Here is a 70,335-nt window from a genome sequence, read left to right as displayed (position 1 = left end):
CTCCTTGCTTGTGGATCCGTCAAATTCTTTACAAGAAGCTGACCTAGGTAAATCATCTGTTACTCAAGTATTTTTTTTTTCATTGTCCTTGACTTGTACAATGTTTCCTCGTACTGACAAATAATTAATAGCTTGGACACTGGCCTGAGCCGAAATGTTCATTTCACTGTGCTGTTCTTTGGCACCCTGTAGTCGTTGTACTGGTGGATGTCTCAGACAAGTGGACTCGCAACAAACTGGACTTTGAGGTGCTGAAGTGTCTGGCCCAGAATCCACACATCCCAGCTGTCCTTGTTCTCAATAAGGTACCGGGCCAACTTCCATTTGTGTTCTACTTGCTGATCGGTGTTACTGTGTAATGGGACACTATATTATAATATTAGAAGATTAGTCTGTTGTTAAGTAGGAGGTACAGAATATACCTTAAATATGTAGGACATAATTATATTAAATATATTATATTTCTCAAAACAAATATCCTTGGTTCATATGAAAACATGATCATTTGATTGACAGGTGGACCTGCTGAAGGGCAAAAACATGTTACTGGACATTACAGCAGAGCTGACTGAGGGGGTAGTCAATGGGAGAAGGATAAGTGTCAAAGCAGCAGCAGCAGCAACAAGGACATTTAAGAAGAGAGGAGATGTTGAGGAATCAGACCCTGCAGACACAAGAGCGGTGGAGCTTGTCACAGGAGACCACAGCTCACGAAGGTTAAGCAGAGAAGAAATGAGAGCACTGCGATCCCAGAGAGGATGGTCACATTTCAAGGACGTGTTTATGGTGTCGGCCCTGGATGGCGAGGACGTTGAGACACTCATGGTACTGTTGCCTAAGAATGTAGTAGAAAATGATTTTAATGGCATGAAACTGAATATCTAAGTCAAAGGAGCTTCTTAGGAATATATTGATATTTCATCAAGAAAAAAAACAAACAACTTTCCATGTACATATTTATCCAACATGTCATTAGCAGTGTTGTTATAATGTGTGTATGTGCAGCTGATGGATTATAGATTCTGATTAATGTAGGCTGCCAGTGTCTCAAGATTATGTGCAGCTGCCCATCTCAAGATGTGTGTGTGTGTGTGTGTGTGTGTGTGTGTGTGTGTGTGTGTGTGTTGTTTGTAATTTGCAGAGGTATTTTATGGTTGAGGCAAAGCCTGGTTCATGGTTATACCACAGTGAGGTTCTGACCGATCAGAGCCCTGAAGACATGTGTAGAAATGCCGTCAGAGAGAAACTTCTGGAATACCTTTCCCAGGAGGTGCCGTATACCATGACCCAGGTGATGATGGATACAGTACTATTTGTTTCTTCATTAACAGTATAAAGTGCTACTGCTTTTACGTCTTATGGGAATACCACAGAACATGCACACTTCAACGTAACAAATGTTTTAGACCTGAAAACCTATGATTTTGTATTTTTTTATAGAATCTTCATGGCAGGCATTTGTTTGGCCCATATTCTATTTAACTAGGATGGTGTTTCTTAATTGATGTTTGTCTGATGTTGTAGCATATTGAGCTGTGGAAGGAGCTGGAGAGTGGGGCACTTGCCATATCTGTGAAACTTCATGTGATGAAAGAAAGTCATATGGTGAGTGGCCATAACTGCTTTTTGTGAGTGTGTGTGTTGTCTCACATGCTCTCTGTGCCCAAAAGGGTTTTCATGTACAGATACATATTCCCTTAATGCACACACAGAAAGACATGCAAGGTCTCATGCCAGTTGACCTAGTTATGAACTATCCTTGCAGTCTTTAGCTTAGGGAACCATCTTAACAGTTGGTATTTGGTGGCCTGTGTAATATGAACTCTTTCTAATATGAAGTGAATATGAACTTGTGTTAATACAAAGCTGCATAGGCACCCAGAGGGTTTCTACCTATCGTAGCTTTTTAACTATCCTAACTATCTCCAACCTAGGGAACTATCTTCGCAGTTGGCAGCTGCTAGTGTGTGTTAATATGAACTCATCTTAATATGTGTAAATATGAACTCTTGTTAAAAGCTGCACAGGCACCCTGAGGGTTTCTACCCTTTCCAAGTATGATTCTGATGAGACACCAGCTAGATAACTGGCTATCATGTCATGCAAATGAAACTGCCATTTAAACTAGGCAGCCATAGCAACCAATAATGTGACATCAATGGAGCAAGAACTTACTCTGATGCCAATGAAGGGGGTGAAGGCCCCCCTGCCCCTTTCGAACACATTAATTGGTTGCCAGGGGATCTATTAACGATTCGACTTTTAACGATTCGAAACATTTAGCGTCCATTCCCACATGACACCATAACACTAAATAAAAGCTTAATAAATGCATGGTTTTCACGGTGAGTGGGAATGAGGAGCCTATGTGTGTGTGTGTGTGTGTGCGTACGTGCAAGGAGAGGGTGTAGTATTATTGCTGGAAATGCCCATCCCATACAACGGTTAATTTGCGGGTGTGGTCAATACATGGGTTTGTTTCTTTTAAATTGCATAAAATACTCTAATGCAGTTTATATACAGTGTGGTTTATAGTAGGGAAACCCCCCATAGCTGTAATATTTGGCATTTCTCCATCATATTGATTCATATTCTTTTTCATATCTCAGTAACATAACATAAAAAAAATTGTCATGTGACCACAGTCAATGGACTTACTTTTGATGCCTTTTCATACAGAAAATGGTGATCGGCGCAGGTGGGCAACTGATTGCCAAAATTGCACGTGAGGCGGGTGAAGATCTCACACGAGTTTTCCTGCGGGACGTGCAGTTGAAGATCACAGCAAAGGTGAAGAACTGAGGATGTCTGGGATGTTTGTCTCAGAAAAACCCCTTTTCATTGGTGACATTCAGTTTCAACCAGCTTTGACCTCCGAGCTCAGTACGGACTCATTGCTGCAGCTTGTCTTAGTGAGGTGATGATTACAAGACATGCACTGCTGGCTGTGATGGACAAGTAGCACACGTACACAAGTAGCACCAGTTGTGGTGGCTTACTGATGAGGAAAATGTATGAGACTTCTTTTTGATGTCATACGTGTTACTGTTGCTCATTATCTGCCATATTGTTTGTCCTGTAAAATATGGATTCATAATGTTCAAGATGTATGTTAAAATAACATAATAAACTCATTTGCCCTGTCATTGTAGAAAACGGTTTTAGCCTACAGTCTACAGATTCACAAAGCTTTACCCAGAAAAGTCCACCAAAATCTATAACTAAATGTTCCTTAGATTCCCCTCCTCCTCTCTGCATCTATATTTTCATTCCGCTTAAAAGGTCTTTTGACCTCCTTCCTTTCTGCAGTCTCTCCCAAGTCAGTAGCCACAGGAAGGCACTTAGCCTCAGAGGACAAGAGAGCCTCTAATGGAATGCAAAATGGAGCACTGTCCTGGCTATGAAATGGGTTGGATAATGGCGATCGGGTGCCTCTCTGTCCCACTGTTTTAAGTTTGTGCAGCAGTCAGTTTTATCTAGGTCATCTTGATCTTGAATCTAAAGCTATAGCGCTGACAGGGAAGGACAGGGCAGGGCAGGGCAGGGCAGGGCAGGGCAGGGCAGTCCTCTCTCCCGCCACTGAATCATGGCTTGGTTCACTGAGGTCAGACACAAGGAGAGGAGGGCACAGCGAGTTGGACAACTTGGAGGCAGAATAACCAGAGCTTCTACTGCTGTGGGGAGAGTGAAGAGACTGTGGCCGCAAATGTGTGATTTGTGAAAAATGTCTGACATATTTAACATAAAAAATTAAATAAACATATAATTGTTTCAGTAAACTGGAAGAAAAAGCCATTTGCAATCATTTTGATTTTATTACATTTTATTTCACTTCACAGCGATTTCATCTCATTCCTCTGCATATTATGCATAATCATTTTATTTTGATGAATTCTTGTACATAAAATGTAAAAGGCAGATCTAACTTTACTTTCTTATATAGCGTAGTGGTTCTTGACTGTCCTGAAGTTTCTTCCTTTCTGGTCAGATGACTGTGAGAAGAGGCTGTGGAACCCTTACCATTACTCAAAACTCAGTAATGGTAACGGTTTAACAGCCACTCTCTGGCAACAAGATAGTGCGTGAGTGAGAAAGAGAGAGAGAGAGTGAACGAACACATACATGTGCGTGTCCGTGACTTGAAAGCTGAGGAGGATCGACACCCTGAATAGTACATCATCTATACTGTAGTGTCTCAATAATGAACTTACAGTATATGATGATATCCTCTCCAGGGCTCAAGACAGAAGTTCATGATCAGTAGAATGCAGTTTTCTGTTTTGAAAAGAAAACCCTACAAACAGTTTCTTCAAATTCTGGAGTTCGACTTGTCGAGGTTCTAGATAAACGGCAAGACACACTCACACAATTCATTCTGCAGGGTGAGCATAAAAAGCTCACCCCAAATGTTAAATTCAATGCTTTAGTGGTCCCATGAGTTCTGTCTATCTGAAATAAATCAACATAACCCTTATTGAAAAGAATTGACTTTTTTATAAAAAAAAGGAGCAGCCTAATCCGTTGTGGTAAATTAATGTGAGACCCTAAAGACCCTGTTATTCTTACCCAATTATCAAGTTGCGATGGGGTACTTAACTTCAGAAACTGTTGTCCAGACGGCAGGATGTTCATCTTGTTGGAGGTGTTGTTCTTATTCCGCTTGAAGAAAGTGTTGATGAGCGATGTGATGACACTTCATCTTCACACTCCTCCTTTTATAGCCTCCATGTCTGCGTGCTCTGTCAGCCACACAACAGGTTGCCAAGGTGTCTGCTCTGACACACCATTTTAATTTGGCCAGCTCATTTGCATATGATGATGACATCAGCTTTCTGATTTGCTGTCCCTCTCCCATCGCACGTGCAATCATCTAATCAAGATCCTGTCCTCTATCTGTCCTCAAACAGTTACTCAACATGAAATTTTGGCACGCTAGACTGTGGTCATCAAACTTAACTAAGTAATTCACAGAAAATGTCTCAAAATGATGTACTGTCTGTTACTGTTATTTACATCCTTCAGTTCAAAGACATCTTTTCATTTATTTATTAGTTTTAATTTTATTTTCATGATTTTATTTTCATGTTTTTATTTTCATTTAATGGTTTGATTATGCATGATACTTGCTTTTAGCAAGATAATGCATTATTTGTGAGTAAATATGCATATATAAAAGTGTAGATAAAGATGTAGTTAGTGTAGATCTGTGCACACACAAATTAATGTTTATATATCCCAAGGATTGATGGGGACACTTTCTACTTGTAGCAATGACATCAGGGAACATCAATGACAATGACATCAATGTTTCTTTTATCTGTGGTTTTCAAATTATTTAGCCTCAACTGAAATGTTTTACGAATGAGTTCCATGTTTAACCACTTTAATCAGGTGTTTCCAGTTCATGCATGTGAGAACTAGGGGTGAGCCACATGTTTGGGTGGGGTCTGGGAGTGTGGTTGAAAGCCAGGTCTCGTCACCATGGAGACCGCCTCCCCAGTTTGGGCGGGGAAGGCGGGGGAGTAGTGAGCGCCTAGGTCTCTGTGAGAGATAAAGAGAACTGGGTCTATCTGAGCAGCACCACCCTGCTCACTGGCGTTCCCCCAAGTCTTTATCAGCCTCTGAAAAGAACGAGATTGCTCTGAATGTCACATGAAATTCCTGGAAGTGTGAATTTTCTTGACTGACCCGAGTGTGGACTTTTATACTTCATTGATTAACACAGCATGTGTGGTCGTTTCACAATTACACCTAGAGTAATGTCTCAAAAACAGCCAGTTGTGAGTCCATTACATACATATTCTGACATGTGTATAACGTGTGGAAAGCCATGTCATAATACCTATCAGTTTTGGCATGTTCATACATCTGAGGCATGTCCATAGATATTGCCATGAGGACCCTCAGTTAGTTTACCTGCAGCAGTTTTTAATCTATTACTAGTTCTGCAGAAGATTGTCACATGATGGCATTACATAAACGGTAGTAAGTGTGAACCTGCCACTGGGTAATTAGACTTCTTGTTGGGGATCAACTGTCATGAGTGGTAGATGAGAGGATGATTAGATCAGGATTACAGCTACTGACACTCATTCATTTGTGTCTTTGTGTCTCTGTCTGGGTTCTTTTGTTCCGTCATATTATAGTCTTTTTGATGTTAATTAAGGCTATATTATACAGTTCTGTGTTGTCATCAATCATAGAGTTGCATGGATATGCTTTAAACAAATTCATGATTGCATGTCTTTAGTAATGTACGACACTGACCTCTAGTAGCTGTGTAGTACTGGAAAGAGCAGGTGGCTCAATATATTCTCTCTACAATTTCTGTAGTATGCTATACATTGTGTCTTTAAGGAACTAATCACAGTGTTTCAATGTATTTGCTACAATATTATAATTAACCATTAAAAATGACGATACCATTGTGAAGATAATACAAACAGGTATTTGCATGATGGGTAGAATTTTCAGTCAAGTTTTCGATAAGCTGACCAGAAGCGTGAAACACAGTATAAGAAAGAGAAGCACTGACATGCACACCTTTTGTGGTTTGTTTGAACCCCTTTTTCAAACACATTAGCTCAAGACTCAGTTTCCTTTTGGGGGACAAACTGTTTCGTTAATGAGGACCTCTGAGTGTGGAGAGACATACTCGGGGCTATAGAGTGAAAGCCCCTCCTCATCTGTATCCGAACGCACTACATGAGACATGACCAGAGAAATAGATGAAAATATAAATAGAGGACTGTGCTGGATAACCACTTATCCATCCTACCTCTCGCTTACCTCTTACCACTGAGAGCACAAACAATGATATCACTGTTTCATTATTACTATAACCCCAAATCTCAGTTGGGACGGTATGGAAAATGCAAATAAAAAAAGAAAGCAGTGGTTTATGAATTTACCTTGACTTGTATTTCATTGCAGACAGTATGAACACACGATATTTCATGTTTTGTCTGGTCAACTTCATTTTCATTTGTAAATATACATCCATTCCTGCAATTCAGGCCTGCGACACATTCCAAAAAAAGTTGGGACAGGGGCAATTTAGGGATAGTAATGAGGTAGAATAATTAAATAATTCTTTGATTTGAAACAAGTGATGTCAACAGGTCATTGTCATCATGATTTGGTACAAAAACAGCATCCAGGAAAGGCCTAGTCCTTTAAGAGAAAAGATGGGCCGAGGATCGCCAGTTTGCCAACAAATGCGTGAGCAAATAATTTAAATGTTTAAAAACAATGTTTCTCAAAGAAAGATAGGAAGGGATTTGGATATTTTACCCTCCACGGTGCATAACATAATTAAAAGATTCAAGGAATCTGGAGGAATTTCAGTGCGTAAAGGGCAAGGGCGCAAGCCAAAGCTGAATAACCGTGATCTCCGATCCCTCAGACGGAACTGCATCAAGAACCGTCATTCATCTATACGCGATATAACCATATGGGCAGGGGCGGCCCTAGCACATTTGGCGCTCTAGGCGAGCTTCACTCCTGGCGCCCCCCCCCCCCCCAAATAAAAAATATTTTGTTTTCCCCACGAAAACGGAATTGCAACTTTCAAACGCTATTTTGCCCTGTAAGACTGCATTTCTTTCACATAAACACAACAACGATCGCGACAATGAACAAACATTAATTCAAGAACAAATCACTGAGAAAATGTCACGCCTGTGCTGGACTACGCTCCGGCCACGCCCCCTGTTGAACTGTTTATGGACACACACACACCTCCACGTCATCTTCCCAATCGCCTGCAAATAATGTTTTCTTAGTCTTCTAAAAGTGAATCTAAAATGATATAACAAAAGTATGTATTATCATCATTTGTTAAATGTAGCTATTATGTAGTTATTATACATTTTGGTGTATTTGGACAGCCTGACATTTTTTTATCCCAAGATGCATAGCTCTTGATTAGTTGAATCATGTCTAATTAAACTGGCTAGCTCGCTCCACCAAAACTAAAGCTTTCCAAATTTGATTACTCAAATTTTTATGACGCAAAATGACGCAAATTGCGGTACAGCTGAACTTGAACTGATGTTTCGACTGAATGGCAATAACAAGGAACGTCACAAGTCACTGGCTAGCTAGCGTTAGCTAACTAGCAAGATTACATACAAACCATTCGCTAAAGTTGACAACACTTGGATTTTTACCAGTATTCCTCACTTATTGACAAGTTGCCGTGTTTGGCTTCCTTAATGGGTGTGCTATGCAACGAGTAAGATATGTGTAGTGTTGTTGCACTGGCTAATGGCTTTATATGTGCGCCCCTATTTTAATCATGTCTTTTTTTGTATAATGTATAATAAATGGACATCATTTTTGATATACCCGCCTCTGTAAAATCATTAAAGAACTATGTGACAGGGAGTAGGAAAACGTTCAATGATAAGGTACATCTTTTCTTAACTCCACTAAAGTGCCGCGGGCAATTCACGCATTCCTGAACGTTTTCTTATCTGGAATTCATTCTAGGCTAGAACAGGATTTAAAGATTTACCTTTCTCCTTGGCACGTTTCTTTTCTTCTTCCTTTCTTTTCTTCCTAAATTGCGCCCCGGATGGCTTTTGCCTCTTCATTATTTTGTTCTTCAAAGTTTCTTGAACACACACACACTCTAACCAAACGCCTCACTGTGCTTGCATGTTCTGACAACAACAAGGACGTACGTACCCCTTCCGTTTTCGACTTTTGGCTCATTTTACCCTAATGTTAGAATTTTTTTTTTATGTCAAAATATTGGTTGGAGATGGAGATATAGAAGGGGGCGCAAAAAAAAACCCACAATTCTTTTTTTTTTTTTTGCTGGGCGCAGTTTTTTGCGCCCCCCCCCCCCCCCCCCCCCCCCTCTGAGTGGCGCCCTAGGCGACCGCCTATACCGCCTGTAGGAAAAACCGCCCCTGCATATGGGATTACTTTGGCAAACCTTTGTCACGCACTACAACAGGTAGTTATACGTATTTACACTTCTGTGATGGCACCATTGATGCCGAAAAGTACATACAGATTTTGGAGCAACATATGCTGCCTTCAAGACGACATCCTTTCCAGGGAAGCCCATGCATATTTCAACAAGACAATGCAAAACCACATTCTGCACACATTTCAAAGGCATGGCTGAGGAAGAAGGGTGTGCAGGTGCTGGACTGGCCTACCTGCAGCCCTGACTTGTCCCCAATAGAGAATGTGTGGTGCATTTTGAAACGCAAAATGCGACAACGAAGACCCCGTACCGTTGCACACCTTAAGACTTGTTTGTATGAAGAATGGGACAAAGTTACACCTGAAATGCTTCCTCACTTGGTGTCTTCAGTCCCTAAACGTATTTTAAGTGTTGTGAAAAGGAATGGCAACATTACAAAGTGATAAATGCTTTACTGTCCCAACTTTTTTTTAAATATGTTGCAAGAATCGAAATTGAATTAAGTGTTTATTTCGAAAAAACAATACAATTCATGAGGTAAAACATCAAATAATGTGCTGTATTGTTTTCAATGCAATACAGGTCAAACAGAAGTTACAAATCACTGTTTTCGGTTTTCATTTTAATTTAACATGCCATCCCAACTTTTTCTGATTTGGGGTTGTATAATTACTATTAATAGCCTATTTTGAAAGACAATTGTTTTGCAACTTTGTAACAATTATTTTGATGATGAACTTAATTTGAGATGCAGGATAAGAAAATGAAAGGCTGACTGAAGTTGGTTCAGCATGTTCACTAGTACTGCCAGAGTCTGTATGGGAGAGACATGAGAGCCATCATAGAGGCAGACATGTCCAGACATGTCCAGGCATCTTTGCACACTATGGGACACATTTGGCAATACAGGAGGCAATATGCTCATCACCAAAACTGACATGGCTCTCCACACGTTATACACATGTCAGAATGAACTGTGTTGAGGGTCATTAGATGATGATCATTAGTTCTTGACAATTTGTGCATCCACTGTCCAGTTCATTTGGGGGGAAATTATGTTTCCTTTTATTTATCCATTTCCTTATAATTTAGCCAGGTCCTGCATATGCCACTAATTACTAGCCATGTTAGTTGATCATGCAAAAGTATTTAATTGAGACTGAGGATAATTTGGGATAATTTGCTTAGAGTTCCTGCGTATTCATAGGTGGTTGCAGAGTCACCGTGACAGGGCTGAATCCAAAGGCCAAGTACATGCTGGTGATGGACATGTTGCCATTGGATGATAACAGATACAAGGTCCCTCACCCCACTCCACCCAAGATCACTCCCTTTCACCGTACAATCTATCATGCTAACCATACAGCTCTGATAGTATATAAATGTGCTCTTCAAAATATCTGAATATGTTCCACTTGAAGGGTCTGTCTGTTGTGGGTTAGGCACGTAACACCAGGTCCAAAATAAAATGATCAAATATCTGTTCAAAAATTAAATAGTTGTGTACAATTTAAACTGGTTATGTTAATTCAACTGTACACATTTGTGTCCTTTGACAGTGATGGGTCTTTCCAGTCTTGGTATATACTGTGGTAACCTTATGCTGTGCTTGTGCAATGGGAAACAGTTTTTTTGTTTCTGCCCAAGCCCTTCTTCACCCATCCAGACTCACTTGTCCCCAGGGAGATGTTGCTGCAGGGCCGGTCACACACCCCAGGGCCGTCCACACTCAAGTTAACAAAAAATCCCCTCAATTCCTCCACATTGATGCAAATGCTCTGTCCTTTTATACACATATTCCAGGCCACTGCACATCTCAAAATATTTGATGAGAGAGAACACATGTGTTTACACTTTATTGTACATACTACCAATTTGAAAGTGTGCTGTTTTGTAAGGGTACATTTGTACTGTTACTGCCCATTAAAACTGAGTATACTTTTAGGCTAAAGGAACCCTCTTGCTTGTAGCTTCATTTGGCTGTATCTGCCACATCATTTATCTTTAGACAACTGAAACAACAAAAGCATGCATTCCACCTACTGTCTAATATAGAGCATTGCATGCTTAAAACCATGCAGTAATGCTCAGTGTTCTCATTAGACACACTTGCTCCATTGAACCCCTGAACAGCAGTTTAAGGAAAATCTTGTGATTTAGTAGGAGGGAAAACAGACTTAACAGCACATGGTATGAGTACAGTATAGGTGGCCTTCACAGCACATGTGGATTGTATAAGTACAGTATAGGTGCTACAGTATAGGCCCACCCACCAAACTGACAATCATTCCACATGTGGTGATAAGCATCAAAAAAGTTGAGCTCCTTTATTTATTTTCAATCCATGTAGTATAAAATGGTGGTCTCATCAAAACACAATGCAAAGCTAACCTTTCAGCTTCAAGCCTGTGACATATCTTACAATTAAGCACAGTTAGATTCATATGTTTGATATTTTAATATGAGATTAAAATCCATTAAAAGCTGTTGTTCAAGAACTTTCAAGAACCTCCAACAGATTAAAAAAAACTTTCAAGCGCCACTGTATGTAGTCATCCTCATAGTACCCAACAAATGGCAAAGTTACACCAATATGCATCCAATAATAAGTTTAATTAAAATAGCCAGATTGGGGTTCAAAAAAATGTAGTTGAAAGGACCGAAGAGTTCTTAGAGGATCCGATGATCCAAAGGATCATTTAGTTGTGTAGGTGACTTAAACAGCTAGGTGAGACAGTCCCATCTCTGGAGTAGATGTGTTGGTCAGCCTAGATGCAGTCTCTTCCAGTTTAGTTTGGCTCTCAGAAGCAGTCAGTTCAACAGTAGCCTCATTGAGCCGAGTCTGACAAGATGTTGCACAGGCTGAAAAAGAGATGGCAAAGAAAAAAAAATACTTTCCAAGTACGTCTACTTAGTGAATACTCAATGTTACAGTGAATTAATGTATCTTTATGTGTTCAGACTTTCAGTTTCACTTACCTGAGACATTGATGTTCTCTTCAAAGGACTTATCATCGTCACAATGCCCAATTTTAGCACCTTTCCTCATTTTCTGATAAAGTAAGAGAGAGATTAAATCATTTCAGATTCAAATTGTAATGAATAAAGAAATATCTAAACTGCATACTCACAGATCATGTTACACCAATGTGTTCTTCACTCAGTAGCCTCTGTGATCAGCATTAGTACAAATAATGTCTAAAATTACAATAACATCTCTTATAGAAACTGAACTCCACCTTGAAGGAGAACCTAAATTTCGGCATCCTGAAGAAACAGCACCCTACAGTCTCTTCCTCCTGTGGCATCTCCAGTGGGCCAGCAGATACAGGAGCCTTGGTGACCTCAGCCAGCGTCTCACTGAGCTCTGTGAAAAAATAGGGAATGATTTATCCTCCTCATCCAAACTGGTTAATTTATAGCAGGCAAAACATGAAACTAGTTAGATCTAGTTGAAGTGTTGCTTCAAATATCACCATGAACTTACTAGTGTTTGCAACAGGAGAGGCCTGGCTTACAAGGAGACTCTGTGATCCTCTCTTTGGTTTCTGAAGAACACATAGTTGTATAGTAACTTAAAGATATACCCTACAACTGGGTAAAGTACATCTTGTAGTGAATAGACAGTATGGCAGTATGACAGTAAAAAAGCTAAATGATATATATGATACTCCACCTTCAATTTGATTGTTGGCATCTTGAGCCAAACTGGAAACATTTTGTTCCTGGTCTTTTCCTTTCCTTGATCTTGTCCCACTGTAGGTTGAATTGGAGGGAGATGTGTAGAAGCTGGTATGCTGGTTTGGCTACAAGTCTTTGTTATCTCTTTTGTTAGCGTTTCTACCAGTGATGATTCAAAAGATTGATCTTGTGATTCAAGGGCAAAACGGAGCACATCTTCAGACCCAAACTGTCGAGTAAGTTCTTTGTAAACGTTTCTGTAAATCTGGTGAAAATTCACATCCTTAGGATAGGTTTCATCGCCTGTCATGCCAAAAGCTGTATCGAGCTCAGACAGAATCTTCCGAATCAAGTCTCTGGACATATCCAGCACATTATCTGGAAGTCCATCCTGGTGGGTGCCAATGTCCTGGTGTAAGCTATTGACTTTCTTCAGGAGTCGAATGACCAGCATGGAGACCAAGGAGGCATAGTCTTCTTGTTGGACTCTAACAGACGTAGGTGACATGAACTGGTGACTCCTTCACACTGACTATTTTGCATCAAATCTGTATGTTCGTCAAAAGTACGAGGGGGCAGATTGTTTGAGTTAGTGGTGGATGATCTAGTTTTAGTGTCTGTGCCGTTTGTCTAAGAGTTTCTGATCCTCCTTAACTAATTCCTTCAAGTCAGAAGAAACATTTTCCTTTAACTCTGTGGAGAGTGCCACCATGACTTCGTTGGTCATCACTTGTGTGAATACGTTCATTGTACTTCCAAACACCTCAGGTGATGATTTTGAGGTCTCTAGATTATTCTGTAAAGTTCTTGATTCTCAGAAGATGCTGAGGGGAACAAACATGACAGGAGTAGTCGCTTCACAGCCTCCTCTACATAACTGTAAACGAACCCTGATGGAATTTCATTCTTTCCCTCAGCTCTAGATGTTAATTTGCAAAGAATAGAATCTGAAAGACTCTTTCCAACTGGCACGGAAATGGTCTGGAGACCATGATAACCTTTTAGCGTTTTATGTACTCGATCTGCAATATCAAAGGAATATTGACCTATTTGTGTTTCAGTGATCAATTTCTCCAGTCTTCCAGTGATGGGTACACGTTTTTCCCATTCTAAGATGGTGTCTAACACACTACTGATGGTTTCATTTGCACATCCAGGAGACAATGAAGCAGCATCCATGTCAACAAAAGTATGCGTCAGAAGAGGGGAAATCCTTTCAATAAACACTTCAGGGAGAACAGAAGTACCAGGGAGTTTGGTTTGGTCATCTATTTCTGAGTGAAATGATACTGAGGAGTGTGACGATGGCAATCCAGGGCTTTGTGATCTGTCTGTTTCTGTTTCAATGTCAATCACTTGTACTTCATTCAACATAGCACTAAGGATCTTATCAATCAGCTCTACCTGCTCTAGATTTCCTGCCGTCTTGAGATCGGGAAGTTCACTCTGCATGGACACAATTGCTTGGCTAGTGACATTGATGGCAGAAGCCACTGTCATTTTCTTTTACTGTCAGTGAAAAGATTTGCAAAACAATTTCCCCACCATGTTCTGAATTGCATTGAACATTTTTTGAGATGTTGTCCTGTAGATCCTTTTCATTGTAACACCAGTTCCTAGGGCTCGTGTTTTCTCCAAAAGATCTTTCATCCCTTCAATAACACATCCAACAACATCATATGATGTTGAATGAACCTCTTGGCCGGAGACTTTGTCCTTCATGGATTCAATAATATCACCAACTAGATCAACTGCAAGAGACTCTGACGGGGACCAGATGGATAGAAGATAGCATGAACCCTACAGAGGTCTGTTTGACTTTCTGCTTTGGAGTTTGATTCCTCGTCATCTTCAGCAAATTCCTCAATTGGGGATTCATTCTCAAGAGTTTTGAGCAAAACCTCACTCACTTGCTTTGATGCCCTTTGTTGAAATTCAGTGCCGGTGAACTGGTTGAGCAAGATGATGGATTGTGATAGTCCTGAGGCTTTAGCGTCCTCAGCCATCATAGGTGCTGTAGTAGGACCAGAGTCAAAGTCCTTAATGGTGCATGAGGCTGTCAAATCCACATTCATTTTGGAGATGGAGGAATATCCCTCTGGTAAGGCAGGCACAACTGGATCCAAACCACTGACTATTCTGACAGATTCTCGAAAAATCTCATCGACTTCTTTCTTGGCTGCTGCCAAGAGCATTTCATTTCTTATCCCCTGAGATCCTTGGCGTAGAGATGATCCCTCATGTCTTTCGGCCTCTGAGGTGCTTAGCCTATTCCAAGGCATAAAGACCACATGTATAACTGATAACACATAGTTACACAGAACTAGTTACACATAGTTCACTTAAATTAAAAACGACGATGAATCCCATGCTAATTCACAACAGGGATGTTATTTGGGCATGATTTGCAGTGGGAAGTGCTACTTTAGGTTTGCATCTGATGACGGGAGTAATAAACAGTAAAATCTGTGTTTATTAAAATGATAAACAAGTCATTCCAGTGATTACTGTACATACCAAAATGTGTGTTGCCCTGATCTTGTCATTCCACATACGTATGCGACAGGAACACCCAGAATTTCACTGAGGACTGGGAGCAGGTAATAATGAGCAGTCTGGACTACTTTCTTCACTATGATAGCACAAAGATGGCCAACTTCTTCTTTGGTCCTCTGAGTAAACAAAATCAGACAATAAGGTATTTCATCAGAGAGAAATATTAAAGAATAAAGAATATTAGAGAATTTCTATTCAAATCAACCCTCCATATATAATCGAACAGTAATATACGAAAGATTTTATGTGGGCGAAATCAAACTCACAGGCACACATAGAGCCTCACGGACAATTCTCCAATGCCTGCAAAAGAGAAAAGAAATTTAGAACATTGGAACTTTACTATCCGACAGGAAACACTGATTTTTTTTGTACTTGTCTCTTACTCTTCTGTCATGTTCTCCACAAGGTGGCGTATCATGGGGGAGAGGTTCATATGATCCAGATCTGAAAAAGCACATGTATTATTTTTAAGATATGTGGTAGGGCATTTTAGCAGTGGGTCTTTGGGCACAGAGGAACTTGTATTGTTAGATATTAAACGTTCTTTTATGTACTAAAACTCGTTTTGACTACTTTTATGTCTGAATTTGGCATAGACTTACCTGCATCAAACCTTTTCGTCCTCGTTGTAGAACTACATTCAGCTCTTGATTCCTCAAAAGATTTTTTCTTTGACTAAGAGAAAACACATAGTTAGTTGTAATCATCAGTTAATTCTCAGCAGTCAGTCCCTTCAGGATTTTGGAATAAAATGCAAGTCATATCCTCTCTTATTCAGTCAATGTACTGCTTTTTGTCTGTTTGTTTTTCCAACATAAACATAAATAGCCAAACATTTCACTCCCTCTCTTTCTATCCTTCTTTCTCTCCTTACTGACACTCAGCACCCTAGCAACCACCATGACTCCCCTAGCAATGCCCAGCAACCAGCCTAGCAACCACTTCAATTACCATAGCAACTACCTCAACTAACCTAGCAACACCCTAGGAACCACTGCCATCATGACAACTTAGCAACCACCATAGCAAAAACCTCGACTACCATACCAACACCCTAGCAACCACCTTGACTACGAATGCAGCACCCAGGTAACTACCATAGTAACCACAACTATTATAGCGACACCCTTGCAATGACCATAGCAACCACCTTACGTACTATACAAAGACCCTAGAAACACCCAGGCAACATTGACCTAAACATCCTGTCAATATGTGTTGCTATGACAACTGGTTGTCATGACAACTAACAATTTAAGCTGTCTTGACAACATGCCTGTATGCTAAACTGATATACAGCCATGTCATCATGACAATTAGCAACTTCTGCTGTCATGGCAACTAGGCATATTAGACATGTCTGATCTTATGACAGTTATAAATAAGACATTTTAATTCCATATTTTCATACATACATTTTCTTGACCAACTATAGACCTGGGGTGTGTTTGCTGAAAGCGTTGTCGGACAACTACCATAGTTAATAATTATCATTATGAACACTCTCTCCACAACAACCAAGGTATTTGGTCAACGGCACTTTCAAGAGAAACAGTCCTGTTGAGTAAGCTTTTATTTTTATTAATTTATTAGCTAGCACCACAAACTAAAGCCCTAATATCAATGGGACACAAAATAGCTCAATTAAATTACACACACAAAACTAGCAATCTTTTCTTATATATTGTATATATATTATATAATAATATATAACAGGGGACCTAAGCAGAGAGGGACATTTTGTCTCATTTTAACCATTTTTAAGCCATAAATAGTCAAAAACGTATATCTCTAAAACACTTAAGTCTAATGGTTTTGAAATTATTACTTAGGCCTACCTCGTTTCTTTCCGACATTGTGAGATCGGGAAGACCAGAGTCCGCAAATATGAAATAAACCTTTAAAATACGAAGCCGATAGCACGATGAACTGTAGTATTGTGTTGCTCAGTCAATTTGAAGTTCTGTGTGAGAAGACTTGAAACATAACCGTGGCATCACTGTGGCTAATGATCTAACAATAACGTCTCATATGCGTCACAATGCCCTGATCTGCCCATGAGGCAGGAACACTAGCATTTCATGATTTCCAATTTAATAATGAAGGCTGATCAGTATCGGATAATAAATTCCAACAAGACGAACCTTGCTATAAGAATGTGTACAACTTGTACTGTACTATCCAGGGGCGGAGATCCCATTTCTTTGTAGGGGGGTCAATACATGGTAACATTTCAGAGAGTAATTCCTGGGGGGGGGACATGGAAAAATTGCTGTCTCTGTATGCTTTCTTCGTACTGCGTTTGCTACCTTGCAGGAATAGACAGCTAGCTAATACTTGTCTATGCAGAATAATAAAGATGATGAATTTCAAGTGAAACCACAAGTCTTGTTTTTCTTGAGTTTACTGAAGTTATCAGCATGCAATTTTTCATACAGGACGTTTGATTTTGAAAAACTGTCTGAAACAGACAGAAATAAAGAGATACATACATTTCACGTCAAATAATGTGGCATAAAGGTAGCACGATACCACGAGAGCTAGCATAACTTGGCTGCTAAATACCGAATTGTCTTATAACATTTTCAAACAGAAATTCTCTAAACGGCATTAAATGTTTAAACACAAAATATCTACTCACAGACAAATAATGTCCAAAGTTCACACTCAGCGTGGGTTTAGCTCAAACTGGAGCGACTTTCAACATGTAACCTAACTTCACTGCTGCAGAGGTGGAGGTACTTGCAGAATGTAGATGTCTCCATTCTATTCCACCATGGCTATATCCACGCGATTGAGTTTAGTGCTTATTTATTTATTCAATGCCATTTGCAGTGTTCGTGTAGCGCTTTTATTTTTGTTAGGACATCACGATGCCTCATAGAAGAATCATGACTATATTGTGAAACGTAATTGTTTATGATACAAATATTCTTGTATTTATTATTATTATAATTATTTAAATCCGAGGATGTCAGTAGAATTGATGTGAACGCAATCACCAATGATTTCCCAACAAATTCAGCCCTTAAGAACATGGGCGCACTCCAATCTGGCCGATTTACGACTGCTATTTAGTGTTCTTAAATTCTGTTCAAAGTTAAGAACAAATCCCAGATGAGAAAACTTTCATGAATGCCAGAAATGTCCCGGGAACTTCGTAAGTGGAGTTAAGAAAACATTTCTTCGGGCTTCATGTTACACGTTTGAGCTTGTTGAACAAGGGGTGTGATAAATTACATTTACATTTACACATTTAGCAGACGCTTTTATCTAAAGCGACTTACATATGTGCGACTTACAATGTATACACATTTTACATTTACACTGATGGCACACTGCACATCAGGAGCAATTAGGGGTTCAGTGTCTTGCTCAAGGATGCTTCGACAGGGAATCAAACTAGCAACCTTCTGATTACTAAACGACTTCTTTACCCACTGTCGCCCCTAAATTACTTACTGTACTTACTTGTCGGCTTTTATTTTATATTACTATATTATTCAAAATGATGTATTTGTGTTTACAATGATTGTTGGGGGGGGGACGACGACGACCCCCCCCCCCGGGATCTCCACCTATGCCCACAGGCTTTGGGGTGTTCAGCTGTTCCCTTCCCCACAGCTGGCTCCTAGTCCAAACTGCAGTAGGAACACTCCGTCTATACAGCAACATTCACATGGTGGCCAATGCCTCTCTCTGCCACAAGATGTCAGCAAGATGCCTAGATATGATCAACACGATTCCCAGTACTGGGGGCCCCGCCCAAACTCTCAGCATCCTGGACAGGATGGGACATTAGGGCTCACCCTGGAAGTGTCGTGACATCTGAAGAACAGATGTCTTAGGGCTGTAGGCAGGGAAGTTTGGTCCAAGGGTCAGCAGTCAGCTAACTGTCAGATTACGGTGATCAAGGTACTCAAGAGAAAGGCATGCCCTTCAATGAATCACTGCATTGGCCCTGGAGTATCCATAGTAAAGGGGGGAGGGGCATATACTAGGAAGTTAAGTAAATTGAGATAATAGATGTGTGGAACAGATGTGTGAGTTTTTAATCGTCGTCACTGGTGAGGTAAAAGACATGTTCCTGAGAGTTGGGAGGAAATACCATACAGGACACGTGTAGAGTAAGGGCAGTTGAACCTTTCAACACTTGATCCCCCCCCCACCCTCCAGAATAAAAAGGCAACACTGCACTTGAGTGTCTCATGCTGTTTTATCAGTATTAACAACTTGAACACAGGTTATGATCACATAAATGCTCCAGTGTTTCCAATCTGTAAAAACACCAAGATTAAATCTGATCCCATAAAAAAAAAAAACATCAGAGCAACAATGCTTACTCATCATTACAGGACACATCTGAGATACATTTATTGAGAGGAAATAGATAATTATTCATCCATAGAGTACTTTACAAAGTTCTAGATAAAGTTAAAGGCATTGACTGAGAGACTGCTTACAACAACCTCATTTCTTTGTTAGTCACGGTTAGTCCGGTAAACTTAAAACATTTTTCTTAGAACAATAGGGTAGAGAGGCAGTACATTCAAATGTGTCTAGTGCACAGCTGGAGTGATTCGGAGTGCACTAGGTCGATCTGCTACCATTCTTTAGTTAGCTTCTAAAACTAATGAACAACGGGGAATATCTCAAACCAATCATTTACTCAGTAAACCCGTTAACTATTTATTTCAGAGGTAGACACTAGTGGGTAGAACACGAAGTAGAAGCAAACTCAAATGTTTTAAATGATCAAAGATTTCCCTGTTCTCTGCCAGGATGCCTGTTGGAGGGCACTTGTGAATAGTTGTAGTCGACGGGACGGTAATGTGGTAGTTTCATTCACTAACGTGTCCCTTCCAAAAGAAAACCAGGCTAGTTTTTTTGGCAACGTGTTCAACTTCAGAGGGAACACATCACTGTTGACCAGCAAAATTACAAAACAGCAAAAAAGACGAATTAAAAAGATTATTTTTTTTTTAAGGAAAATCTCAGACCTGAGATCTCCATGTCTTCAAAAATTACCAAGGCAACATCAGTGGTTTGTGATTCCCAGTATGTAAAAAACATAAAAACACACTAACACAGTCAAATGAAAACAATAGCCTGCTATACCTACATAGCACATTTGAACAAATGAATGACTTCTTGGACACGCACTACAAATGAAACGGCGATAGCTAAATGCTTATGTATGTGGTAAATATTGTATATCAGTGTGAAAGGCTAATCTACTCAGAACTTTTAACAGGATGTTTGAAGTGAAAAAAGAACGTGTGAAGATCAGTTACAAATGTTAAACAGTTTGGAGACACAATGTTACAACAAAATACATTACTATATGTGATATGACCTCTGTTATGGACTGTGCGCTTGTGTGTGTGTTTGTGTGAGAGGGAGAGAGAGAGAGAATGCAAGTGATGTACATTGTATTCACAACACATACTGGTACATGTTTTTTTAAATGCTAGCCATCATTTTCTCTGCAGGATCACTGAGTATATATTATAGGCATATACAGACACCGTAAGATCCAGAGGCAGGTACGTATTTGATCATCTTTAAACCTAAACTCTAGCTACATTAAAAATTAATTTAAAAAAAAATAATAACTTTTTGGCTGCATTTTCATGACCAGATTGACCTTTTGCGAATGAGGTTAGTAAGTTAACACTACTCATCACAGTGAAGCTACGACATAACATAATCATGTTTAAGGATAGAGATGTTATGAGTCTGCACTCAGACTCATCACGGTCTATCTACAGGTGGGCCAGACTCTTAAAACAAAACTCCCTTTCCAAATGATGAATGGTGGTTTGACTTTCAAACCACCTATTTCAAGAGACAATAACAGACAAGACCTTATCCCAATGAATGTCAAATTGCTACATATTTGCAAGTAGAGCATAATGTGAGCAGTTTTCCATGCAAAAAAAAAAAGTACATGCAAATTATCTGGTCCTATGACTATAAGGCTCTCAAGGTGTAGGAAATTAAAACTCCTCTGTTCTCTTGGGAGATAACTGTAATTTCTAGTGTCTCCTGGAGAAGGCATATGTGAGTGCATAAAGCGAGGACTGGCAACGCGTCTATGCATGGGCACTGGTCAGCTGCTGCAGGAGTGGCATCTGGGGAAACAGGAAATAAACAGATCAGAGGTTAGGTGCTATGAGTTTGAAAAACAGTTACCTAGCGGACGGCTATTTGTTTATAGGCCTCTACAGGTTTTTTTTATGTGTGTATAATTTCATATTTCTATGTGTTGCAGGAGTTACAGGATAGAGATGGGTTTCATTAAGCCAATACATGTATGTTCATCAATAGAAAATAACAAAGTGAACATAGAAGTAATCCATCATTTCTAAAATGCCGTCAGTAACAATAATGATGGCAGGCAAAATCTCAGTATTATTCAAAGTCATAATTCTGGCAAAACAGGCAACAAAATGGCCTCTCCTGAGGTAGCCTGCATGCAGCATGGGCCATTTGCTGCGTCTAACACATGGAACCCAAGTGTCCTTTGGCCGTCTGTTTGAAAATAGTTCCACACAGACAAGGCCAAAACACTTGTTCTCATCTCACGATGAGTCGTTTGTAGGTTTAATTGTAATGTGGTTTGTTGTCCTCTATTTCTTTCCCAAACTCATCTTCGCCACTTTCTTGGACCTTTCTGCTTTGCAATAAACCAAAGTAAACGTCTAACCTAGTGATGTATCCCACTATTTACATCTCCAGTCCTGGGGAGTAAACCTGCCAGGGCTTTGAATAGTCCACACAACACCTGTGATAACTTCCCCCTGGTCACTATGACAACTTCCCCCTGGTCACTATGACAAACTCACAAATTAAGTAATCAGTGCTAAATCTCAAGGCTAGTTCAACCGAAGACTGTAGTAAGTGCATCAAATCACACACTACGAACACCACTAGTCATATAAAAATAAAAAATGTAAATACCTATAGTCAAAAAAGGTTTAGGACATGAAATGTGGTATACCATAGCTTTGGAAGGAGAAAAGTGGGAACATCGTTTGACTCGGGGGTGGTGTCAAACAATGTAACTATTATAGTTTTAAGATTGTGCCCTTTCGTTTTGGAGAAATCACCAGTGTGCTAGCGTATCTGTGCAATCACTTAACCTGCTCTCCTCTACCCGTGTGTAAATATACGTGTTTGTTTGTGATAAGCGTCCCCCAGCTGTTGCTCGGGGTGTGTGCCCACCTTGGTCAGGTCCACTCCAGTGAGGGCATTGATAGACACGGGCAGCTCAGCCAGCAGCCGGTTCACCTCCCCAGACACGCGACTCCCATCGCCGCTCAGGATCACAATCTCATTGGTCCTGGCCAGCGGCGCTGCCACTTTGGCAGCAATCTGCACACAGAAGAAAATCAGATCAGAGGATGTTTGATTTACCAACTTTAAAACAATGTGCATAAAAACTCGTAAAAAAAAGGTCGTAAAAATAAAGCGTTAATTTCTATTAATTATAGAAGATTACTCGCACTCTATGGTGCACCTTGACCGCATACATCACTGTGCCCCACTCAGCGGCGGCCATATTGGATGGATATAATGGCCAGCCTGCGTTGCGCTTAAGCTACGTATCTGGGAATAGTTCGTATTGCTCCCACTGTGTGCTTTTGATGTGGAGCTAGCTTCAATGTTTTGGGCTGTATTGGTAGTCGGATGTTAGGTTCACAGCCTCAATTGGAAATATTTCACCCATCACCTCTCACCTATCAAATGAAAAAGCATGCCAGAGTTTCACCCATTGCTCCTTGCCTTTCTCTGCTACGCTCACACAGATAAATACCTTAGGCAGAGCCTCCAAGACCAGGGCAACCTTAGCCGCATCTCCATACTGCTGGTAAGCTTCTGCTTTAAGCCGCATCTTCTCTGCCTCGGCCTTGCCCACAGCCTCGATGGAGAGCGCCTCCGCCTCACCAATGCACCTGATCTTCTCAGCCTCTGCCTGGGCAGTAAGCACTTTCTTTTTCCTGAGAGTGGAAAGGGTTTAGAGAGAGAGAGTTGGGGGAGAAGGGGGGGAGAGCAAGAGAGAGAGAAATTGAACAGAGTGAATGATATGAATGATGTTTAGTTGCTGTAGACACTGAAATGGTTATGGTCACAGTATCACAAGAGGTCCTAAAGACTGCCTCTCAGACAAGTGAGGTCCCATGCTTTGTGATGAGAGTACACCAGAAGATGACTCATCTACTCATGACTCATCTTGTTTTCCCCTTTGTATGTCGCTTTGGATAAAAGCGTCTGCTAAATGACTAAATGGAAATGGATGAAAATGTCTGCTAAATGACTAAATGGAAATGGATAAAAGCGTCTGCTAAATGACTAAATGTAAATCTACACTTTTGAATTGCTTATAGTTATAGTCTCTGCAAGACAGTATGCGCATGCTGCCTAATGACACAGTAAATCAAGAAAAGACACGTCTCAACCCTACATACACTGATAACCACAGTATGCAAATCCCATTTTTATGTATCGGGTTGAGGCAAATATTTGCATGAGGTGGGCAGATATTTCCTCTGCCTCCATCTTCCCTGTGTCTAAATGGGCACCCACAGAGGTCTCTGCGTTCGGGCAAAGACGGAGACGAAGACGGAACTCACTTCTGTCCTTCGGCCACCTGCTGCATCCTGTATGCCTCTGCCTCGGCCGGACGCTTCACCGTGGCGATCAGCTCCTTTTCTGTTCTGTCGATCTCCTTTTCCTCAATGGTGATCTGCTTCTTCCTCTGCACCACCTCGATCTCAATCTCCTCCAATCGGATCTTCTGCTGCTCCTTGGCAGCCTGAAGCTCATAGGCAAGCTGAGCCTCAGCTTTCTGATTGGCCGAACAGATAGATGGAGACAGTAGTTTTTATTTAGAGAAATATTAATATTATACTTCTATTAATATGCCTACTAATATTACTGCCATTAATCTGAATGAGAGGAAGATTTAGCAGCTAATCATGATGAAGATGCCATGTAACATTACTGTGAAAAGTGAAAAGGCAACACAAACCAAATAAGAGTCATTTCTACTTGAAACAATTTCCAAGCAGGAAAATATGAGGCACCTTTGTGTTGACCTCCTGGTTGAAAGCAGCTTTCTGCATCTCCAGTTCTCGTTTAGAATCAGCCATTTTAGCATCTGCCTGGAACTTTATATCCATCATCTCCTTCTTACATTCAGCTTCCTACAATATTCCCCCGGAGCAGGGTGAACACGGAGCAGGAGAAAAGACACAGGCAATGTTTGTAGGGCAATTAGGAAAGTGGGTCACACTGAGAAGACTTGAGGACGGAACCATCTAAAAAGTAGCTGAAGACATAAACAAAATGCCCTGTGGGCCAATCTGGTATGACATTGTAAAAGGAACTTCCAGAACAATAATATAAAACACAAACACACACATAAATAAATAAATGCACTATCCCCAACCCATCTTACCCTGATCCCTGCGTCTCTTTCGGCCTCTGCCACTCCGATATCGGCATCTCTCTGCACAGCAGCGGTCTGGGACTTTCCCAGTGAGCTCAGGTACTCTACTTTGTCATACACATCCTGTCACCAGGGGACGCAACACAAGGGAACACAGCAGTGAGATTAGACAGCAACATACTCGGCAGCGCTCACACACTGAATGGTGAACACTTAAACTAAGGCTCTCAAAATAACAACAACAACAATGTAAGGCAGGATGGGAATCTTTGGATTGGAAAACCTGATTAGCCCAGCTCATAGTTTGCCTAAACTAGCGCGCTAACTGGAGACTACACCAACAGCAAGAACTGTTAATTGTATTACACAGACTGTAGCCTCTGAGGTAGTTTCCAGAACTAAAAACAGGTTATGTTTAGATACTAAATTGGCCGTGGCAAAGTCCTGTGCGACACTATTCTTAGAAGAAACCGGTTATTAAAAAGTAAGAGGGGTATTCAAAACAGACTGTAGGTATCCAAAGAAATAACCTTATGTCATCCTACCAAACGGGTAGCAATATACATTAAAAGCCAGGAGCTAAGGCTGAGTTCCTAATTGAGTAGAGTCAGACTAATTAAAATGGAGTCAGATTAATTATGGTTGTACCAAGAAGGGTGCTTTAATTAATATAAATTTTGTTTTCAGCAAAGCGCAGAGAGACAAACACGCCAAACCTTCGGACACCTATTCCGCCATTGGTTTGGGAGAATTGTCCTTTCACAACAACAACAACAAACGTGAAGCTTAATGTTTGGTGAACGCCAGCAAGGTCAGAGCTTCTTGTGTACCTTTATGGTGAAGCTGAGAATCTCGATTCCCATGCGGCCCACGTCTGGCGCTGCCACCTCACGCACCAGCTTGGCAAACTGATCCCGGTCCTGATAGATCTGCTCCACGGTCAGTGTACCTGTAGAGAAGGAGAGGTTCAGGTTCAGAGGACAATGGGTGAGCCACAGCACACTGAGTCACATTTGTGCTCATTTCCAACACCTTTGAACTTGCAACACCCAGTGTAGATGACCCTGTTTATCCAGTGTGACATTTTATATTTTTGTATGTTAAATGTGGTACAAAGGACCTTTTAATTTTAGATACTAAGAATTGTATTTTGTTAAAACGAAAGACTTTTATTTTGTTAATGTGACCTGTGACCTGGATGTTGAGAGGTGAATAGGTTGCCCGCTGAAAAGGCACTGTGATTTGGTTCTTTATTGACCGTTCAAGGTTTGCTACTCTACTAAAAGAGATGACAAGCTCTTACGGTGTTCAAGGTAATGTGTTTTATACAGTGTAATAAATGCAACAGTTTTATAACATCAGTCGTCCGCCAATATTTTGGTAGAGATAGCTACACCCAGGAAGATCTTATCAGAGCCCACATACAAGTGAAACACAAGTGAAAGGACGTCAAGTGCATCGGATTGGTTGCAATGCTGAAAACACCAAACTACAAAGACTAAAAGGGAAAACGTTCCCCTAATGAAACCTCTTTTGAGGCTATGAGTAAGAGAGAGAGAGAAAATCAACAACCTACACAAGAGGCTCTACAAGAACATTTCATGAACATACCCAAGTGACTACCATCACATCTTCACATAAGACTTACCCAAGATGGAGCGAAGGTGACCTTCCAGCGTCTGCAAGACGACACTCCGGATCTCATTCACCGATTTGCCCAGAAACTGCTCACAAGCAGACTTCAGCATTGTTCCTTCAGACGAGACCCTCACCTGTTGGTAGAGACACAACTCATCAGCCAGTAACACAGACGCACCCCACACTGAATGTATAGGTATCTGGTCATAGTATTTTAGGTTTATAGTGTTCAAACACAATCAAAATACACTTTCCATCAGTGTTGGAGTCTCATGTTTATAGGGCTTGGACCGATACTTAAGTTTACTTCTCTATAGTATATTGGAGTAATTCAGCAGGGTTAGGCTAAGGTGCCGTGTCCCATCTCTACTGTTCTGACTTCACAAAATAAAGTACCACAATGAGACGTGCTGCCTACATTCTTGCAAAAAGGAAGCTGAGACTTAATACATTTAAAATCCCTTAGATTTCAGACCACATACCAGCATCCCATCAGAAAACTAGAAGTGGGCCTAATCAGGAGATTACAGACATGTATAAATAACAGATTGAAAGTTGATGGTGCCGTTTTAGGGAAACAAAATTTTGAGTTTTGAAATAACTATACCCTATAAATTAGGTGCATAAGTCCAACAATCTTTTCAAGTACATAGGCAGCACTCTATACTGTATGAATAATGTACATTTCTACATCCATAACACATTTCCACTGCATGCTAGATGTAACCTCAGAGAGTACACGTCACTTTGGCTGAAATCACAAATCAATTTCAAGAGAGCTCAGATAGATGGCCGGTCTCCAGGGACTCTGACGTCCCCAAGATGGGCCGTCTTAAATGACTATGCTCTGCTCTGCTCTGCTCTCAACACAAATGACGTTAGGAGACCGTTCGCACGGGCAGTGCATCAGTCACCTGCCCCTCCTTGCTGCCAAAGGGAAAACACAGTGTGGGCAAAGAAGCTGCACTCATGGGTAAGGTAAGGAGATAACGGGTGCGATGAAAATGGAGGAGGATGGTGGCAGCAGCTCCTTGGGACTCGGCTTACATCATCTGGCAGAGGAAATGGACACCAGACATGGGTGACGGGGCTCAACACATCCCCAGCACGGGGAGGTGTGTATAGGCAAGCAATCCATGAAGCCATCATGCACTCACGACCACAGCACACACAGGGACAGACATTAACAACATGCTCAAACTGTATAGCTTCACCACAAGGGGGGAAATTAAATGATATAAAGGATGGTTTTGAAGAACATTTATGCAAGTCCCAAGACACCTTATTAATGCCATTTGACCTCTACTGCTGTCTTTTAAAACAAAAACTAGTGGAAGTAGTTTGTGTAAGGAGGCCGTTGGCTTTTTATCCATTTTCCTAAGCAAATGTCAAAGAGGAAGTTGGCAACTTAACATTTCAACAGCGTTGTTCAGGCTTGTCCTGTGTTAGGAGTTTGGTCCAAAAGAAAGTAAAATATAGAGAAACAACAGCAGGGAGAGTTCCCAGGCCTCAGCGTCAGGGATACAGTCTGTGCAAAGCTACAGAACATCCAAACACTTTTTGGCACTGCAAGCATATGGCAAGGGAAACCTCAGTGAGTTCTTCCTCTGGCTAGGATTATCTGGACTGGGACAGGCTTTGTAGCGAGGACAAGGAACAATGTTTGTGCTCCCCCTCATTTACAGAGAAACCTGCTTTTACATAAACTTACATAAATATCTCCTAGTACTTGAAATCATGCTAGTTAGCTTCAAGTGTCAATGAAAAGACGTAACTTCACAGGTGCATTGGGTCTTGGCACAGACAATAAAACATAAACAGGAAAATAAAAGGTGAATGGGAACAATAGTAACAGGCAGGTGTGGTTAATAGGCTTCATCCAGTTCTGACTGTCTTCTGTTGATTTCATGGTGGGGGGGGGGGGGGGGGATTTACTTCCTTACTCCTATTATGCTGAAAGATGGTTTTGCGTTAAACTTCAAAACATATTTTTAATTTATATGAAAATATAAACCAAATGCATGGCAATATGCCAAATATCCATACACATAACTATAAAATGCAAACATAAGCATAGGGATTTAGTCTGAATTTAGTTCTGTCTAGCATACAGAGAAATGATTGATCTTCCCCAGGAGACATTTATGGCACTGCTAAACTTCGGGCCATTCCTGAGAGCCTGAAAAGGGTTGGAGGCAATGTTTGTATTGGTCCAGTTAGGAGGTTAACAAAAAACAAAAACAAACAAAAAAACAAATAGAGGGTTCTGAAGCGGCCTGGATCTGAAAGAAGCATTCCTTAATAGCGAGGTGAGGCAATTTACCTGTGCCACTCCTGTGACAGTTAAAGCTACGCCCTCGGCTGTCTCTACATCCTCACACTTGGGCATCAGGGTCATAATCTCAAGGGTTATCCTGTGGAGAACGCAAAACAAAAAGAACCCAAAAGGTTTGCATGTTCGAAAAGGAGAGTGTGAAAACCAAAGCAAATCAAAAGGTGTAAATGAAAACAGACAGCGACGGAAAACAAACAAACAAACAAAACAAACAAACAAACAAAGGAGCAGCATTCACTCTAGACACACAACCCAGGTGCGTTGATAGTGAAACAGAATGCTTTTGAAGATTCAGGCTTACAAAAAGTCTTCCGCTGTCAAAGTTATATTGTTTGGCAGAAATCAGCCACATTTTAAAACTCAACCACTAAATAAATACAATCCCTCCTTTGATAGTTTCCTCCAAAGCCCCTTCTCAAAACACGCACATGACCTACACTGGCGCTCACACACGACAAAATACATCATTACCCTGATTGGTTGGAGTCACCTTGCTCTAATTGGTTGGTGTTTGCAGTTACCTTGCTCTAATTGGTTGGTGTTTGCAGACATTATCAATTCCATGAGCCTTGAGTGGTCAAAGAGTCTAGACTTGGTCTTCAGAGCATTGCTACAATAACAGCCGTTTGACGGTGGGGACAATTTCACCAAAAAGGTTCTTTGTAATTGTGATGGGACTTTGGAGCATTAGGTGTCAGTTAGAACTGCATCTCCCTTGACATTCATGGGAACGTCCACTATCAAAGCACCAGGGTGAGACGCATTAGTGAGTTGATAAGAGTTGTAGCCAAGCCCAGAAAAGGTTAGTAACGGTGGACTCTCTCTCCCCTTCAGCTGTTGAGGGAGGAAAGAGAAAGAAGAGGAGGAAAGGTTGAGAAACCACACGCTCAGTCAGTCCTCTGCTGGTTTTTCAATTCCTTTGTTATTGGTCCCAGAATCTCTCCATCTCAGCTGGAAACTCTGTTTGACTATTGTTTTTTTTTGTTTGTTTGTTTTGCGATGCATTACCTGAGCGACCCCTGTCACATCCAAGGGCACACCCTCCGAAGTTTCGATATCCTCGCAGCGACAGAGGATGGTCATAACCTCCAGAGACAGTCTATTCAGGCAGGCAGGCGAAAGACGGAGTGACAGGAGAGGCAGGACAGCAAGTATTACAAAAGCGGTTAACTAAATCAGAAAACAGGTCAGGGGCAAGGGTTAGGGAGCAGAGGCCAGGAGGTGGTGAGAAACTAACCTAAGCGCCAAAGCGCCAACCTGAGAGTCACCCAACAGACAACAACGTTCCAAAAAGCCTCATCCAACTCGTCAAATAATTCGTCGTAACTTTAACAAATTTGAGTGACTTAAAAAAAAAATTAAAAATAAGATTTATGAAGGCTTAGCTGACCACCTCACTGTAGAGCACTGAGTGAAGTGAGAGATCAGAGGGAAGGTGCTACATTCCTGCCAGCCAAAGATGGAAATGGCTCAGTGCTAGGCTATTTCAAGCTACAGTATTAATCCAGCTACAAAACTACACCAGCCTAAAGGGCTGCGCTACCTAGGAGTTAAATTACACAATGTATAATCAAATAGACTTTAACTCAAGGGAGAAAAAAAAAGCATTCACATTCTTAACTATAATGAATACGTCAGGCTGAGTGAAGGAATACTATGGGAGATAAACAACACCATGATCATTTCACCACAAAACTACATCAGCTTTCTATCTCATGCCAATTAGCTCTGTGTGCACTTTCTGATTCAACCAGTGTTCCTCAAACTACCACAGGATTGCTGAAGTGCTTCACAGGTATAAACCTACAGCATTCTAACCAGTTCATTCCACTGTTTGACACCGACTGGGGATGCTTTAACCTACAGGATCTGTGGTATTTGTTTAATTGATACAGCACAACAGCATGGTAAACCCATCTGAATGTCCTTTCCTGCTCCTTCCCAGACTCCAAAACGTAGCTCCCCTGTCAGCCTGCACCCAGCAGAATCAAATCAATATTCCGGTAACAGCATCCATTAAAGAGATTACAAGGAACAGGGAGTTGCCTCCCTTCCCCCAACCTCACGTAGCTAGCTTTGGACCACTACAGCCACAACAGCTCACAAGGTTCAGAGCAGAGATGGCTCAAATAATCTAACACCATTAGTGCCACCATTAAACAGGAATAGACACATTTCACTCCAAAACAAGAGTGGTTACTTAATCCAGAGAGTGGAGTTAGAAGTAACAAGTTCGCATTAATGTAGTTTCTCTAGATATCAAGAGGAGTCAAATTAATTTTCACTCCTCGTATGCAATAGTAATGGAAACGCAACATCACAACATTAAGATTATTTGAGCCAATTCCTATCTTTCCTATCTACGGAGAAACAACCAGCCTTAGGAAGGTGATTCCTCTGTTGGTGTGTCAAGCGTAGAATTTCAAAATGTGGCAAGAAGAAAGACAAAAGCTGATGTGATTTCAGAAAAAGCAAGGCAGGTTAGCATGACAAGACATCGACAAACCAAAGGAAAAGCATACAGAAAATGCAAGTTAAAACAAAGATGTTATGTGATTATAAACAAACTGATTATTAACTGATTACAAATTAAATATGTTTTTGTGATGTGAAAAGCTATTCTGAATTGGCAATTGGTAACTCCTTTCTATAAGAAAATGTAAAACTGTGTGCCTGTCACAGATTCAATTTAAATTTTTTCCTTATCCGGGGAAGTGGGAGAATTGTTCCCTCTGTTGTTTCAATGTTCAGAGAAGGGGGCGTCGTTTCTGTCACACGACTGGCCAATGTTGTGGTTCACCACAACATGGTACTGAGCACTGGGAACACATGGGCTATTCCGGTTTCATTAAAACATCGTCGGTTCCCAAGATGAGGTGGCTAATTGCAGCCGAATGAATTTGTGTTGCCCAGACATGAACTAATCCTCACCCCAATGCTGTCAATGTTTATCTTTCCAGGGAGTGGGCATTGCAACCGAGGCTCCAGTGTGGTGCAGCAGCTGACAAGAGTGATGAGCTGTTTCTTTACATATGCTTTGTGCTGAAGCCAAAGTGCAAGTAAGGCCATTTCGGCTGAGATAGAGTAATCTTCTCTGTTATAATGATATCAATCTGCTCTAAATATACATCCAAGGAGTTGCTAAACATCATATAGAACAACATATGTGGGTAGGTATTTGCTATATTATATCCAAGGATGTAAATATTCTAATTATTTCTTGGTGTACATTTCAGAAAACATTTCACATAAATATAGTTCTACACTAAACTCTGACAATGATATGCCAAGACAAAACATTTCCTTTATTTACATATTTTACTATTACACATGTTAAGTGAGCCAATCTATCCCTACTGTGGTTATGTGTCAGTGTGTTGAATTAAGCAATGGTGTCAAGTCGCTGGACTAAGTGATGCAGAGTTTTCAGCAATGGCAAAAGCAACCGTGCTAGCTAACAGTGATGGGCTCTGGCGACTGGGGGCGGGAGCAGGTCTTACCTCTGTATATCTGTGACGAGCCACCATGCCCAGGCCCAGCTTCCAGTTACGTAGTCGGAGACATCTGTGCCACAGCAGCCACCTAGGGAAAGGCATGAATGTGTGAGCCAAGCGTTGTTCAGGCAGAGGCAGCGAAGGCATACCACATCCCAAATCTCATATCCACACCAGCGCAGCTGTAGCGTGCAACAATAAAACAATATAAACAATAAAACGGCACGATGGAACCTGAGCCGAGCATGAGCTGCCTACAACACAGCTGTGGAGACACAAAGGGATTTTTCCCCCCTGCTATTGTCATTCTTTAACACAGATCACATTTCCTTATCCCTGACTGTGGCTACTCCTTAAACTGCTATGCATCTCATGCTACGTTTCCATTAGGACGTTATTCGTGCCGCTCTCATTGGGAATGAATGGAGACGAAGTCCCGTCCGACGCGCAACGAACCGTGTCCGCCTCCCTTCCAAAGTTGACGAACCTTTAACTCTATGCAAATGCAGACCAGGCGGTAACCAATCAGTTTGACGTGTGTGAGAATTGGCAGCTGAAGTTGTGCAGATGGGCGGGAGTAATCAAAAAAATCAGAGCAAGATGGCGGAGTCTCGGGATTCTGTTACTGGGAAATATTTTATGTGAATAAAGGTGAATACAGGTGTTCACACGACTTTTATATGTCTACATCGACTCGGTTTGTTGTTTATATACTACACGAACACTGTCAGGGCAAACAGAATATTGTAGGTCTTATCTGAAGCTCTCGAACATTATTGTTAGCTTGCTGCTAACACTTTAATTGAAGATCAATGTAGAAGCTAGCTGGTTTGTAACCTGTAGCCTCATCGGTGCGTTTTGCCTCTGGTATGTGTGATATCGTGATTTAACTGGCTGATATAAATGAATCAGAGAACACAAATGTATAAAGGAATACATTTAATGGATAAGTAAATGAATGAGAGCACGAGTGACAGCCGCAACATCTATCATATTTTCATGACTTCACAAGCTAATCTGCTATATTAGCGCTGCACTGCAACCGAACTTGCTACTTAACAGAGAAACTTGATTTTTCTGACAATGCCCCCTAGACGAAATACCGGCTGCCGATAATTCGCCTGAATGGAAACGTAGAGTCACAGTTAATATGACAAAACTGTAATTGTAAAAAAATATCAAAAGTTATATACATACTGTATACAGAGGTAAGTGAGACCAAATACAAGTAACTATTAAACTATATTTCCATACTTCACAAACACATCTCAGATTTCAGACAAAAAAACGCAGAAAGTGATGATCAAAGTGGCCATGGGGCATATGGTCTGATTCCCAGAAACTGCTCTGCAGCTTCATTCTCAGCTGTCAGCTGGTTACGGACTTGATGACAGAAAATTAGCACAGGCTACTTTATGGGTCACATAGTTTGGCAGTTTGACAACAGCCACTCCACAAAGCGAGTATCGCACCTTAAATGCATGCTTATTTTTTCTTTCGGATTTCCTGATTGATTAAAAGAGTTGTTTCACGACCTGTTCATTATTAATTCTCTTCTGAGCCACAGATACCTGGAATCCTCTAGTCTAAACACACTATTAGCTGCTACATTATGAGATCGCTATGCAGAGCATGCCACGAAAACATAGTGCTAATAATGTTCCTTCTCCATCTCTATCAGCTACACTGGCAGACGCTAGCTTGCTTTTTAGGTTATGTCAAATTCTCAAATGACATTCCATTCCACTGCGGCCCTGCAGCTGTTCTAGTGCTACAAGAGGGCGGTCCTACAGGAGGACTGGTACAGTCCAACACACACAGACCTGCTTACTATCCGGAATCTTCCCCACTCTCTTCAGCTGTTTGACACCAAATGAAACAATGTAATGTCCATCTTCACCATTTGCCAAACTGCCCGCCATCACAACATTATATGACTTACAGCCGCCCAGATAAATGCCATGTCTGAATTTGCCTGATTGAGTACCATGTCTCATGATGGTTGCACAAATAATATGTACGTAGAAATTCCATTTGACAATTTTGATTTAATAAAGTTATACAGCATCTTAAAAAAGAAAGATTAAAACCCATATGTTATATCATGCTATACTCCTCACAATGCAAGGAACAATGGAGACTTGGATACTAAATAAACCCATAATAGCCCATGGAAAGGAAGAAGTGTAACTTCTGCTGATGAAGAAACATGGCATACAAAGAAATGGGACTACTCAGCCAAACCACTGCTAGATACAAGTATAGACCTAAGACTCTCTTCATTTTGGTACCCATTCTTTCATTAACGCGAATGCCAAGTGCACAGTATTTCATCCAAGGAGCTATCCTGGTAGAAGGGGGTAGCAAACTATACCTCTTCTAGATACAGCTGCAGAGGTTCAGTTGTCCTGGTAAACAATTCACCTCTTCAGCAATGTTAGACCTGTATTGGCCCAAGTAAAGAATGTGTACATGTACGAGTGTCTATGTGTGTGTGGATAGAAACTATGCTGTAGACGCATCATCAACCTGGCTGTAAAAAACCTGAGCCAGGGATTCTCATGGGTTACAACAGAGGGGATCGAGGCTTGGTAAGAATTCTAAATACTTTGGCAAAGTCATGTTACTATGGTAACTATGGTAGCTCCGATGCAGTGGTTCTCAAACTAGGGGGCGCACAAGTGGGGCATGTGGCCGCAGACCTCTCACTCGCAAAATGCACAGTTGCACCAACAAATTATAGATACCTTTGTCTGTAGTCTGACCAAAAAAAAACTGAAAGTCATCATTTGAAATCTCAACCACAAACTTAAGCAAACATCCTCAAGTACAAGAGACAATTGACAGAAACTACCCACTTCCGTATGACAGAGTGAGACATCTTTGTTCTTCTTCTTGTGCACATGTGGGCCAGTTCAGCAGCGCGGCTAGTATGTACTGGAATCTGATATATATAATTTAAACAGCCAAACAAAAAGATCTGAGCAATAAATCCAAATTGAGCACTAAGGCTTGCAGCGTGAATGCAGTGTTGTCTATGCAGCCTCCTCTGTCCACTCTGGTTACATTTCACAGATTTCATTGACAAATCCAGCTTTCAATGCCACACCCCCACTGCTGCAACAGGTGCCCAAACACACTTTGTTTATATATCACAGTAGTGCTCAGACATGATCCTCCAGTTTGCTAAAGGTCAAGGATTTGGCACAGGCTGGAATTATTTGTCATTCCTTAGGTGTAGATAGGCCTCAGTAAATTACAGTGAACCATTGGTTCTTTGGACATCCCAGTCTTACTGGTTCTTTCACAAGAGTAGAACTTCCACTGTTTCATAACGCTAGTGACATTCATTCACTTATTCATTCCGTCAGCCATTCAGCTATTCAATAATGCAAAGGTTGTGGGCATTTAAACACCGTGTGTGCTCTAGGTGTCAAACTAGACCTACACATGGTTGTATCTGGGTGGCATGACATTTAACTGAAACTTCTGTTCTGATTGACAACAAACTGATAACAGTGCAGAGAGCTGTGTGGTAGGCAGAGCCTCGCACGAATGAACAGGCTAGAAAATGTACTGTGGCATTGACTAAGTTCAAAATATGAAAAGTTACACTGAGGAAAACTCAAAGACTTCGTTACTCGTTATATTCAGCCATGTTATTTGCAATTAGTACAACAAAACATGGAGGCTACTTACCCAACTCTGGCGAAAACTAGCCTACTTCCAATCATGTGACCTTGAAAACGCCATTATATTTCCAGCTTTCGTTTAATGAATGGAAAACACTGAGCTTCCCAAAATAACTTAAAATGCATTATTCTGAATCAGTGGATTCAGTTAGCTGGCTAAAATCTCACCGACTGTGCACCCTACCTGTAACTCAGACACTACGCGGTTAGTCCTGATATTACATTTTTGATCGAGACACAGAAGATCAGGGTTCAACAAGTAGATAGGATAGCTATGAAACCAATCAACGATGGTCCCTTTAAATAAACTAGACATTCTTGTCTGAGGACAGTGCCACACCCTCTCCTCTTAAGAATTGTTTATTCACTTCATCTCCTTCACAAGCTATGCTTTACTTATTTACTGAAAAGCTGGGATTTTAATTGTTGTTTATTAGATATTTAAATTGCACAAGACAGACTAGAAAATCCGTGCTGGCAGAGGCACTGGTCAATGACGTTAACTATAGATAGTACTATGTACATGATTCGATAACTGGTAGACAAACGTAATGACCACACCGAGCACTGTTAGCTAGATGTCTGTAATTTCTCAGTTAAGACACCGCGTTACATTATTTGTAACCGTTATATTAAATTAGCTCGGTTAGCTATATGGCTAACGCCAACGTTAGTATATTTTCTATGTATGCAAGTTAAGATGATGATATCTGCTAAAAAAAACAACACCACCACCAACATCTTGACCACCTTAAGACATGTATGATATAGTAATGTTGTCGTTAACGTTATCTCTAGCTGCGTAACTTTAAATGGCTATCGTTAGCTAAGCTAGCAAGCCGTCGTGCGTAAGGAATGTCGAATATCCATGCCCCTCTGATTTCCACACAGAGTAAATAACTGTTAGACAAATTGATAACGTACCTGATACCACCAACGCTTCATTTGGTCCGACTGTATAGCAGTTCCCCATAGTATTTTTTATGATACAGTTATCGCTGCAAAATGATAGCTAGTTTGGTAGGATTGAGCCTGGCATCTGTCTCGTGCTGCAGTCCCTCACTCCCCTACACCATTTACTGGAAGCAGTGAATGTCTCCGCCCACCGAGTACAAATTGAGCAAGAAACAAAAAAAACCTATGAAAACAATCCGTGTATCAATAGCTCTTTGTTTTTCTTTTGTTCCGTTTTCCAAAACAGCATAATTATTTTCAGTTTTAATACCAACGGAAAGGCACAAAAAAAAAAAAGAAAAAACACGTTTTCTGTTTTAAAGCCAAAACGGAAAATCAAGTTTTTGGTTCAGACGTTCAGACAGTGCTCCCTGCTGGTCAAATTATGGAGTTGAGCTATACTGGCAAAAATCTCCGTTCAAAGACGATTCGACATCCTCCTAAGGATGTTTTTGTTTACATTTTTGCATTTTGTTTTGTTTACATTTTGGGGGGGGCGGCGGGGACTAGTCAGAACTAGTCAGAATGATATATATATAATCATATATCAAAAATTACAAGAGATCATAAATCAATCAAATAACACTGTACACATCCATCATATATGACACATATATATGCCATAATCAATCAATTTGACATATAATGATAATAACTACTCATACACATCTGAACAGCCAAATTCTTTAAATATTGCAAATATTTACTTGATATATAACTCCAAGCCTCCTAAAGGACTGCCCAAAGATCACTTTGACATATTTGTGCGAGGCAGGCTTCTCAAACTGATGGTGCTCAAAACTAAATACTGCAATTGATGATGGTCATAAGTAGAGTACAAGTTGTGCATAACAGTTTGGTGGGAATAGGCAGCTGTAAGCAGAGGGTTTCTACACGTGGATCAGGTGGAGAGACTTGATAGGTGAAAATTCACTCTTAAGTTATCTCGGGACTCCGGAGTTGTAGATCAGTATATTTATTCAATAACAATTGCAATCGAGCTCACTCACAGCACAAGGATGAAAGTGAAGCAATATTAAACACATCGCATAAGGTTTATATAGACAAAAGTTTAGCGTTCAGCCGGGATAACCACGTAGTGGATCTCTGACGTCAGAGGCTCCCTGTCTTGCAAGGATGGCAGTTTTGCACAAGGTCGGAACAAGCACAGTTCGACCCTTCTAACCACCTCTGGTCTAAACACGCTATTGTACATATGCAGACTAAGTGGCACCTAATAATCTAAGTTACACACACACACACAGAAACACAGAAAAGCCATGTTCCTGCTTACATAAGCACATGATTCATACAAGGCATATATTAATACAAGGCACTTGATTCATATATTCTTAATAATATATTAAGTAATTAACAGTGCTTGGAAATGATCTCCACCAAGACTGCAGCAGCATCCCGCAGTGGAGTCTAGATGAAGTAGGAAGGGAGCAAAAGAGACTAAGCGAGTGGACAGAGCTAGGTTGACTTATATGCAATGTTATTATAGGCTATGGTGATGAGGAACAATGTTATCACAGCCATTAGCATTTGCAGCGAAGGTCATACTATATGGGTGATAACAGAGACAGATTAGTAAACAGAATATCAGTCATACACACACAAAAAGATTTAACATGCATATCTCAGTGTCTGTTTAATTATCTAATCAATTTAATTATACTATGGCGTGCCACAGGCTATCAGGCTATTTCTATTAGTAGGTAATAATAATAAAAAACATATTGTTGTTGGCCTTGTTTATTTGTCTTGGTATTTATTTTAATAGTAAACGAACAATAGTGAACCACATTGATATTATTTTAAAACACTTTTCACAGACATTTGGTAGGAAGTGTGACAATAACAACATACACCATTGTAAAACCGTTTTAACCTATCTTTTCACCACTAAACATATTCATTAAAAAGACCTACCACAACAAGGGATGGATAAATTCAGCAGAAATGTAAGATTTAAGAAAGGCAAGTTTTTTCTCGGGCATTTTTCTCGTGTGTGATGTTATAGGAGCAGATAGGAGCCGGTTGAGTCTGAGCGTTGATAATTGTTCCTGGTTAAGGAGGTTTCACAAGCCTCTATCTCCTGCACCTTATTTAAGTTATTTTCTTTAAACACAACCTGTACAAAAGTGTAAGTACTGCTGAAACGGCTCTTTTAATGGGTAGCCTATTGAAACCCTCCCTTCCCAAAAGAAAGTTCCCAAAAAGAACACCCTTCTCGAACCATCCATTACAGGGTCGCTATTTCATACATACATACATACAACATAATCTGCTCCAAAAAGTTGCGTGTGTGTGTTTTTTCTCTTTTTTTTAGGGATTAGCAAAACTGAGAAACAACGAAGTATAAAACTGTAGACGTCTAATGTTCATTTTAGGGGCATATTTGGCTCATGTGTATGTGTATTTCGCAGTATGGTCATTTTTTATTTGTTTGTTAAATGAAATGTATGCACCAGTTCAGAAATCATAGCATGCAGTCGTCGGAGATCGCACCCCTGCGTGAAACCTTGGTTATTCGCACGTAATTTTTCCAGAATTACGCCCATTAGTGGCGAGCGCATGTGCATATCATCCGCCTTCACCGTAACATTTGACGGATCCAGGGTTTCCTGATGCAGCAGGCGAGTTGGTGTAGACAATACATTAATTTACAAGGTAGATACATTACAGCCTACGTTTGCCGGAATCTGGTGCTATAGCCTCTCCATTAAGCTACGCAATGTTACGTATTCCCATACACCATGGACACCACACTTCCTTGCCCCAGTGAATAGTAGCAGAACTTCCGCGTTTTCGACAAATAAACGTAAGTAGGCTACGGGTTTCTCCATCGTCAATCTTGTCATTTGTACATCTACGGGCTTAAATGAGCTCCTTGAGTCAAATACCAAACCGATTTTTGTTATTGTTGAGATGTGATGTGTGTCTGGGTCTGCTTATGTAGCTTTTTGAAATACAGTGTACAAAGGAGCGGACCGTTAATTGTTAAGTCATCGCAGATCCAGGTATTTTGTAACATGCTGTAGGCCCATTGTAGTAGAGGAGAGGTCTACTTTTATAAAAAATATTCTTTTTTATACAAGTTAGTCCAGTAACTGCCGGATGTTATCTGAATGTAGAGAACGGCTGGCATAGCCTAAGTCAAAGTGTGAAGTCACGGTGAAGTGGCGATTTCGCGAACGAGCAACTTTGGGTAAGTTTTGAATCATTTTGTAATAATTCAATCTGTTAATGTGTGTTGCACACAGTTTTGATTCCGTCTTGTGTGTATCACGGTTGTCTGTATGTGTGATGTACAGTGACCTAACGCACGTTGACTAATATGACTGTACTTTTATTTATTTAGTGAACCATAGGCAATACTGTGTAGCCTACATCATTGCTTTAGTCTCTCATTTTGCGAATTCGATGACATTTTCCTGCGATTGTGTGCTGAGGGTAGTGCTGCCTTTAGGTGTTCAGTGAGACAAAGACAGAGTACATATCCAGGGGTATGGGTTACATAGTCAGATGATACAAAATTATGTAAGCACTTAGTTCATGTCTGTTACAACATTTACAATACATTTAGTCACTTAGCACTTTTATCCAAAGCGAAGTACAAAGTAGAGAACAATCAAGCTACGAGCAATAGAGACCTAGTGTAACAATAAATACTACTTTACATAAAAAATAAAAAGTGCAGGAATGTAACTACTGTAAGTGCGAGTTAAGTACTAAAAGACAACAGAAAATCAATATTCGGTTCCATCAGTATAACATGTTGTAGTCTGTTTCTTTACTCATATTGCTGTTTCATGTTTGGGGCCAGTAATTCTGAAAAAACTAAGTGGCAGTTTGAGTGTGAACAGTGCCTGGGGTTAGATTTACTTTTGAGTGACAGACTGGCAAGACTGGTAGGGCAGGGCAGGGCAGGGCAGGGCAGAGGTAGTCAGTGGGAGATGGCATAATAGATCACTTAAAAAAAAATCCCATCTTATCTTTGTTTTCTAGTCATGATATCAGGGGGTAATGCCCAAGTCGAACTTCAGGCCCTTATGGAAAGGAAGATGGCAGATAAAGAAACAACAAGTGATTCTAAGGAGGCCAATGGCACCTTGGAACCACTGAGGGGATGGCCGAACCTCAGCCATGGCAGCGAGGTGAGTGAGAGTCTGCACTCAAGTTCATGTGATAATTCTCTAGGAGGGTAAGATGTCCAGGAGAGTGCCTAGCACATCTTTCTATATAGAGATATATTGCAGGACGTTTGTGGGCAGCCATACTCCGAGGTACTTTCTTGATTGTTGACAGAGGGAGAATGAGTCAGTCATAGAGTTCTCTAAAACCTTGATAGCTGTTTGTATATCTTATTTAACTAATTAAATACTATCTGAATGTCTGCTTTAGTGCCCGAACATTATGTAACCAATATGCTGAAAATGTTTCTGGTGTTGGGTGTTGCATCACACAAAGCCTCGATATTTCATTAAATCAATTTTCATCAAAGATCGCGGAGGATGGCAGCATAGGTGGGGAGTGGGTAAATTGTGTGTTTAACTCATATAACTCCTATGCCCCCAACGGCGAGCCAGAAAAGCTCAGTGTGTTTGTCACATGAACTTTCCCTACATTACATTAGAATTAGTTTCAGATAAAATCTCAGAAACAAGGAAGTGGCACATTCAAATAGATGACTTGGCAGCTGTCGAACTGGCCCCAGGCTCTACTACTACACATATTAAGCCAGCTCTCCTCAACATAACACCTCTCGCTAACAAATCACTTGTGGTAATGATGGTTTTGTTACAGATGTTTTAATTGTATGGTCTAACCAAACAATGTTTAGCAAAAAGTAACTGTGTGGCTGTTCTCATGAAAGCATCCGTCCCATTTTTTGTCAGGAAGTAAAGTGCTACAACACTGCAACGATAGCTATTAGTCTGTTACTTCAATTCATTTTAATACCTTTCTAACAGTGCCCAAAAGTGCACCTTGTGTTTCACTTTGGAGTGCTTTTAGACATTCAAGACGACTAGTTTTATTTATGATTTCAACGAGACTTCGTCTGTAATCTCCACTGATCTTTATCATTTTGTAAGAACTAGTGATTTAGCTATTCATATTGACGATCCTAAAGACAATGCTGCTAATAAGACTGTAATGAATAATACTGATAACTATACTTCAACCATAGAAAATATTAATTTACACTTAGTTAATTTATATAGCACTGATAACCTATTGACTCCAGGCCCTTTCCAGTGCCAGAGGCCTAACCCACTAGAGCAAACACAGAGTGGCGATAGCCATGTTTTTTTTAAAGTAAATTGATGAGGGTTTTATTTGCTGAAGCAGAGGTAATGGAAACTCAAATTATTCTCTTTAATAATTTAATTAGACAACTGGAAACATGGCTAGAAGCAAGGAAACAACCGTTTGACAAGAAGAAACCTTGAGCAGGCTCTGGCTCATAAGGGGGGGGACGGACACCCGACTGAAGCCCGCCTGGGAGAGACGTAGAATAATAAGGGGCTGAGTGAGGGACAGAGAGAGGAGGACAAGAAGAGGAGAAAAGAGAGGGCAGGAAAAAAGAGGAGCAGGTATGCAAATACAGAGTGGAGACACGGAGACACTTGTTATCAACTCATCAGAAATACTTCATTGTGAAAATTATAATGCTATAAACAACACATACATGAACAAGCTTCTTATCGTGAGCTTTAAACACCTCAAGATGTCTACATACAGTATAGTCATGGACAAACCCTAAATTAATATTTATACAATTCCACTGTGGATACCAGGCTCACAAATAAGGTCATAGCTCTATTGCTAGCAGCCAGTCAATGTTTTATTGTCACACCTTAAAATGCTACCCTATTAAACAGGTTGGGCCAGCCATTTCTGGCATTCTCCTGCTATTTAATCAACACATGAAAGTAAAAGGAATTAGTCTGTCTGCCTGAGTAGAATCATCTGTTGACTCACACAATGATATCATTATAGGCTAATGCAGGAAGAAGTTACCTTTATTTGATAAAATGAATATTAACAGTTTGTTAATGACGCATATATCTAGACCTAGATAATCTCTGCATCACTTTCATCATCAGAAGTCGTAATTTCTCTTCTTTGTACCCTCTATGGGAAGCGTATGTGTGGGGTCAAGGTTTACGTAACAGGAACGCACAACGAGCTTGGTTTTTATCATGTGACAGAAAGAACAAGAAGAACAACTAGGTCTTGTGACATCCGAAATTTGAGGCGGAAGTGTTCCAGACGTGGTGGAAGTTGTAAGGCACGAAGGGAAATAGGACATCCCAGCACCATCCTCAGAGAAAAGGGTCTTGTGAGCATCAGAATGGAATGTTGCATGATTTTGCATTTGCCCTGCAGTGCAGTCATAATCAATGCCCCCACAGTGCATTGGTGCTTAATACTTTTTATGTGACAACTTTGTCAACACATAACCGGGCAAATCGGCACAACAGCATCAATCAGACACTTCTAAGTGCGGCAAGAATACTATTGTATTCAGTCCCATGTGATGTGTGTGGGGGCGTATGAAGAAACCCAGTGTCCAACATTCTCTGTTGTTTCGTCACTTGGGGACTAATCTGACTAATCATGTACTTTGTTGAGTAGCTGTAGATTTTCAACCATTAACTGGAAGTTTGGGTCCCAGGACAAAAATCAGTTGATTCTGTGTGGACAAAAGAGCTGTTTAATATGAGTTGTGACTACTGTTACTGAGGAACAACACCCTCTGCATTGCAAGCATGTAATAAATGTTACCAGTGCTGAACGTGTGTGGCTAGATGGACAAAGTTAGCCAAAATGTTACTTAATGAAAATAAAACAAGATGTGGTTGGTCATTTCCAGGGGAAATTATTTATTTGTATAGATAAGCTGTTAATATCTTAAGTAGTTAATGAGGGTGTAAGTTCACCCATAGACATATAAAGGCTTATATATCAAAGACTTATATATGTCTATGAGTTCACCCCCAGCTCTGAACCTAACTCCTCCTTTGGGAGTGGAGAGTGTAATTTACATGTAGTTGACAGTAGGTGGCGGTAGCATTATGGCTTTGCAGTGTTTTTTGACATCACTGACCATGTGGTGAGGGTGTGGTTTGTATTACATATTAAGATGTAGTCTGTCATTGCTTATCAGAACTTTATCTGGATATATGTACAACAAACTAGTGGGATGGAAAAAACATGTGCGTCTGAAATGTGGATTGAATATGTGGGCTGTGAAGTTTTCTTCACGGTTCTGTGTGGGCTGCCCACATGAGGTTGAGACTGAGTGGAATTTAAGCGTCTCCACTTCTGAGGCCAGAAATGGTTCCACAAGGCTGCCCACAGGTGACCTCGCACTAGGTCTGCAAAATTACGAGACGTTTTTCAAGTTTTAAAAATAACACAGCGCAGTACTGCCAGCAGATGAGATTTGTGGCAACAGATTGTCTCCTGAGAAGAAGGGAGCTTTTGTGAGCCACAGAGGAGGACTGCTCACTAGATCTCAGAGAATCAGATCCTCACTCTTATTTGCTGTGGGGCTTTAGGAAGTGTGATCATGCTAATAGTGTTAACCATTTGATCAAATGATCCACAGTATGGACATACAACTGGCAATAGGAATAATCTTGTGTTTTCAGTCAGGCGGGTAGTGAAGGATCCAACCATGAAGCTTATAGCCTTGAATGCGCTTTCAAAAGAATATTATGGACAGACATGTAATAGTGTTTGCTGGAATCTGGTCTATAAGGGTTAAGAGGTGCTGATAAGGTCAAAACAAGTACACTGAAGGCATTTTCTTTATCTTTATTGCTATGAATTTCCTCCAGGTCACAGAAAACAAGGCTTTACTTGTTGATACTAGGATACCAATAACATACCATCATTTATAATTTGTGACTAGAAAATTACGAGTTTGTTACAGAAAATCCATTACTATTTATTAGGAAAACAGCCAATTACTTTTCAGATTTCTCCCAACAGAAGCATTTTAGTTTGTAACTAACAACTGTATTTTCATTTACTTCGGCCCAACAAGTCTATCCAAATGTTCTCTATGTTTTGGTCCTAACCTGAATAGGACCACACATCACATTTTGAAATGAAATGTAGGCAGCAGCTTAAAGATTAGATAATATTCCAAGCTATTAAGTTAGCAAATGAATGATCAGGAGGCAAGGAAGCTTTGTTTTTGTATAAGCGACTGAATATGTAAACTGATGAACATTTGGTGTCTGTGACAGGAAAAATCCAAGATCTTAACTTTCTAGAGCAGTCATCAGGTACTCTGTTAAATATTTGTGTTTTTGTTACCATTAATGATATCAGAGTTTTGGGGACTTGGAAGTAGGAGTGGATCCAATGCAGCACACAGTACGTTACACTTCCTTGTATAATAGCACCTAAGGTTTCTTACAAAACAGATGTTTTCAACGAATGTCCTTCTTTGTCCCTTTTTAAATCCTTGAATGTTACTCTTTAAACATCTACAGTATGTGCTGCATATTTAACCTCAGAAGTTTAATCAGATGAAGAGGGACATTTTTCTGACACATTCTGGTTTTTTTTAGGAAATGTTTTCTAACTGGTTTCTAAGAGATCTGTAAATGTGTACTGGGGTGGATCTACTTCTGCCTTCTGTTTACCTACCTCTGTTCATGGGAGTTATTACCTGAACTGTCTTTTCCTTTTATTCATACATGTACATTTTTGTATATTTATGTAATATGAAATAGAAATGCTTAGTCATAGGACTGTCATAGTGATTTACAGATGTTAAAGCCCTCCTCACCAGATTTCTGTACACTATACCCAGGTAATCATTAATGTTGATGAATGGTGATTACATGACTAGCTTCTCATATAGTCAGGGGAAAGCTGCCACCCACACTCCCCCTCCCTAAGGGCGTTCGGTGCACAGAAGCAAAGGGGAAGACGCATTGACAACATGGCTGTGCAACCAGACAGACCAACATGGAGCAAACAGATAGAGTTCACCCTAGCTGGGATTGGGAATGCTGTGGGTCTAGGCAATGTGTGGAGGTTCCCCTACTTGTGTTACAGAAGTGGAGGAGGTAAGAGCTTCTCTTCATCAAAATGAGGATACTATCAGTTTGTTTTCCCTAACTAGGATCTGTGATTTATGTAGTTTGATTGTCATAAACCCTATTTCCATTTAAAGTAGAGTGATACTGAAAAAGGTCAGGGTTAGGGTGTTTGTTAGTGTCAGTTTGATTTATCTGTGCCATTCAAGGAAAGTGTTATAGATGTTTTCAAAAAGTACAAAATATTTGATCAATAACAATAACAAAGTATTGTAAAAGTGCATACATGTTGGATCAAATGCCTCTTAAGTCATACAATTATCTGCTATTATGAAAGTCATGAGTGACACGTATCACTTATAACACTTGTTGGATCAAATGAATATTATGAGGAGCTCCCCGCTAAAGTTATATGACTGTTAAAACATGACCCAATTTGAGTGAAAGACTGAAAAAATAAGATACCACTAAAAACAGGGGAAAAAGCACGTCTGTAAATGCTTTACTTTTAAAATGTAACAATAACACTGCTAAGAATAAGGAATGAAAATGTCATGTAAAAATGCTGATGAATGAATATCTTTTTTTAGTCAGTTTTGGGAACCAGGGGAATGTCGTAGCTTATCCATTTAGCTGATAGTGTGTCAAGATGTCTGTAAACTGTCTCTCTCAGGGGCTTTCCTGGTTCCTTATGTCTTCATGCTGGTGGTTCTGGGAATTCCACTGCTCTACATGGAGCTGATAGTGGGCCAGTACCTGAGGAAGGGACCTGTTCATGTCCTGGAGAAAGTATGTCCACTGCTTAAAGGTAAATATGAAGACTGGGATGGAATTATGGATTTCATTGCATGGCTTTTGTCAGCTTCAGTAATTTCTGTTTAATGAACTGCTTAAAGCAGCGTTTCCCAAACTTGACATGGCAGGCCCCCCCTGTGGCAATGAGAGAAAAATGCGCCTGCCCCTCAACCACCAACAATAACAAAAAAACAAGTCCATCCGTGGTTGCATAGCTTTTCTTTAACATTGTTTCTATATTTGAACAGAACAATTTTATTTTATTAAAGTTAAAAGGTAAATATTTGATTAATAATTGCCTATGTATTGTTCCCTTCTTTGGATGTTAGGCACATGTCTGTTCTATTAATAATAAGACTTACTATCCCTACATACATAAAGGCTAAATGCTATGCCCTGACTTAATTAACCATAAGTACAAAGTAAGCTATAAACTCATCAGCAAAAAAGGTTATGAGAAACCTATTTGGAATAGAAATATGAGCATTGGGTGGAGGAGGACATTGCATTGCATTTGTGAGCATCAGCGATTTCTGTTTAAGGAACTGATCCAAAGAGTTTTGTCATTCCAGGTTTTGCTCAGAAATGTGTATATGTTGTGCTTGTTCATATTGTCTTCCCTCTTTTTGATCTTGAGGTGTTGGCATGGCAACTGTAGCCATCTCCTTCATCATGTGTACATACTACAACGTCATCATCACCTGGGCGCTCTACTATCTCTTCAGCTCCTTTCAGAGTCCTCTGCCCTGGCAGAGCTGTAATAACACCTGGAACCAGCCCAACTGCACCGACCATGTCACCAACAGCTCCTACTCCACCACAGCCAGTCAGCAGTTCTTCAAGTACGTCCTTTGAATGCTATGCTCTGGTTCTGGGATCCATGTGGAATGGATGGCAAATGGGCTTTAAAATACTGGGGGGAAAAAAGAAAGAATGAAAATGTTGAGCTTTTGCTGAAACAGTGTGAAACAGAATAATAACCTATTGGTCTGTGGTAGAACATGGCTCACTGTTCCAGAGTTTTCAAAGTCAAGTCTTAGTTAGGTCGGTTATGCGAGTTATCCATTTGTCACTTTATGACAGAGGTCTCAAGCAGTGTCCCCAAGCTTTGAGCCGGGTCCACACTTGACCTGTGGCCACTTATATGACACCATTACAAAACGTGTCTGGAATACTGTTTCGAAAGAATGAAAGTTCAGTGAGGGAACGAGGTCATGTGTTAACTGCAAAAAATTAACCAGTTCAGACGTGTGCATGACGGTGCTAGAAGAGATACAGCTTTAGTCATGAGTTGCATATTTGACTGACTGACTATAGATTAGATTGTTGGGATTTCCGATATATGGTCATTATAAAATGGTTATCTCTTCAAACTTTGGACTTAATTACATATACTGTCACTTCTGGTAAGTTATATGGACTGACAGATGGGTGTGATTTAAATATATCTTTTCCACATTTTGTTTTACTTAGGAAAAACCCATTAAAACCCAGTAAAGAAAACTACACAACTGTCATGACGGGCAGTGGGGCTGTCTAGGTCAGCTAATACACATAGGGAAATCTATTTTTTCCAGAGGCGTTTGTCAGCCTTCAGAGTGATCCTGTGAAAGGCCTCCGTCGGGAGCTCCGCAAAGCCAGTGTCGGATATGGGGAGATGCCCTGGCTGTCGTGCCACTGGCTGTCACGGCTGTGTTTTTTGTTGTCAGTCATAAAGTGCTGGAGCGGACGTCGGGGTTAGAGCAGCCTGGGACACTCAGATGGGAGCTCTTTCTGCTGCTGCTTTTGTCCTGGATCATCGTCTACCTCTGCATCTTCAAAGGGGTCAAGTCTACTGGGAAGGTAACAGGAGGCCTCTCCATCACAAGCACTCGCACTGTATCGATTTTTGTTGACGTTTCTTTTTCTTAAATGTTATATTATTAGAAAAGAATGACAATGCATTTAAGTGTCTAATCTTTCTTTTTTGTGTCTTTTTTTCCTCTCTCGTTCTCTCTGCGTTTGCATTCTACTTCCGATGCTCAGGTGGTTTACTTCACCGCTATCTTCCCCTATGTTATACTCTTTGCTCTGCTGATCAACAATGTACAGCTGCCTGGGGCTATGGAAGGCATTAAGTTCTTCATTGTGCCTGTGTGGGACAAGCTGCTGTCTCTTGAGGTAAAAATGTTTGCTTTTGGGCTTGTCAAGTCTTGTCAGAATCTTTGCACATGATTAAGTGTTGAATTGTATTGGTTTGTGAATGTGTTTGTGTTGCTAGGTGTGGATCAATGCCGCAGCACAGATCTTCAATTCCATTGGGATTGGATTTGGTGGCCTTATGACTATGTCCAGCTACAATTCTTTCAACAACAATGTTCTGAAGTGAGTGGATGTCATGTACTTCCTTAGCTCCTGTTAAAAAGATAACGCATAGTTGACTCTCTATATAATCATAAGTCTTTATGTGACTGTGGTGCAAAGGGTTGCTTGAGTATTCTTTCTGTTCACAGAGACACCTTGGCGATCTCCATCATAAACTCCCTGACCAGCCTTCTCGCTGGCTTTGTCATTTTCTCGGCCTTTGGTTACATGTCACATCTGCAAAACATCCCTGTTAGTGAACTGGCAGTGGACGGTACGTATTTTTATCTTGCAGCTATAAGATGTCAGTCATTGTAGCTGCATGTGATTAGACTGAACCCTACTTAAGTTTAGGATCATGTTCAAGGAGTCAGCTCTCAATTCTCGCACTCAATATGCTCAGTGGCTGGAAAAAAATGTCTTCAATATGTCTGTTATAATTTGTTTTTATTGTGTGCTTGCTCTCCCCACCTAGGCCCAGGGCTTGTGTTTGTTGTGTATCCACAAACCTTTGTGACCATGCCTCTGGCTCCCCTCTGGGCCATCGTCTTCTTCTTCATGCTGCTGTTGCTTGGTCTGGACAGTGAGGTGAGTCTCATAGGCCGTCGCTAGTGCTGTTGCTTGGTCTGGACAGTGAGGTGAGTCTCATAGGCCGTCGCTAGTGCTGTTGCTTGGTCTGGACAGTGAGGTGAGTCTCATAGGCCGTCGCTAGTGCTGTTGCTTGGTCTGGACAGTGAGGTGAGTCTCATAGGCCGTCGCTAGTGCTGTGTCTTCACTGTGATGCTGTTAGTGTTAGAGATCTATAATGTTGTTGTGGAAAATCCTACCAACAAGAGGGGGACTATCTTGTCAAATAACACCCTTTTGTGTTTGTCAAAGCATCATACTAGCACAGAAGACCCCCTAATTTATCACTCTTAAATCAGAAAATCTTTATTACTGTATGCAAACATACTCTGTGACAGAGACAGGTACCAACATTTTCCTGTTGAGGAATATTTCTTTTTAACCAAGAGTGAAATATATATAACTTGTAAAAGCCATTGTGGCATCAGTCTGTGTAAAAAATGAAGGCGTAAGAGTTAGGATGTGTACATAAAGCAGTTACTGATACCCTGAGCTTGTAGGATTACAGGATTCACCAATGTTTGGATTACATTGTACTTTGCAGTGATCATAGGCATGGCGCCAACAAGCTGAGGACAATACGGCCTAATCTCAATTATTTTTGGCTGAATACCCCCGTTCGGTACAATCAGATAACTGTGTTTCCGGCAGTCTGTGTCATTTTATGAGTTGGCACCAGGATATCGGGGCTGGGATGACGTCTTTGGCGATGTATGGGAACACATACTGGTGATCTTTCTTCTGAAGGGATCTACACAGATCTTGCATATCTTTAATCTGAGGCCCACTGGAAATGAAACACAGGGTGTTAGATAGGGTTGGGTACCGAAAACCGGTGCCAACCGGACCGAAACGCAACGCAGATTTCGGTGCTTCCTTTCGGTGCCTGAGCCGATTGAAATACTGCCACTGGTGGCTTAAAACGGACGTTACAGCCAACATAAGCATCACCTCACTTGCGCTATTTAACGTTACACTATGATGACTCCGTCCTGGCAGCAGGTAACGATAGCCTACCGTTTGTATAGCTACAGTAGCTAGCTAGCCTTTTAACAGAGGAAATGCTGAAAGGTAAACGGTCAAAAGTGTGGCTTCGCACAAAAAGATTCAAAGATTCACGTGCAGCAAATGCAACAAAACAATTGCAATTGGGGGAGAGAAAGCAAGAGTCAAAGGCAGATCAGCAGACTGAAGACTAAACGGAGATGCCAGCAAAACTAAACCTAGTCTCTAAAAGGGGCAGTACAAGTTCACGTACTCAGTGTGTTCAAATAACAAGATTGAGTATAAACAAGATAGAAAAGATAAGTATAAACAAATCAGAAAATGGTAAAATTTCATGAAATAAATGCAAACAAAATAATACATTTTTGACTCCAAAGGCAAATATGCTCATATTTCTGCAAAAGAATTGCTGAAGTTTAAAGCTGTAGTGTGTGTACAGAGTGTGTGTGTGTGTGTGTTTTGTATTTATTTATTTACTTATTTATTTATTTAAGTATACTGTAAACTGTTGTTAACAGTTAAAAAAATTGTTCATAGTTTGAAGTTAAAAAGTTTGAAGCTGTAGTTTGAAGCCAAGTGTTTTGTATTTACTTATATTTATAGTATACTTTAAACAGTTAATATATGGTTCAATTTGAAGAAAATGTTTTTGCCTTGGCAATAAAGAAAAGCCTTTCTTTAAATGTCGTCAATCGTCGTTTTGTACTTTTTTTTTTTTCAAGTATCGGTTCAGGCACCGTTTAGGCACCGGTATCGTTTTAAAAGTATCGGAAAAAACCCAAACGATACCCATCCCTAGTGTTAGAGTGCCAAATCAAAGGGATGCCGTTTCACTTTTATTCAGTATGCATGTTTTTTTTCTGACATTTGGATGTCTGTTGTTGTGACCCCAGTTTGCAATGGTGGAGGTCATGGTAACCAGTTTGATGGATGGCTACGGTAAACCGCTGCTGAAGTACTTCCGACTGAAGGAGATACTGGTGCTGATGGTCTGCAGTACTGCTTTTCTGCTGGGGATTCCTCATGTCATGCAGGTAACAGGGATTACAGTGGCTGACATAGACCACATCTATACTGAAATCCTTTAACATGTTCAGTCATGGATTTAATATATACATGTGATGGCTGTGTATGAAATTATTATCCCTGAATGAAAATATTGTTCTGTTTGTAAACAGTCTGGGATCTACGTGTTCCAGCTGATGGACCACTACACAGCTATAGTGTCCATCATTTTCCTTGCATTTTTTGAAGTGATTGCAATCTGTGTGGTTTTTGGTGAGTTTCCATCTCAGACAAAAATATGCCCACTTAAGCACTGTCACATAGTAACTACTTGGATGTTGTGTGTAGGTGTGAGAGCGTTTCAGTACAAAGCATCAACTGTCTTTCCATCACACTAAATTAGTCGATTATCCAAATGATTTGCCAATTATTAACGTGTATGGAAACAGGGATGTAATATTACCATGGTTACGGATTATTTTAAATGTTTTGTAGAATTTTGGCAGGATAAAATCTATCCCATTGCTCTGGTAGGTTATTAAATAAAGAGTAGTGGTTCAGAGAAAAAAAATCATATTTGATCATTTGTTTACCAACAGGTGTGAGAAGGCTTTCTGATAGTCTTATTGAGATGACAGGAAAACCACCCTCCATCTTCTTCAAAGTGTGTTGGTGTATAGTATGCCCAATTTTGATTGGAGTAAGTACAACGACATCCTCGTTTGAAGTCTGCCTTTCATGGCTTGAACGCATGCATATGTACAAAGCTCTTCTAGACCCAGGAGAACATAGTGATGGTGTTGCTCTTGTGCTGCAGGTGATCCTGGTCTTCTCAGTCATCCAGTTTAGGCCGGCCCGCTATGAGGACTATGTGTACCCAGCATGGGCTCAAGGAGTGGGCTGGATGATCGCCTTGGCCTCAATCATCTGGATCCCGCTGGGAGCCATACATACTTTGTGGATCCTTCCTGGCACCTTCATGGAGGTAAATTTGCTCCAGACCATAAATACATAAATGTGTTCTGTTTCTACAGTATTTTCATACGTTCCTTGCATAGTATCTTCATAATTCCTTCAATAGGATCTTTGTAATTTGTGTCGATGTGTAATTTGTGACGATATCTTTTATGTTTCATGTGTCGCTGATTATAGTATTAGCTATAGTTGTACTCTAAATGAAAAGTTCCATCTTCTAATTTCAATTGTCTTTTTTTGTTAAAACACAGAGAGTACGCAGGTCACTCACTCCCTTTGGTTTGGAAAAGGTTCCAGCCATCCACCCAGCAGGAAGTGGTGAGTCTCTTCCAGACCTGGCTGTGAAGCTGTGAAGCTGATGGCTGTTCCGGAAGGCTCTCTGCTATGTCGAATCGCGAAACACCATCACCCTCTAAACAAACTCCTTTTGCTACTACTTTGACTTTTCATCCGTTTGTTTGAGCGCCTTGCAAAGTGGGGTACTCCTCCCCCACCCCTCCTCACCCAACACCACCCCACTATTGGTCTGGTAGATGATGGAAGACAATCGGTGGTGTGACTGAACACTACAGATCTTTTTGTATCGCTTCAGGTCACACCTCAGCTGTGGATGACTGTTTGCTGTTCCCCATTGAGACTGTAGATGCTGTTGCGTCTCACTGTACATCCTGCCATCTTCACCTCAATCAAGGCTCAATTGAGGATGTAGAGGAGCTCAACTGAGGCAGACCTCAGAACAAACTGAGAATCTATTACTGTACGCTCGGACCTCTGTGGGCTTGCCGGGGTATGGATGGATAGTTGGTAAATTAAGAGAGACAGAAAAAATAATATTTTTTTAAAAATATTAAAAACTTTACTTTATGTATAATCAGCAAGAGCCAAATTGTTCCACAGATTTGAATACCACAGATTTGCAACAGATTTGTTACTGCAGACATTTATTTATATTTATTTAGATATAAATTACTCCTGTGCGGATTTTTGGTAAGAAATACATTAATATCAGTGCTTTCAATGGGCCTTTGTAGTTTTGAGTTTAGCTCATCTTAGCTTAGATTTTTATAAGTTGTTTTGTTTTTTACTACGGAAGAATAGGTATGTGGTTTTCAAATGTCTCTTCAGCTGTACTTCTCTTTTGTAACAATTACAAGTTTCACAGTTTTACAAGAGGAGATAAGCTATTCAAAGTCCAAATGGGAGCTCTCTATTGGGACGTGACCAAAGGCGCTCTCTCCTCTTGATGATGTCTGTGTTATCTGTTAGCAACCTTGCTTAAACTGAAACTACAACATGAATTTTATATCACTAAAAATGTGTAAATACCATCATGGGTGAAGGACTTCTTAAATCTCTGTACTTTTTAATTAGATGCACTAGGATCATAGATTTGTTTGGTTTTATTTGATCTGACTTATTTTGTATGGTAAGTGATTAGCGGGCTTTTTTGTAAAGCCTGTGTCTATATGGCCTACAACAATTGTTCATTTCAACAGTAATCAGCGTTTCTTTGTGTGTGTATCATTTATTGAATGTAATGGTCCCATCATTCATTTATTATTCAGACTAAGAACCTGCATCTCTATTTGTGATCTAAAAGTGTGTAAGATACAGCTACAAACTGTGCAGCCTTTAAAGCCTTATAGTACACTATACATGTGCAGCCTTTAAACAATATAGTTCGTTATACATGTGCAGCCTTTAAACAATATAGTTCGCTATACATGTGCAGCCTGTAAACAATATAGTACACTATATTCACTATACATGAGATATTACTGTATCCCCATCTTCAGTTTACTCTGAAAATAGTTCTTAGGCCACAGTCCAGTACGATGAAAGGTAAAACAATGCAGACCCATGTTAGAAACCTTTTATATTTTCACTTTTTAATTTGGAGAGAAACTTTGAGGGTGTGAGGACAAAGACAAAACAGTTCTGTTATCTTCCTTTTTACGAGAAAGGTTGTGATTTTCATTTTGAAGTTCCAGCAGTACAACAGCCACTCTGAGGCACAGTAGAATGAGAACACATTTTGAGCATGCAACCTTATTCAGCTTGAGGACTGTTCCATTGTCTCAAGGTTTACACTCAAGAAGACGTGTCCCTTATGAAAGGCTATGAAACACAGGCCATGCCATAACTACGATGGAACTCAGATTAGCTAAAATGTCCAGTGATGAATCTATAGTTGAAAACAGCTGGTCAACTCTTCATTGCACAGTTCACATTCTGTCCATCAGAGGGCTCACAATATATGGCTTTCTTCATCTGTGCAGATTTGTCTCCTAAAGACTTCAAAAGTCTTGACCTAGCATAGAGATGTTGCTTACCTTGGGGACATTTTGGAGGCCTGAAAGTCTATCTAACCCATGGCTATTGTGATTTTCTTTTACACATTTATACTCCTACCATATTTTTGCCTTTTCCATGCACTGTGACGGAAACCAGGTAGGCGATTGGTTTTTAGTAGGTTGTCTTCCATTCTTTGACTTTGAGAATACCAATAGGCAGCAACAAAGAATGAGCGGACTCTTTTCTTATTACACATTTCTTTATACATTTATGGTCAACATATTGGTACGTAATTATATAATTTCTAAAGAATGGGGTAAAGGTTAAAAAGGGGTCATAACTGGCTGATATCAAGATGGCAGAAGATTACAGGCTAAGTACTAGGCAACCAAACAACCAACTGGGTTGATTCCTTCAGTGGACAGTTACAGCTGGTCTATTAACAAAGACTCTACAAATACTAAAATAATAGTAACTATTGCTCTTTCTCCCATTTATGTTTTTCTTTCAAAAAAAGTTTTATGATAATGTAGGTATGACCTAAAACTATGTAAAAACAGGTCAAACAGCTGACCTAATGCAAGTGAGCAACTCTCGTTTTGTTAGTTGTTTTCTTGAGAAGGCTATTGACAACCACACGCTTTGGAAGTTGCAAACACTACAGTCATTTTTACACATCCTGCCAGCCAGGGGCATGGTATCCCACCAAAAAACAGTGTTGACGTTTCTTGTTTCCGTGAGATGAGTGTTCTGTATCCCTCTGGCTCTGAACTAGGTTTTATATGTGATCACCTGCAGGTGTCGCTGGTGAGCTGCTGGCCAGCTGCCAACACAGCATTCTTCATCTGGTCCTCCAGTTAGGCTTCTGTGTACCCATCCTCCTGCTATAGCACCTGTTCCAGTGGCCACATCTGAATATCTGCTATCTAAATAACAAAAGAACATTTTAAAGTGGAAAACAATACTTAAAAACTCCACACTTTCTATTAATACATTTTTATGTATTGTAAAAACAGTCACTCAAGTTCACCAAAAAAAAGGAAAGATTATTATTATTACTAACGGCTTGTTATTATTATTATTATATTATTATTATATATAATAATTATATTATATTATTATTATTATTATTATTATTATTACTAACGGCTTGCTCGCTAGTGAGAGGTGCTTCGTATTTACCTCGACGTGTGCAGGAGCACTAAGAACATACATGACAGCATTGGCTATGTCCTTTGCTTTCAAACACTGAAAAAAAAGAACATATATGTATATTTTAAGAGCCAATAAATACAGACACACACATACAGTACTGTCTCCATACACATCCACTCACACACCTTTATACTTTCATATGCAGCAGCTGCCCTCTCTGGGTCAGTGTTATGGTGCCGGAAGGCAAATTCAGTCTCTACTATACCCGGGGATATACACTGTGGAAACAAAACAAATGTACTTGTTATCTCATTAAAGAACAGAAAAACATGCAAAACACACTGACAGAGATTTAGAAGCACCATATTTTCACACAGACTCAGACGGGGAATTTTATTTGGGTTCCGGGTTAGAACTAAGAGGATGAAAGGTGAAGGGAATGTGTGGAGGTGCTGCTTTGCTCACTGTGGCTCGGATGTGGGTCTTGGCCTCTCGTAGCTCCTGTCGTAAGCCCTCCGTCAGGGCGGTCACTGCATACTTGGTGGCGCAGTAGAAGTGCTCGTCTGCACTGGGAAACATCCTGTGGCCGGCCATACTGCTCAGGGCAACAGACAGAGCAGTGAGTGGGTGTCTATGTAGGGTATCATGTGTGGGTGTCTATGTAGGGTATCATGTGTGGGTGTCTATGTAGTTATCATGTGTGGGTGTCATGTGTGGGTGTTTATGTAGTTATCATGTGTGGGTGTCTATGTAGGGTGTCATGTGTGGGTGTCTATGTAGGGTGTCATGTGTGGGTGTCTATGTAGAGTATCATGTGTGGGTGTCTATGTAGGGTATCATGTGTGGGTGTCTATGTAGGGTGTTTATGTAGGGTATCATGGATTTAAAGCTGCATATCCTGATGGCAGGAGCCTTCATTGAGGCCACAGGGTAGCTAATCTCAATTTAACTCAGTGTTGTTTTTTTGTTTGCCTGAAAAAGGTTTAATTTCCTCTTAAAATAGAGTGTCTTTGTATGAGTGAGTATGTGTGTGTGTGTGTGGCTGTATTGTACCTATTAATGTTGATGATATGTCCATCATCGATGTGTCTTTCCTGCATTGACTTGAAGGCCTCTCGTGTGCAGATGGACAGGGCTAGTACATTAACCTGGTGGACGATTAACGATGGAAAATGATCTTATCGCACCAATTTCCATCAACAACACATAAATCTAAATCTCAAACTTTTAAAACAAATGCAAACAGAAAACTTTAAAGCTTTTTATCTTCTTGAAAATCAATTTTCTGAGACGAGTGCTTCAGAGAGCCAGTCACAGAATGGTGGAGCCAAAGCTCCCGAGTGATTTCTGACCCTTGACCCTTGTGTGTGAACAGAGTATCGCCCTGCCCAGCCCCAGCTGAAGTCAGTTTGGCTGTCGTGAGTAGCCTGGCTAATGCGGGCCCACCGTGCAAGAGGAGGAGCAGGAACGGGGAGAGAACCGGGTCGGAGTCCAGATTAGACAGGCTAAAAATAAGTACTCCCTCAGACTCTCTCTTTCTCCCTCTTGCCATGCTCCTAAACACAGTCCCACTGCTCCCATTAATCGTGGATACCATAGCAACAGATGGACAGGTGGTAGAAATGTAGGCCTCTAAGTGTTTTTCAGCAGTCCTGAATGGTCAAACAGCTCAGAGGAATCACACCACAGGGGGGGGCGATGAGATTCTACAAATGGAACTGTGTTGTGTGATGTTCTGATGCCATTCTCTTGTTCTAATACGCCAATGTTTGAATGTGTGGAAGCTGCATAATCATGTAGAGCAAGGCACTAGTTAAAATATGGCGTCAGTTTTACATATGTTGCGAGCTCGATAAAACATGCTTACTGGCCAATTGTATTATTCCACACGAGCAAAACATGGGGAGACATAAAATTCCACATACGCCTGGAATCAAGCTGTCAATTAAGGTTCCAAGCGGGTCTGTGTGGGTGTGTTGAAAGTGACCAATCATAGAAGGGCCGGTGTCTTCTTTGTTTACCGCCCCCCAAAAAGTCAGGTTGATTCCCACTAGCAGAATTAAACTTCGAGAGCACCTGTGTGCCCTCCTGTGCTCGCCAAGCAGCAACTCTCTTGTGCATGGTGGCTGCTTTGTGCGCTTGCTGCACATAGTTTATAAACACACAGGTGGCACTCTTTGTCTCCCCCCGTGTTTTGTTTCTCGCACACAGCTGCCTGCACTACTCTCAGTTGTGGAAATTGTGTGAGCGGCAGTTAATATCTGCGCTGGTGGAGTAATATAATGTGTTATCGCGCTCGTGACATATGATAAATCTGACGCCATTGTAAAGAAAAAGTTCAACGGTTTACTTTACAAGAAATCACTGAAGAAAAAGAATGACAAATGGCTAAATGTAAACCTAAGCATTGTCTGTGTACGTTGTCACCACCTACGGTAGGAGAATGACATCCACAGGACACATTATCCTGGGTCTTAAAAAAGCAAATGTCAATATGTGTGTGTGTGGGTAGCCCATTTGAGACATTTGACAGTTCATAAATCATGTGTTCATTAATAACCGCCTGTCAACTAGGTAACTTGCGAAAAACCTGAAAAATCTGTTATCTGACCCTAACCCCACACAAAGCCCAGCCCAGCCCAAGCCCTACCCACTGCTGAACCTATTTGTGTTCCTCTCTGTCAACAGTAGGTAGATAAAATGCTGACAAAAAAGAGTTGAAGCAATGGAGTCAGCAGTACTGGTTTCTCCTTTAGGATCATCATGTGGACGCAATGATAAATGATTTATGTGAAAACCAAACTGGACTAAGAGTATTGAACAGTTGGCAGGTAAGACGGTATAAATGTACCTGCAGGCATCCCCCGTCACACATATTTATTCCTCACTCACATCTATCATGTTCCTCCAGGCGTCTGTCTTCCCGCAGAGCAGCGGCTCACAGTGGGCCAGTCCGGCATTGTTGATACACACATCCACGCCGTCATGCAGGATCCTGATGGCGGAGAACATAGAGAGGATCTCCTCCTCGTTGGACAGGTCACACTTGTAAGGGAAGAGGGTGCCTCTGTAGCCCGCACTCTGGCACTCGGCCGCCAGCCTCTGAAACAACCGAACAGACTGGAGCTCAACCAGGAGCTCAACCGGGAGAACAGCAGGGGCTCAGAGTGGGGCTGAAGGGGAGTCTGGCCATGTGAGGACACTGGTCCTCTGCCATGATCACACACATGACATGAGAACACTTACGATAACTTTATGAAACGGTTACCCCACCCTGCTTTAGAGTTGTTATGCTTAACATCCCTTGTTTCTGTGTTGACACAATGACATCAAAGACAAAAACAAAAAACGATCAAAGGATGGACTGTATGACATCCTGTTCTGTGTTTTCAACCTCCCAGGCATGAAATAGAATTATTTACACAAACAACACAAACATAAGACAACTCAAAATAGGGTCATCTTGGCCCTCTTCCACTTCCTTCTGTCACATGCAAACAACTGAGGGGAAAAAGAGACACTAAGAAGAAAATGAACAGTTGTTGTGCCTTTCTCAGTACAGAGAGACTGGGTGGAAATATTACTGGTGGTGTCCCTAAGTTGGCCATTTCATATCAGCAGAGCTCTTGCATGGCCCCCGTCAGTCCAGCCATCGCCATGGGAACAGGGAGAGGAATGCAAGACAGCCAGAGAGGGGGTTCTCAAGGATCAGATCACGGACAGGAAATGAGCATACACACAAATGTACCTGCCGGTAATCGCATAAACACACACACACACACACACACACTTGTGCTATCTTTCAGTTCACCATGTTGTCGAAATGTCTTGTGTAAAACTATTGAAACAATTCCAGCCACTCCCTAAGAAGGACAATCAATACTACTAAAATATATCACAAGAGAATCCTATAGTAGCACATTAACACCATCAACAGTTTGATCTAAGAGCCTCAAATATGGCGTCTGATTCATGTCATATGTTGCAAGTGCGATAAAACATGGTCACAAGCAAATTAGATCATTCCACCCAAGCAGATATTAACTGCCACTCGCACAATATAGGTTCTCACAACTGAGAGTAGTGCAGGTAGCTGAGCGTGAGAAACAAAACAGGGATAAAGAATGCCACCTGCACGTTTATAACTAAACAGTCCCCCCAGGTTTTTTGCGATCTTGCGTTTTTACAATTTCATTCGATTTCCCGCAATTGCAGGTTGCAAATATCGCAATATGTGCTTGCGGCATATGACACCTCTTAATTGCTTGAGCAGACTCAACCACTGTGTGTTTGACAAGCAAACCGTAAAGGTGCAGCGTAAAGGACTTAGTGGCACTAGTGGCGAGGTTGCAGAGTGCAACAAACTGAATACCCCTTCCTCATCCCTTTCTTTCCTAGCGTGTAAGAGAACATACGGTGTCTGTCAAATGCCAATAGCTACCTTCAAAATGATGTCGCATAGAGTTGCCATAATATGTGACGTGATGAGGTTACCTCAGATAGTTATTTAGAAATTGTATTTAGTCTTTTAGTCTGGAAAACTATAATTTTCAGCAGTTGTGGGCTGATCTCGGTAACGTCACAGGGTCTTTTTGGGTCCAAATGACAAAGATAAATTCTAGTTTTAGCGCATAAACATAGAATTTCAATCCTGGTGGCAATTTCACCTTTTTCAACAATGACAAAGGGAAACGGTTACTTGTGTTGGTAACTATGCCAATTTCCATGTTATCAAAGCTATCAAACAACAAATTGCATTTAGATTGGTAGGCTAAATGACCTGTCCAGCAAAAAACATAAACAAAATTTAACACATAATGGTTAGCTAGCAACAGGAACCACTGATTCCTCTTCTTTCTTCCTCCTCTTCCAACCGTCCGTCACCCTCAAATTCAAGCTGCCACTTCAACGTAAAAACGCAAAAGGCCCTCTCTAAAGCCAGTGTTGTCCCTTCTTGTCTACTGTAGAAACATGGTGGTGCAACATGGCGGGCTCCATAGAAGACGACCCGTTCCCTATGTAGATATGAAAGGCTCATTCTAAGATGACGAAAACACAACAATTCGTAGTTACAGGTGATTTATACACAAATAAAAACATAATTACAAATACTATATTCCATTTCTGCTAATAGATCCCCCTAAATGCTACATACTGCACCTTTAAGGACAAAGATGATGGTGACGTATATGAAAGAACTGACACATGAAGATAACCACAGAGAAAGCATGTCTTATGGCAGAGGCAGTCCAAAGGTTGGCGAAAGCGCACACATGAAATGCCTTCCCTCCAACTGATAACAGCACTGAGAGAGTCTTTCACCGAGAGCCATAAATGAACGGTGAGTGCCAGAAAATAGGCCAGATAACTTCTAAATCATTTTGGCCATTTGGCACTACAGGAAGGAAAAAATCCTACATCAAAAAGATAGAGATAAATAGCTAAAAGAAAAGATTGACAACCGAGAACATGACATTGTTCTGTGACGTGAACTGTGAACTTTGGGTGGATCTTATGGGCTAATTAAGATGGGTACTGTGTAGGTAAATCACCATTGTAGAGTTGGACTAAGGGCTTGAACGGATGAGATGTTTGTGGCAAGCGACTGAGACCAGGATGGTGTTGTGCAAAACACTGTACCGACCAGTATATCCAGATACATTTCCCATTGTTCAGTTTTCCAATGGAAAAAAGTGGTTTCCTATAAATAGAGGACACCCAAGCCATGTAGACATTCCCAGGTACTTAGTGGTTGTGGTGATCAGTAGAGACTGTGACAGAGAAAAAGTTTTCTGAGAAATATTAGCCATGATACTGATATGGTGGGTGTGACTGGGGTTGAAAACATCTCTAAAATGCTGTTACACAACCATCAAATTGTCACATGTTGTCACACCATAGAGGAGGCCTTTGCATTTGTGTCTGGCATACAAAAGTGACTACTACCCACAGATAAGGTGTGGAAACTGTGTTTCTCAAAAATACACCGTCACTAGTCACAAAGCACTAACATTGATATGAGGAAAAAGGTGTAGAATGTTTTCTATTTGTGATTACAGCATCGCAATACTAAAAATACTGTGTGACTAAAGTCAAAAGAACTTCACTGAAACCGCAGTCAAGGTCTGACACACACTTCTCCTGAATGGAGGATACTTTCAATTCCAAGTAAAAAAAGGAGTGATGAGGTTAATTGACAGAGAGAATTATGACAATGGCTTTGGTGCGTCATGAGTTGCTGCCATTGTAACACCTGATGCTGCGCTACATTCTGCAGAGGGGCATCAGGCACAACCCCTTTGTTTAAACAACAAGACAGAGGACAGAGAGAGTGGAGGGAGGAGCATTCTGTTGGGTGCGCAAATCTGTTTCTGAGGAAATCTCCTCTGTTTTCAAACTTCTGGGACAGATCGTTAACAGACGTGATCTGAAGAAACATCTGCAGTGTGTTTAACATTTCTCGAGCAAAGGTTTGGGAGATAAAATGTGTGGACCACAGTGATCCTGGCTGTGGCTGTACACTAATTTCAGAGGAGTCTGTGTTTATAGTAAGTGGGCTAGGCAAGCTTGAATGAAGGCACATCACTAGTATACCTGCTAATATACCTTGACATCTTCATCAAAGGGGGTATGATGAGGTAACTGTTAAATCTAATGAGGCTAAGCACCATGTCTTCACAGAAAACACAGAAAACAGGAATCCATTGCTAAAAGGCCGATATTGTCAAATATTCCAGTGAGAGAAGGGCTGCGCCATCTCTGTCTGAGAGGGGAAGAGGATGCATTCATCCAGCAAAGGATTAACGCATTAGTCATCTGAATGTACCTCTTTAGATATCTGTTTAAAAGACTCCGGGGTACAGCTGTTATTTAAGACATTTTTGAAGAAATATTACATTCCATTAAGTCCTACTCCAGTGGGCAACTCAATCTAGGTCCGTTTCTGAGATGTTGGTTTTGCCCACTCTGTCCTATCCCCCCTCTCTGAGATTCATTGAACTCTGTGAACTCAGATCACTCGCTGTTCAGCCTTATGCCAGTTAGTTCATCCAATCACGACAGTCTCTTCCCACATTCTGAACCACAGGCATTCATGCCAGCTGTAGCATCACTGTGTTTCCCGCAGAGCAGTTCTATGCATCCAAAGGGCCTTCGTGGCAAAGGACTATGCAGAATGCTGTGTCATCATATCTGCTACAGCAGAGGCAAAACGGTGACTCGTCAAAGTCTGAGGGGCTGCTATTCTGTGAACAACTATGTATCAAGAGAACGTGTGGACAAAGATGCACTAGCGCATGGACAGAAAACAGAAGTAACTGCCATCTGCAAAAAAAAGAACTCACTGTGTAAGATCAGATGGAAAGAGATATCTTCACTTATCCTAATTTAAATTCAGATCATACATGCAACTGTGTTAAATGCCAAACAAATATAAACAATCATATTCATATTTTTAAAGTGCGTCAGGAAGAAAGATAGTTGATATACTGCTGTCTAAAGCAAGCCATTCAGAGAATAGTTTATGACCACTGAATTCTGTTTCAACTGGTGTGAATTTAGTGTTCATGGAAAGTTTAACAATGATATTCAGCTGGGGCTTCTGGTATATCAACACTAAAGACATACATCTGCACAGGTAAATAAAGGTCAAATAAGATGCAGGTAAAACCACCTAAAAACACAAGTTGTTTGTTTATGGTCTTGATTAAATCTTGAGAATTTTAAGACGGTCAGCATTTACATATGTGGGTGATCCAACAGCAACAATGATGAATAAGATCTCACTGATAAAATAGTGCAAAGCTTGCATTAGGTAAAACTAGCCATCCTTGCTATGAAACCCCAACACCCAGCACGCACGCACGCACACACACACACACACACACACACACACACACACACAAAATAGAGAGAAAGGGCTAGACTTGCCGTCTCAGTTTCAACAAGAGGCCAGTCAGGAGCCAGTAAGACTTCATTACTGACAGGGCACTTTGATTAGAGCCACAGAACAAGGTGAAAAGCAAACCAAATCCAATGGCTGTCACTGATGTCATTGAAAGGTGATTAAGTACCTTCCGCCTAAAAAAGTAGTGCTTGGCTGTAAGTATGAAAAACTAGCTCAGCATCCCTACATGACCAAACAGAAAGGAATTTACATTGGACTATCTGAAATGCTTTATGAATTACTGTATACTGCTTGTCCATTTACATTAAGTTTTTAGCATCAATAGAGAGTAAATTGACACGCGTCACTGTAAATCTATTTGAAATATTCCATCCTTTAGTGAACCGACACTACCAGGCCATATGTTATCACAGAGTGTGTGGAGATGAAAAGCAGTTCTGCAGCTTCACTGACCCTGATCTCCAGCGCAAGCAAAACACAGACTTTGCAGAAAACTCAGAAGTTAATCATTGTGATCTCCAAATACTCTCAAAGGTACCTGCGGTACTCACTGAGAAAAGCAGTGTTAAGACAAACCAGACCATGACATCTAACCATGGGCTGTTTACCCCTGAGGTTTACCTGGTTTCCTTTGAGGTCAATACACTGACCCACTCAACAACTATTGTCAATGGCCACTTCACAGGGATTGGTAACCTATTTGATAGTCTACACTCGGATGTGTACAAAGGTGTGTACCACTGAGATTAGACCCCTTCCCAGGTCTTGTCTGTGATTCATTGCCCCTTCAGCTCCTAAAGGAAAGGTGGAAGACTTCTCTTACTCATCATGATTGAACACTTTTACTTGGCGCCTCAAATATGTGAAGAATTTACCTGTTTAGTTCATTTCAATTTAAATGTAAACTACCAATTTGTAATCGAACCTTCCGTATGACTTCAGTGGAGCAAGATCCAGTGAATTAAGTGAAACAAAATCCACATCCAGAATGGCCATTATGAAATGATGATGCAGAGCACTGAACCTCTGCTACTGCCTCAGCCACGCCCTAGAGCCCTCGCACTCTCACCCCTCCTCATCCACCACCCCTCAGCAAGGTCAGCACAATGTTCCATCAATGATTCCATGTGGGATCTGAGGATGTCAACACGACCTTTCAAACATACATGCACAGCTTGTGCAAATGCAGGGCAATAAAGACCTAGTACACCCAGAGAGCATATCTACCTTGTGTCACAGCCAGTTTTTCGAGTCCAGCCTTTGCAACACTTCAGTGATGCTGAAAACGTCAAGATTTTACTAAGAGGACATGCCACACATAATCTCAGGTCTCCTTTGTTGATCACAAGGACAAATAACATAATTAAATAGCAATAAAAATCAAGACACCCAAGGCCATTACTTACATAAGTTTACACCATGATGGGTGTTGCCTATGACTGTTGGTCTGGCTGAGGTGAGTCATATTTGTTAATGGGATATAGTTGTTTCAAAGTCTGTTAGTGATGGTTAGTTAAAAGTATGAACTATAACTCTGTCAACACTGTTGTATAATTGACTTCACTGCATACACTTAAAACACTAAGTGTACTGAACTAATTTAACAGTAGCTGACAGGACTGAGCTAGCAGGCATTGACAGTGTGGCCCTGGCCTCCAGTTTAGTCCTGTATTGATTGAGCTGGCATTCCCACCACACCATTCCAAGAGGAAACCCATGGTGACCACATGCGTCCATCTCAATAGTCTCCGTTCAGCTGCTGTCCCTCTGGAGACAGGCCTGCAAGTGCTGCCAAAACACACAGCCTCTTCTAAGTTATGCTTGTCCATTCAGTCTGATGTTGAACAGAAAGCAAAGCTTGACTCCAAATCTATTGTCATTTAAGCAAGGAGACTTCAAAGGAAGCTGCTTTTGCACAATTTGCCATGTTTGTCAGCTAGTATTGCTGCTTAGGTACCTGCTTGTAATGTTGAGGACTATACCAACACCACTCCGCATACACAAATTGAGCTGCTCTTACTGTTGTTGCCATTTTCGTTCGTTTACAAAATGTTACATCCAGTAAAACACGGTAAATGTAAACTCGTGTACTCAACCAATTTTTGTACCGAAATAGTCTTGGCTGTTCCTCCAATTTGAGATTCATTAATAATGCTGATAGCTCTAATCAATTTCCTTGAGGAGGGTCAAGGACACGACGCAATCCTAGACAAATGCAGTCAATTATTAACAGGACACCAGGATTAAGCAGAAACAACTGAAGACTATTCAGTTAGTGTGGTACATACATCGATTAAAGAGATAGTATGCAACAATTTATGCAGTTTTTGAACGATGTTTGTTTAGGTAACTAGTACTGGTATCATCATTATACTGGTATATGGTCATGCAAAGAAGAGATAAACACAACTTTGGTTCCAACGAGCCACCTAGGTTATGCACCCTGCGAAAATGCAAAAAAAATGTGTCAACATGAGTTAGCACCTAACAAGCCATTTATCAGTACCAACTTTGCCAACCAACCAAACTTTAGGGCTGCATCTACACTGCAGGTCTTGATGCCCAGCTCCATATTTTTGCCTATATATGATTTCTTTGACTGCCTGTTTACATCTACTTTTAAAATTGACCCATATCTGATACCTGTGTTTACACTTTTGGGTTTGGTTACCGAAACGAAAGTAAACAACCAGTCAGCACTGCAACTAACACAAACAAAATAATAATACAATCTATTGCTTTGAGAAGCATCTTCACAGATCTGCAAAGACAAGTAACCTCAGGCAGGAGGCCACTGGCCTGAGCCTTCATCCTCCAGTTCACTTTCTGAAGTTGTTCATGTGAAAGTAACGTTATACGTCATCGAAATGCAGAAAAGTGCAAGTTCGTCACATTTTCAATGATGTGCGAATCGCAATGACAAGGAATATCCAATCTGTCCGTTTAGATCGCACTGGCAGATATCAGATTAATATCTGATCTGTCCGTTTAGATCGCACTGGGAGATATCCGATTAATATCAGATCTGTCCGTTTAGATCGCACTGGCCGATATCCGTTAATATACGATACGTTTAGATCGCACTGGCAGATATCCGATTTATATCGGATTTATTTCTCAATATGAATGAGGCCCGAAACGGATCTAAGAATATCCGATTCCATCTGCTTTTCCTGTTTATACCTTCATAACACATATCCCTTCTGTGCCACATAATAATTGGAATTGGGTCACCTGGTAGTGTAAATACAGCCTTAAAGGGAATTTATACCTGCCGTTCCGGTCTTGCGCACGGTGGCTCACGTCAAAAATGCACCTCCAAATGTTTGTACTGTGTTGCGCGCTGAGCAGCTGGCTCATAAGCTAAATGAACGAGCAGGTTCCGTCTGTATCTGTGCATCTCTATGACCCTTCAATGCAGGAGCTGAGGGAGATTACTGCAACAATTGTACAAACATTTATGTGGCTTACTAACTTTACTTGCCTGGTGGAGACCTGAGGGCCAAAACGTAACGTTACTTTCCTGAAAAAAATAACACTTTTCCATAATGCAGTTGAGAACGCCTTTTTTTTTTTTACAATAACAAGGTATGTTAACCTACAGATAGCAAGCTTTGCTTGCTTTTTGCAAAAAAACTATGATAATCAGAATCAACAAATCTTTATCTCAAAGCTATATCATGGTCTCATTCCACAAACTTTTCAATATGGAGTTTATCGTTTCGCCCAGTGTTAGGAATGCTACCATCAGGGGGTGAATTTCCCTTCAAGAGACAGAGCACATGTCATACTATGAAAACTACGCCCACTGGGAAAACAATCTGTGGCACAATATGCAACCAAGGGCTAAAATGCTAAAAAAAATGCCTGTAGCTAGCTAGCTAAAACATTAGATTTCACTAGGTCTATGTCAAAGGATAATTTTAGCAGCCTATATCTACTATGTTCTATAGAGGCCCACACAACTACTTTGCTATTGGAGAGGTGCAAATGGTGTACCACCATAAACCAGCCAACTCGGACTGCACTGCACAAAGTGAATTTGGGTCTGGTTATACCAGACTAGAAGTCTACATACATTAGGATGCAATGACTAGAAAAAAAAATAAAGAATTTCCTGCAATTGCAGGTTGTCAATTTTGTCTTGTCAATTTTAACCACCATTTTTGAGAATGCTTAATGGAACGTGGCCAGACCCTATTCACAAAGTGAATAGGAGTCTGGTTATACCAGGCTACACCAATATTGCTAAAATCACCAAAATACATCAGTTTGCAAGCGAATAAGCTTTCATCAGTGGAAACTGTGCTGTTGGTTTTTGCAAGGCAACTCTACTGGCTATGAGCTGGTTAGCGCACTAGTTTTAGACAAAAACTCTGTAATGGTAACTGATAACCTGTTGGTTGTTTTTTGGAATGCACATAGGCATTAACAGCCTATTATTTACATATGACAGAAAAGCTCAGATATATGAACAGATGAAGACATGCCCCATTTGAGGCTAAAGGTGTAATGTATCAAGCCATGTTGAGGCAAGATCTTAAACAAGAGGATGCCAAGCAGAAATGTAAGGGAAGCATATAGCAACCGAGCTTTTTAACTAAGCAGGGACCAAATAGCCCTGGAGCTAATATTTAATAAAGATTGTCTCTTTAACAAAATAAACAAGTTATAGGACTCGGAGACCCACTTTTAATTTCCTGGAAAACAAACAAAATCCGACACACATGGCCTCCTGTGGTTCACTTAGTCTTTCACTCCTTCAACATTGGAGCCCTTATTGGAACCTTACCAGTTTTTATTTCATAGTATTAAAGATATGATTCAAAGTCACTCTGAATTTAAACATCACCTGGGAGGGTGTGAATTCAATAATATGACAAATTTAAATTAGACAGTATAACCTAGCTATAACCTGGCTATATTAGCCTATAGATTTAGAAATACATAATTACGCAATAATGCAAGAAGGAAGACTCTGCTGCATTTTTCTGTTGGTGTTGTTTGTCCTGCAATAGTCTAATAGATCAAATCACATTTCCACTATGGCCAAAAACGAATATATTTACCTGGATACTATCTGGCATAAAGTCATAAATAAAATCATCATTTATGATTAAGTGATTTATTAGCAGAGCCGAGGACCTCTACTACTGCATTTAGACGGCCTCTGGTGGTCTCTCGTTTAATAACTGACATAGAGTTGCTGGATTAAACTCCAAGTGTCAGAATTGATCCTGCCAGGAGCGAACAGCATGGTCAGTTTTAACTGATAACTCCCCGATAACTACTGCAACCTAAATGTAGCATTACCAGCCATAAATATTACAGAAAGTGTATCCGTTAGACGTCGGATACAGTAGCTTTAATACTCACCTCTACTTTATCGACACTTCTGGCACAGCCAACCACTTTCATGCCATGCTGAACGAGGGTCCGTGCAACAGCCGATCCAATCCCGACCGAAGCGCCTGTTACAAGAACAACTCTTCCTTCCCAGCGTTCCATTATTTCAGGTTCAGATGAGGATTTATTAAAAAATGAGGTAGCCTACTTCATACAAACACTGGACAGTGCCAAGTTGACCACTTCCGCGCGATTTCGTATCGTCAGGGTTTCAATTAGCCTAACTTCAATATTGACCAATCACTTCAGTTAGTTGCAGGGCGGGCGGTTGCACTGTCCAACCCTCGTGGAACCTAGGAAGCTTAAAACCTACGACAGGATTTTAGATAACACCCAATCCCTGCGTTCGGGATTAAAATATTAAACAGCATGCCAAACGAGGCTACCTTTGGTCACCATCGCTTTCCACTGCTGTGATGGATGGACATAGTTCCACGCTAACTATTGTCATGATCACTAAAATCTAAAATTGATTAGTAGGCTAGATTTCGTTATTATCTGACTAAAAGTGAAGTCACGTGAAGTCACTCTCGCATGCAGCAATTAGCGTGGTGCCCTATGCATTTGGTAACCTACTCATCTGTCATGATTCGAAAATGTGCCAATGCCACTGAGCCATTGAGGAAATCTGGGGTAGCCTATTCAGTAACACCGTCCTGTTCAATGCAAAATCTCCTATATTATTTTATCCTATAAAAAAGTAACAATTAATCCCGCCACAACACATTAAAGTGGCCTATTGAGTTTTTGGGTGCCAAGACGTTTATTTATTCTCTTTAATTTTTTTTATTAAAAAAAGTGCCCGATTTCAGTGAAATTTGAAGGAAGGGTGTAGCACATAGACAGAATATACTGTATACTATGTCTATGGTGTAGCATGGGCCACGGGAGAACGCATTAAAGTTCGGAGGGGATCCGAAACAGGAGGCGGATCCACACATTTAGTTCCACTTGCAAGAACATTGCAAGATATAAAAGTAGCCTATGCCGAGATATATATATAT

At 40.7% G+C, this 70,335-nt stretch overlaps 6 protein-coding genes and 1 long non-coding RNA gene across 17 annotated transcripts in view; 2 read left to right on the top strand and 5 right to left on the bottom strand.

Moving 5' to 3' along the window:
• The window catches only part of eral1 (Era-like 12S mitochondrial rRNA chaperone 1), a 5,712-nt gene extending 1,933 nt beyond the window's left edge, over nt 1-3,779 (top strand). The window contains exons 6-11 of the mRNA XM_042704747.1: nt 1-47; nt 193-305; nt 517-825; nt 1,142-1,291; nt 1,525-1,605; nt 2,680-3,779. The exon at nt 1-47 is cut by the window's left edge and continues 15 nt beyond it. Of these exons, the coding sequence (XP_042560681.1) occupies nt 1-47; nt 193-305; nt 517-825; nt 1,142-1,291; nt 1,525-1,605; nt 2,680-2,802 (823 nt within the window). The 3' untranslated portion in view covers nt 2,803-3,779. The remainder of the gene's footprint in view (nt 48-192; nt 306-516; nt 826-1,141; nt 1,292-1,524; nt 1,606-2,679) is intronic.
• A 16-nt stretch (nt 3,780-3,795) lies between these two features.
• Nucleotides 3,796-5,218, bottom strand: LOC122129998. Its single transcript, XR_006151830.1, has 2 exons — nt 4,212-5,218; nt 3,796-4,064 (listed from the first exon to the last, which is right to left on the bottom strand). It is a non-coding gene; the product is annotated as an uncharacterized LOC122129998 (long non-coding RNA).
• A 6,029-nt stretch (nt 5,219-11,247) lies between these two features.
• LOC122130000 lies at nt 11,248-13,091 on the bottom strand. The gene is made up of 5 exons (XM_042704749.1): nt 12,618-13,091; nt 12,429-12,489; nt 12,181-12,308; nt 11,921-11,993; nt 11,248-11,803 (listed from the first exon to the last, which is right to left on the bottom strand). The coding sequence occupies exons 1-5, from the start codon at nt 13,074-13,076 to the stop codon at nt 11,658-11,660; spliced, it is 867 nt and encodes a 288-aa protein (XP_042560683.1). The 5' UTR covers nt 13,077-13,091; the 3' UTR covers nt 11,248-11,657.
• A 1,055-nt stretch (nt 13,092-14,146) lies between these two features.
• Nucleotides 14,147-17,522, bottom strand: LOC122129999. The gene is made up of 6 exons (XM_042704748.1): nt 17,020-17,522; nt 15,784-15,856; nt 15,565-15,625; nt 15,445-15,481; nt 15,140-15,294; nt 14,147-14,890 (listed from the first exon to the last, which is right to left on the bottom strand). The coding sequence occupies exons 1-6, from the start codon at nt 17,035-17,037 to the stop codon at nt 14,365-14,367; spliced, it is 870 nt and encodes a 289-aa protein (XP_042560682.1). The 5' UTR covers nt 17,038-17,522; the 3' UTR covers nt 14,147-14,364.
• A 3,675-nt stretch (nt 17,523-21,197) lies between these two features.
• LOC122129996 (flotillin-2a) lies at nt 21,198-36,891 on the bottom strand. Of its 4 annotated transcripts, none has more exons than XM_042704744.1 (11): nt 36,719-36,891; nt 32,109-32,190; nt 29,617-29,707; nt 26,284-26,407; nt 25,466-25,584; nt 24,645-24,758; nt 24,271-24,390; nt 23,818-24,032; nt 23,001-23,184; nt 22,409-22,558; nt 21,198-21,315 (listed from the first exon to the last, which is right to left on the bottom strand). In XM_042704744.1, exons 1-11 carry the CDS (start codon nt 36,765-36,767, stop codon nt 21,277-21,279), a joined length of 1,287 nt encoding a protein of 428 aa, XP_042560678.1. In that variant the 5' UTR covers nt 36,768-36,891; the 3' UTR covers nt 21,198-21,276. The 4 variants fall into 4 exon arrangements, with proteins under 4 accessions (XP_042560678.1, XP_042560677.1, XP_042560680.1 ...); XM_042704743.1 differs by lacking the exon at nt 29,617-29,707 and adding an exon at nt 28,597-28,687; XM_042704746.1 differs by lacking the exon at nt 29,617-29,707 and having other exon boundaries at nt 36,719-36,874.
• A 2,429-nt stretch (nt 36,892-39,320) lies between these two features.
• si:ch211-283g2.1 (sodium- and chloride-dependent GABA transporter ine) lies at nt 39,321-54,068 on the top strand. Of its 8 annotated transcripts, none has more exons than XM_042704736.1 (17): nt 39,321-39,962; nt 40,763-40,911; nt 45,104-45,148; nt 45,642-45,849; nt 46,493-46,627; nt 47,252-47,456; nt 48,324-48,456; nt 48,640-48,774; nt 48,875-48,978; nt 49,107-49,231; nt 49,433-49,531; nt 49,682-49,695; nt 51,483-51,623; nt 51,768-51,867; nt 52,194-52,294; nt 52,412-52,579; nt 52,821-54,068. In XM_042704736.1, the coding sequence occupies exons 2-17, from the start codon at nt 40,765-40,767 to the stop codon at nt 52,920-52,922; spliced, it is 1,962 nt and encodes a 653-aa protein (XP_042560670.1). In that variant the 5' UTR covers nt 39,321-39,962; nt 40,763-40,764; the 3' UTR covers nt 52,923-54,068. The 8 variants fall into 8 exon arrangements, with proteins under 8 accessions (XP_042560670.1, XP_042560669.1, XP_042560668.1 ...); XM_042704735.1 differs by lacking the exon at nt 49,682-49,695 and having other exon boundaries at nt 39,322-39,575; nt 39,889-39,962; nt 49,433-49,545; XM_042704734.1 differs by lacking the exon at nt 49,682-49,695 and having other exon boundaries at nt 39,322-39,962; nt 49,433-49,545.
• Nucleotides 54,069-55,109: 1,041 nt separating this feature from the next.
• LOC122129995 (dehydrogenase/reductase SDR family member 11-like) lies at nt 55,110-69,664 on the bottom strand. Its single transcript, XM_042704742.1, has 7 exons — nt 69,302-69,664; nt 58,912-59,121; nt 57,073-57,167; nt 56,485-56,614; nt 56,205-56,297; nt 56,047-56,112; nt 55,110-55,790 (listed from the first exon to the last, which is right to left on the bottom strand). The coding sequence occupies exons 1-7, from the start codon at nt 69,431-69,433 to the stop codon at nt 55,749-55,751; spliced, it is 768 nt and encodes a 255-aa protein (XP_042560676.1). The 5' UTR covers nt 69,434-69,664; the 3' UTR covers nt 55,110-55,748.
• Between the last annotated feature and the right edge of the window lie 671 nt (nt 69,665-70,335).

The sequence above is a fragment of the Clupea harengus genome, unplaced genomic scaffold (genome assembly GCF_900700415.2).
Source record: "Clupea harengus unplaced genomic scaffold, Ch_v2.0.2, whole genome shotgun sequence".
Lineage (NCBI taxonomy): Eukaryota > Metazoa > Chordata > Actinopteri > Clupeiformes > Clupeidae > Clupea > Clupea harengus.
This window is presented reverse-complemented; position numbering and strand designations above follow the sequence as displayed.

Excerpts from the sequence above, each read along its gene's own strand:
- LOC122129995 (XM_042704742.1), bottom strand. The coding sequence starts at position 69,433 with ATGGAACGCTGGGAAGGAAGAGTTGTTCTTGTAACAGGCGCTTCGGTC. Across the intron at positions 57,168-58,911 it reads CCTGGAGGAACATGATAGAT|GTTAATGTACTAGCCCTGTC; the intron begins GTGAGTGAGGAA and ends ATCGTCCACCAG. Across the intron at positions 56,615-57,072 it reads CATATCATCAACATTAATAG|TATGGCCGGCCACAGGATGT; the intron begins GTACAATACAGC and ends TGCCCTGAGCAG.
- LOC122129999 (XM_042704748.1), bottom strand. Across the intron at positions 15,626-15,783 it reads GACGAAAAGGTTTGATGCAG|ATCTGGATCATATGAACCTC; the intron begins GTAAGTCTATGC and ends GTGCTTTTTCAG. Across the intron at positions 14,891-15,139 it reads TCAGGGCAACACACATTTTG|GCTAAGCACCTCAGAGGCCG; the intron begins GTATGTACAGTA and ends GCCTTGGAATAG.
- LOC122130000 (XM_042704749.1), bottom strand. The coding sequence starts at position 13,076 with ATGCTGGTCATTCGACTCCTGAAGAAAGTCAATAGCTTACACCAGGAC. Across the intron at positions 12,309-12,428 it reads CTCTCCTGTTGCAAACACTA|AGCTCAGTGAGACGCTGGCT; the intron begins GTAAGTTCATGG and ends ATTTTTTCACAG. Across the intron at positions 11,994-12,180 it reads AATTTAGGTTCTCCTTCAAG|AAAATGAGGAAAGGTGCTAA; the intron begins GTGGAGTTCAGT and ends TTACTTTATCAG.
- LOC122129996 (XM_042704744.1), bottom strand. The coding sequence starts at position 36,767 with ATGGGGAACTGCTATACAGTCGGACCAAATGAAGCGTTGGTGGTATCA. Across the intron at positions 26,408-29,616 it reads ATGTGACAGGGGTCGCTCAG|GTGAGGGTCTCGTCTGAAGG; the intron begins GTAATGCATCGC and ends CTCTACCAACAG. Across the intron at positions 24,033-24,270 it reads ACCAGGAGGTCAACACAAAG|AAAGCTGAGGCTCAGCTTGC; the intron begins GTGCCTCATATT and ends TCGGCCAATCAG.
- si:ch211-283g2.1 (XM_042704736.1), top strand. The coding sequence starts at position 40,765 with ATGATATCAGGGGGTAATGCCCAAGTCGAACTTCAGGCCCTTATGGAA. Across the intron at positions 49,232-49,432 it reads TAGTGAACTGGCAGTGGACG|GCCCAGGGCTTGTGTTTGTT; the intron begins GTACGTATTTTT and ends CTCCCCACCTAG. Across the intron at positions 51,868-52,193 it reads TGCAATCTGTGTGGTTTTTG|GTGTGAGAAGGCTTTCTGAT; the intron begins GTGAGTTTCCAT and ends GTTTACCAACAG.